The sequence below is a fragment of the Callospermophilus lateralis genome, unplaced genomic scaffold (genome assembly GCF_048772815.1).
Source record: "Callospermophilus lateralis isolate mCalLat2 unplaced genomic scaffold, mCalLat2.hap1 Scaffold_89, whole genome shotgun sequence".
Classification (NCBI taxonomy): domain Eukaryota; kingdom Metazoa; phylum Chordata; class Mammalia; order Rodentia; family Sciuridae; genus Callospermophilus; species Callospermophilus lateralis.
The window spans coordinates 5,795,981-5,868,069 of NW_027517018.1; positions in this window are offsets into that span (position 1 = coordinate 5,795,981).

Below are 72,089 nucleotides of genomic sequence, written 5' to 3' on the forward strand. Positions count from 1 at the left end.
AATAAAATGTTCCTCTTTACTAGAAACTGTATATTGCCATTGCCTTGAGTAGAGCAAAAGACAAGAATTCCTTGCAAAACCATGAAAATACTAGATATTTCTCATTGGAGAACAATTACATATCTGTACTGCCTTCTGCCCAATAATTAGAAATAATTGCATTTTAACAGCTCATTTTATTTTGATATTCTTCCTTATTCTATTACAAATTGCTTTCTAAGGGATATGTCATTTGATCCTCACAATAATTTATGGGTTAGATAGAGCCAGTGTAAACCCCAAAAGATTTGAGGTTTCAATTTTGACTTGCCAAAGGTAAGAAGAAGAAAAAAAAGCTTGTACATTTTGATATTCTTATCACTTGTAGATCAAGAGATTTTCAATATGATTGTTGTACACATGAAAGGAGTCAGGCTTATTGTAGTGAGAACTGTATTTGCACTTTTTTACGTTCAGAAACAGGAGCTATGAATAGATCATGCTAATGCTCTCCAGGATCTCTACATAAAAGTTTCACAAAGTGGAAAAAAATCACAATATAAAGACAAAGACATAGAAAACAACCTATGAATGAGAAGTTAGAAATGGATGTATAGACATATTATTCTTCAGGAGCAAATAATATAAAAAGAAAATAGAATGAGTGGGTTATAGACTTGAACATGATAATAAGCAATACAATTTAATAAAACTATAAATAAAAGCAGCATGACCTGTGGATGCAATTATCTCTGCCTTGGAATTCTAGAACACTACCTATTCCAATAAAATGCAGCTCACTTTATTTTAATTGAATGAACCTGCCTAGTTAGGAACACTTTTCTGGCAGTTATTTTGTTAAAGTTTCAATATCTTTTGAGTTAACAGAAAGACATTCGTTAAAAGGAAGAATCAGACAAGAACAAGAGAGAATTGAGTAAGAGTTATGATAAGGAAACAGACCAAATAAAACGTATTAACAACTGTTGACTGGTGTAAAAGCAGAAGAAAACAAAACACACACACACACAGAGGCACACACAAACACACACACTGCAATTTAGCAAAGAATGCAATTATAACAAATTCTACTTACTTTCTCACTTTGAGCAAAGTTCAACCTAAAAAGCTGCCACAGGTTGTGTGTTGAATGTTTGCCTAGCAAGTGAGCATATGGGAATCCTTGGGTTCCACCCCTAGTACTTCAAGGGAAAAAAAAAATGTTATGTCCTTATACTTCTTGTGTAAATTGCTTTCCAGAGATGCTGGGACAAGAATTAAATGGGCACACCTGATCTAATTTCCAGTCTGCAATGAGACACTAAAAACAGGGTTTTAGAGAAATATGGTGAATGAACAACAGATTCCAGCCATCTTCTAGCCACAAAGACACCAAATCAAACACACAACTACTCAGAAACACAAAGGAAGGCAGGCAAAAGTCATTTTGTTTGATTTTATTCTAATTACAAGAAAAAATACATGGGAAAGGAGAAAGGGAAAGTTTGTGCATGTCACCACTGTGAGCTCCAAGCAGCAGTTCTATGGAAAGAGAAGTTACCCACTGAAGAAGGGAGAGGAAAGTAAATCAGAGAGCATAACTCCAACATTAGGACTTCAGTCAGCCAGTAGCACCTGGTTGCAGTAGGTTTAAGCCAGGAGCCTAACTCAGCAGCAGGCCTCCCACAGCAGCAAAGATTTGGTACTGGCCTTGTGTGGTGGTGATTTGGGAGGCTGTGGGATCTGGGTGTAATTTAATATTATGGTATCAATAGTCATAGGACTGCCTATAAGTTTGCTCCCCAAACCTAAAGCAGAACAACACAGAGAGAGGAATTCTCCACTTGGAGGAAGTCATTATATAGAAGCCCTGGGCAGTCCCTTGATGATAAGGCCCAGAGTCAGGCCTGACCTTAGGGCAATGGCTGCAGATGAGGTATTCTGGCTTACCCTGGCCTCAGCAGAGTCTTGTAAGGATAGAGTACCAATTTTTGGACACCCTTTCAGTTCATTTTAAGCAGCACACAAACTGGGAATTTAAGACAGAGCTGGACTTGGAGTTCCCTCTAATGTTAAAAGATAACCGCACATAAAACAAAGGACATGATCACTGTGGACTGAGGGTGCCATCAAGTGCTAAAATAGCAGGAATGCACATAAGCTCAGTCTACTCTATATTTCTGAAAGACAGGTGCAGTCTGATTATGGAGACTGAAATGAATATCTGAAATGAATAGTCCTTCAAAGTTCAGACAGCTATGCTCACCAACCAGTTTCAAAAACTTTCAAGAAAGTATAAACTCATCCAACAGAAAGAATAGTGTAACAATAACTGATACATATTGAATCCTGAATGGAGGATTCAAATGAACTGTTTTAAGGAAGCTCACCAAAATTCAAGCAAACAAAGATAAATGACTCAATAGCAGAGAGAAAAAACAGAAATTAAAGTATTTTTTTAAAATTACTGAAATAATTTTAGCAAAATTACTGAAGTGTTTTAACTTTTTAAAGTACTAAAGGAAAAAGACAAGGAACCAATAATACTATACCCAGCAAAATATCCTTTAGATATTAAGGTGAGATATATTTCCAAGCCAACAAAAACTGATAGACACAAAATGAGACATCAAAAATTCAAAATGTGGAGAAATATGAATGGCAAAAAGAATATTTTATCAGCATTTGTTTCTTTCTGTTTATTACTATTTTTATAGTCATATTAAGGTGCTATTATTTTAAAATAACTTACTATAATCAAAAGGTGATTTTGTAAGCCTCTTGGTAATTATGAAGAAAATATCTATATTAAACACTTCAAAACTAATAATCAGAGTCAAAATATAGATAAAATTACTTAAACCCAAAAACGTTTTAAGAAAAAGAGGTAAAAAAAGAAAAGAGCTATAGTAAAACTAGAAAACAAGTAACAAAATGGCAGTAGTAAAATTATATTATCAATAACTAACAAAATGTTAATGGATTAAATTATCCAACTAAAAGACATAAAGTGATTTAAAGGACAAAATTCAAGACCCAACTATATGTTGCTTACAGGCACCATGCTTCACTTCTGAAGACATATATAGTGTATAAGTGTAGAGATGGAATAGGATATTCCATGTATATGTAATCCAAAAGAAAGCAGGAGTATGGCCTTGTTTATATCAGATGAGATATATTTCAAATAAAAAGTAGGGGAAAAAGATAAGGAATATCATTAAATAATGATAAAGGGGTAAATTCAGCAAGAAGACATATATATATATATATATATAAATATGTACATATATATTGCAAACATATTTACATAATTATAAATATATGTGCACCCAGTATGAGTATAGCCAAGTATACAAAGAAAATACTAACAGACCTAAAGGAAAAGGTAGACTCCAATATACAAATTAGTTAGACTTCAACATCCTAATTCAGCAATAGGTAGATCATTCAGATAGAAAACCTATTGTAAGAACATCTATTATGAAAAAGACAGAAAATAACAAGTCCTGAGAAAGATGGGGGAAAAGGAAACCATTGTACACTTTGGCATGAATATAAATTTATACAGCCACTATGGAAAACAATATAAAGGTCAGTTAAAAAGATAGAATTACTGTGTCACTCAGAAATTCCAGTACTTGGTATATGTTCACAGGAATTGGTATCAGTTTATTAAAGAGACATCTGCAATACCATGTTTATTGAAGTTCTGTTCATAATAGTTGAGAAATGGAATTGAGAAAGAAAATGTGGTACATATACATGAAAGAATACCATTCAGTCATAAAAAAATGAAATCCTGTCAGTTGCAAACACATAAATGGAACTGAATATCATCACATTAAGTAAAATAAGCCAGACACAAAAAGACAGATACTAGGGATATTACTCATATACAAAATCTGAAAAAGTTGACCTCAGAGATATTGAGTGTAGAATGGTGATTTTCAGAGAAAGGCTGGGAAGAGTACAACAGGTATTCCACTGTAGTTAGATAGGAAAATAGAAATTCTGGTTTTCTATTGCATGATAGTATGACTATGTTATACAGCCTATTTCAAAAAGGCTAAAATAAAGAATTTTGAATTGTTTCATCATAACCATTCATAATAAATGTTTTAGAAGATAGAGAAATTAAACCTGGTTTAAATATTACACAATGAATGCACATATTTGAAACATCATTTTGCCTAAGTCTGGCTGGGCAAAATAAACTACCGGTGACAAGCAACTTGAAGGTTGAAGCAGGAACTACTTTATTGAACTGAGAACTCAAAGTAGCGGGTACCCAAGGTAACAGGAGCTGCTTCTCTGCTGGACCGCAGAGGTACATACACCCAACAGCTTAACTTAATTGACATCATCTAGACACAGCAGTCAGTCATTAAGGAATCCTCATCATCTTAATGGCTCACAAACCACTCCTCCTGGCATACTGCCAGGTGCCATCTTAACTTGGTTGTGGCCCTCAACATCATTTGAACCTTATTACTGGGCAAGATCTATTATACTTTTATGTATCAGCTAAAATTAAAGAGTACAAGAATTAAAAATGTCTTTAAGACCAAATTAAATATAAAACAATTTAAAAGAAAGAATAAATGCTTGAGGTGATAGGTATATTTATTCTGATTTGAAGATTATGCACATATACCTATATTGAAACATTACATGTTACCTCAAAAATTCGTGAAACTTTTATGTTTCAGCTAATTTTCAAAATTTTAAAAGATAAAAACAACAAAATTCAATTTAACAAAATTGAAAATGATCTTCAAAAAAGTTTAACCAGACCTCAAATATCAATATGAACATTGGTGAAATAAAATCATTGTACAGGAAAACCACTAGAAAAAGCTCTAAAGAAGACAACCAATAGTACAGAGTTCAAGCTCAGTGAAAACCAATCACAGGAAATAGACAGTGGGTCCATTTAACTATATAGTATTATTTAGCCATAATTTGGGTATTTAGATATAATTAGGATGCATGAACTCAGATAATTTGGTAACTTTCACCTTGATAAATCTCTGTCCTCCTACTTTAACAGATAAAATTTAAATAATTTTTGGAAGTTTTTGCATTCATAAATTGGCAAAAAAGATTTAAGATTTATACTTAAATCCTGATAGTAATTCTCCCATTTATTAATTGTGAAGCATTTTAATACTCATTTAAATTCTGTGGCCCTTAGTTTCTGCCTCTGTACAATAAAATTGGATGAGAACCATATGTTGTATTAATTCTTTCTGACAAGTGAATACAAAAATCAGTGATTACACAATTAGATCTCCATCAAGTAAGTATAGGTGTATTGCAGTGAATCATAGATTCTAGGTAAACCACACCTTGATGCTTATTGTACTAATACAACTTTTTTTATGAGTATGCAATCCACTGGTGATTTAAGAAGTTCTAATAGATTATTGAATGTAACTGTATTTAAAACAATTTTTTCCAGATCTCTCTGTTTGCCAATTAGCAACAGAGTTCATTCAGCCAATAATTAGGAAGGGATACTTATGTTCTAGGTATTGTGCTACACAGGAGGCTTATGGTGGTAACCCTGCTGCATAGAAAAATAGAAGCTCAAGTACCCAATAGAAGTAATTAAAAGAAAAGTACACAGTAACAACGAAAAAATCTACATTAGATTTCCACGTGAGGGTGAGGGAGGAAAAAGAGATGACACTTTCAGTCAACCTCACTGAATGCAAAAAAAAAAAAAAAAGAAAGAAAAGAAAAGAAAGCCTGAGGGGAGAAAATGGTTGGTGTGTTTGAGGAAGTGAAAGACCATTATGGTTTAAGATGATTTAAAAAAAAAAGCCCCAGGTGAGAATTGAGAATGAGAGGCAGAGAAAGGCTGCATATTTTAGAGTACTGAAAGCATCCTTAAGGTATTAGGGAGCTACTTAAGGGCCAGAAAAAGCCATTAAAGGCTTTTAAGCAGGGAAATAATGGCAAGTCATTTGCATTTTGCAAAGTACCCTGTGAAAGTTAGTCAAAGGTTAGATATTGGTGGGGGGGGGCAATAGCAAAAGCTGGAAAGAGACTTTGGTGGCCATCCTAGAGACAAAGATGGAAGAAAACACAGCCTATACTTAAAACCAGCCTCCCTAGTTGTGGGATTTGGGATTGGGCTAGGGTTTTTTTTGTTTTGTTTTGTTTTGTTTTTTTGTTTTGTTTTGTTTTGTTTTTTAAGGAATGTTATTCAGTTCCTGTGTCCATGAATAAAGAAAGTGGAGAGCCAATGGCATTTCCTAGAGTATGATTATTATATATCAGGAAATATAAGTAGAGGAAGGAGAGTGGTGAAGGCAGGAGGGAACTGGCAGACAGTGAAGGGTGGGATTCATAGATTAGCAGTCTCAAAGAAGCTATAGAATTATAAATAACAGGAAAATTGTATTCTTTAACCAATGATCTGGAAGGTGAACAAATGGAGTAGAGATGTCTCATCATCCTCCATGTGCAAGTCACCAAATGGTAAAAGGTTTTGAGAAAATAGAAAACTAAGGTATGAATGAAACAATGGATAAATGAATGTGACATGACTCTTATATTACACTTATAGATTTTTTTTTTTTTAATCTCAGGTAAAACGCCTTATGGATACCCTAGCAATTTATAGGAATGTCTATTACTCAAGAGAGAGACTGTGACTTTTTCTTTTAATAACATTGGAATGTGATTTATATGAATTTTATCACAACATCATATTTCTAAAAAGCTGTCAAAATCAGTATAAATTAGTGTTAATGCAGAATTATGTCAGAATTTTAATAACATCTTTCCAAAAACCTTTTAAATTGAATAAGTTGTTGGCGCTGTTACAGGCCTCTCATTTAAAAAAAGAAAAGAAAAAAAAATTGCCTGATCATTTGAAGAAAATAACTTATGACATTTGAAAATAAGGTGAGATGAAATAATGCATGTGTGAAATTCTGCCACTCAAATAATAAAGTCCAAAAGGATATGAAACCCTATTCCAATCAAACTATGCTGACTACTATAAATTTAAATGCATAAAAATTAGTGTGTTTAAAATTTGTTCTGCCTGGAAGCCACCAGCCTTTAAATATTATGTGAAAAAAATATATATATTTTTTGGCTACACTTCAAGCTTGGCTACAAGTAGACCTTTAAGTTTGCAATGAGTGTGTTTGTATATGTGTGTATTTATGCACTGTATTAAGTGAAGTATATAACAGTGTAATAATTTTGACTTGTTATAACTTTAAATGTCATCATAAAAATGTAAAAGAACAAAACTTTATTCAATGTCAGAGTACACAAATAAAAATTATTTCAAATTCAAGATAGAAAAGGCAGGAAAGGTTTTAGTGTGGTTTTTCCCTTTCTTTTTCTTTTTTTTTCTTTTTTGGGGTAGGTAATTTTTCATTTGTTGGTTCTTAGTTATACATGACAGTAGAATCCCTTTTGATAAAATTCTACAAAAAATGGAATATAACTTATTCTAATTAGGACCTCATTCTTGTGGGTGGGCAGGATGGTTGAACTCATTTAGGTATTTTAATATTATATATATATATATATATATATATAATAGGAAAATTATGCTATATTTATTTTACTGTCTTTCCTATTTCTATCACCCCTCCATTCCTTTTGTTCCCCTTTGTCTAATATACTAAACTTCTATTCTTCCCCTTCTGTCCCTTTATTGTGGTTTAGCTTCCAATATCAGCACAAACATTCAACACTTTTTTGGTGAGGGGATTGGCTTATTTCACTTAGCATGATGTTCTCCAGATCTATACTTTACGGGCAAATGTCATAAAGTCATTCTTCTTTATGGCTAAGCAATATCACATTGTTATAATATTAGAACCACAATTTCTTCATACATTCATCTGTTGATGGGCATCTAGGTTGGTTCCAAGCTTAACTATTGTGGATTATGCTGCCATATACATTGATATTATCGTGTCACTGTGGTAAGCTGATTTTAAATCCTTTGGATATATGCTGAGGAGTAAGATAATTGGGTCAAATGGTGGTTTCATTTCTAGTTTTCTGAGGAATATCCACACTGCTTTTCAGAGGGATTGTACCAATTGTTTTCTAAGTGCAAGTCTTTAATTGAGCACCAGTGATTTAAACCCTGCATTTGTGCTCAAGGAACTCAAATACATTTGTAATTTCTAACTTACTGTTTAAAGCTTTCTTTTATTTATAGGGCATTTTAAGTTGTACAACAACATAATCTTAAACTTTTTCACATCACTGGTTTCATTTACTGCTTCTCCAAAATCATGCTAATTTAATCAAAATTATTTCAAATTAGAGGTTTTCTTAAAATATATTTTAACATATGTTTTGACAATGATAACCCGTTTTTAAACCACACAGTTTTACTATTGCAATAAGAATGTACAGTTTTGCATTTAATGCTCTTAAAAACTTTGATGAACAATTGATAAAATTTTAGTAGACATATCTATACCTTTTTTTTTTCACATGTCACTCTTTATCTCCACATGTACTTCTTGTTATCACTGATAGGTCTTCCTGAGTTATGTGTTCTCTCAATTTCACATAGGAATAGATTCCTCAAATATTATCCTTAAGACCACATTCCCCCAACTCCCTTAAAGCTAGACATGTCCATGTACCTTAGTTTGGAGTCATAAGGAAAGCAAAGTAACCTCCACATACCATTCCCAGGAAACAGCAAGCATTCACACACACACACACACACACACACACACACACACACACACACAAACACACACTCTTGCCTTTTCTGCACCCTCTACCTTGTTGATTGAAAAGCAGATGATATCAGTTTTCATCTTAGATTAAGGTCAAACTCTAGGACAATAAGCTACCTGAGTCCTTTATATTTTGGTCCAAATTACAAACCCTAAGAATTTATATTTTATATTAAATTGAGAGGAATAAATTTTTATTGATGCTTTTCTTATGTTATATTTATTTAAATTTATATTATTTGCCACATACAGGTTAACCTAATTTAAACTAATTTTAAACCAAAAATGATTCCCCTGCTCTCACCATCTCCCACATTAACACTATTGTTGTGAATAAAGACACTATATATTTCTTCTGAGCACTATGGAGGAAATCTACAAAATAAGTAACCAGGCTTCATTTTTATTTTTAAATGCAGGGGATCCAGAAAAGCCCATTTCTTTTTAAACTTTGTTTTCTCTATTTATTGAGTTTGACAGCACACACCTTTGTGTAGCCTGATGGTTATCTTCCAGTGGCATCCAGCATTTACCTCTTTTGATTAAGAATTGTCCAAGAAAGAGTAGGATTTTCTGAAATAAATGCTGAATGATTTGGGATCATTCATGTTGCAATACAATCTATCTTAAGTCCAGCTATTTTTGAACTTTAAGGATTTATAAAGTGTTGGTCAAATCACCTCTCCTCAGGTGGATTATTGAATTTTGCACGACTTTTTTAAAGGGTTAAATCTCAACCCCTGTGTGCTCTGGGTAAGAATATGCTAAACTTCTTCAGAATACAAAGAACTTTTATTAATTAAGATCCTGGCCTCTTCTAATAATTCATATTAAAGTGCTAAATAAAGTGGTGTCTTGATTATTAGATTGGAAACAATATAAAGAAGATGAAAATCAAATTTAAGATAAAGACACATTTACTTTTCCTTCTATGTATGCAATTCTAACTGGGGAGTGTAGAAGCTAATGCCTTCACTGCAAATAGACTATTTTATATTCCTTTAAATCTGCAACTCCCAATGAATGGAAGGGGAATGTCAGGAGAATGCATCTGTTTAGCAACTTGCATTTGGGGGAATATTCTTTAAGAATACTGCATTAGCATCAAAATGGAAATGTGCAGATTGGAAGGATATTATAATGGTTTTCAAAGTCTCACCCTCCTTCACTTAAGAACATGAAAGCAGAACCAGAGCCATCTGGGTTGGGAGTTGTTGATTGTCTAAGTTTTGATATTACTGCTTTTGATTGTGAGGCAGAAAGGAACAGGGGGAAAAACAAAGAAGGAATTCCTGTCTGCATATGCCCTTCAGCAACACCAAACTTAACTAGTCAAAGAGATACCACTGAATGATGAGCATTCAAAGCCCACTTAATAAATATTTGGGATTAGTGTTGTCACCAAAAAAAAAAAAAAAAAAAAAAAAAAAGCTGTCTTGAGTCTAGACTCTATTTGTGGAAGAGAAATGAAGAATCACAGAAGCAGCTCAATAAATGATAAAGAAATAGAAAATAAGAAAGAACAACAACAAGTCTAGAGCTCAAGGCAGAGAAGTTGGCTTAAGGCTACAGCATAATTCCCCTTTGAAACTAATGAAATATGTAAAAGCTGTATCTCAATGTCTCTATGAATAAAATGTACCAACATTATTCTATGCCACAATATCCATCTTCAAAGGTAAATGCAATGATAACATGATGACCCATTGTATGTAGTGCATCACAGAAAAAATACCTTTAATTTAGAGCACTGTTTAATAAATAAGATTTTCCTAGAATAGTGGACACCCACGTATGCACTGTTCTCTTCCCACATCAGTCTATTCAGTGAGAGTAAATATTCTTCATTATGTTAACTTGTGAATATAATGGAATCTTGTTGGCATCTTCCTAGCAATCTGATTTACTTTCTGTGGACTTTTGGACCCAATTCCTAATATACTTGGTTTCAGTCATGTGCTTCCAACCAAATGACTTTGGGTCATTTCCAACAGAATAGGTAAAAACACTCTTTCCACATAAGGATTACTACACTGAAACATTCTAAATAACCATAACCTAAATTTTAACAGAATTTGTAGTTAACAGCACAATATCCCTGGCATTATCTCATTTGATTATTGTGGCTGGTTTGCCTCTGTGTGTCTTGCATTTAATAGGAACTCAGGAAGTATTTGTGGATTGATTAACTATATAATCTTCTTGCTAATGCAAGCAGTGAAATGTTCAGTAACCCTGGTTACATCATTACCTCAGCTGTCTGGTCCATCATGATAATTTCCACAGGGAAACAGCCTCTGAGAACAAACATTACAGCCTTACTGAAAATAGGGGAAGGTTTAGCCTGGCAATTAGATAAGGGTGTGGTTTTCTTTGTTGTGCAAAGACAAAAGCTGCTCCTTTGTTTACCTGTGTACCAAATTCTATACCCACATTCACTTTGAAGACATGAATAGTGCCATTAATATCCCAGTCACAATGATTTGTTCTTAAAACATTTTTCATCATGCTAAGCAATACTTAAGTGTGCTTTGGCATCAAATTGCTTTTGGGTTTTATTCCATAATGTTTTCATTAAATGTGTATACTAAAAGAAGAATGAGTCAGGGAATAGAAATTACCATTGGAAAATTGTAGCCAGGCAGGTTTCATAAATAATGCTTTGTTTTTGCTATTGATGTCAATCCAGGCAAGCCTTTCAATGCCCATCTTTGTTATTCTGAATGCTGCAGTTGCTAGCACTAGAGCTCATTCCGTTTTGTAAGGAAACACAGATAGAAGGAATGTAGATGAAACCATTACAGAAGATCAAAAAATTGTTTTGTCACAAAAGAGAAGGATATGAATAAATGTAAAATGGATCAAATTATAAGTTTATTTACTATTCCATAACAAATAGAAAAGACAAAAAAAAAGAAGAAGAGGGAAAGGAAAACCAGAATGATAAGCCAACTGGAATGCTATTCTCACAAAATGCAGTAAATGAGTGAAAGGTAATTGTTTTCTAATACTTAAAGCACATTATTGAGAATGAAAGTACTTCAATATGTTTTAAACCATTTTAGGATGTATATTTTCATACAAAAAAAATTCACAAGCAACCTAGAAGAATACATTAAATGACCTGTGCTTAGTGATCAAGTACACGCACCACACCTCAAGTCATACCCTTGTGTAATCCTTTCATCTGGAATACCTGAAGAATCTCTGACTTGACTCAAAAGTCAACAGAATGTGGCAAAAAGAAAAAAGAAAAAAATGTCTATTTGTTATCTAAGACTGTCTATGATGGTTAAGTTTATTTGTCAACTTGAATGAGTGAAGGAATGATCCTAGAACCAATAGAGCATCATGTCAAGATGAGTCTGTGTTTTCAGAAGACATTAACATGTGAATCAGTAGACCCAGAAAAGAAGATCCACTCTCACTAATGTGGGAGGGCATCATCTAGCTTGTAGAGGGCCTGAATAGAATACAACCTGAGAAAGGATAAATTATTTCTTGGTTCCTGAGCTTGAACATTCATCTTCTTCTGCCTTTGGATAAAGAAGCTCCTCCGTCTCAGGTTTTGAACTCTGGGATTTATACCAACACCCCCAGTGTCCCCATTCCCATGTTTAAGTCCATTTGTGCTGTTACACTAGAATACTCAGACTGGGTAATGTATACTGAACAGAAACTTATTGGCTCATGGTTCTGGAGATTTTAAAGTCTAAGACCAGGGTCTACCCCTTGGTGAGAGCTTTCTTGCTGCATCACTCCATAGCAGAAAAGCAAAAAGAAGATGTGGGAGAAAGAAAATGAGAGGACCGAACATCCTACTTCCACAATAGTGAATCCACTCCCATGATAATGATATTTATCCATTTGTGAGTGTGGTGTCCGTATTCCCAAACCATCTCCTACTAGGACCCAACTCCCAACAACAACACATTGGGAATCACGTTTTCAACATGTGAGCTTTGTAGGATACATTAAAACAATAGCACCTCATTTCTAAGACCTTCAGACTTAGATTGACTTGCATCTCTGAATTTTCTTAGTTCCCTTGCTTGAAGAGGATTTAAGAACCCTTAACCTTCATAATCACAAGAGCAAGCTCTCATTAAATTTATTGTCCATCATCTATCTATATCTATTTTATATATTTATATACAAATTATAGATGTTCACATATTATATGTATGTATTATAATATATATATATATATATATATATATATATATATATATATATATATATATATATATAGTCTGTCTGTCTATCTATCAAAAGAGAAGGATATGAATAAGAGTAAAATGGATCAAATTGTTCTCTGGAGAACCCTGACAAATATATAGAGAGGGAGATTCTCCAGCTGATGTTGAAGAAGCAAGCAACCATGTTAGGAAACAGCTTTGGGAAAGAAACTTGGGTAGCTTCCAGAATCTGAGGAGGCCTACAGCAATAGCAAGAATCTTGAGCCATCAGTCATACAACCACAGGAAATTAACTCTGCCAACAAACTGAAGGAGTTTGAACACAGATTCTTCCTTAGTTGAGCCTCTAGATAAGAACAAAAAATGGTTGAAATCTTTTTATTTTTATTATTTTATTTTATGTTTTTGTTCTGGGGACTAAACCCAGGGCTTCACGCTGTTAAGTACAATCTCCCCCACTGAGCTACCTCCCAGCCTCTGGTTGAAATTTTGATTGAAGCTTCTTGAGACAGGGGAGGACTAGTTAACCTATGACCCATAGAAACTTTGAGGTAATAAACATGTGCATTTTTGTTGTTATTTAAAAGGCTTTAATTTTCTTTCTATACTTGTCTTTAAGTTTTAAACATAAGTGAAATTTCAAATGTCCAGAATCAAAACATGTGCATTTATTTATTTATTTATGGGGGTGGTGTTGTTACTGGAGATTGAACTCAGGGGCACTCAACCACTAAGCCACATCTCCAGCCCATTTTGCATTTTATTTAGAGACCTGATCTCACTGAATTGCTTAGTGCCTCTCCATTGCTGAGGCTGGCTTCAAACTTGCAATTCTCCTATCTCAACCTCCCTAACTGCACCTGAAGAAAACATGTGCATTTTAAAACCCCCAAGTGTGTGGCCACTACTTAATGGGAACAGAAAATTAACATGCTGTTTCATCAAACTAAATCGAATTACAATATTTGTGGTACCTATGTAGCATTTCTACTTCACACCAGGGGAATTTAGTGAAATGCTTTTCTTGAGAAGGTTGACTTTCTGTAGAGTAAAATAAGTGGTAGTACCACTTGGAAATTAAAGAAAATAAACTTAAGAGGTTGAAGTACATTGTTATTTCCAGCAAAATAAGGGTAAAGTATTGGAATTTATAAGTTATATATTAAACTATAAAATAATGTTAATATTTTGAAAACAATGTCAGTATAAGAAGTATACTATAATATTGGAAAGTAAACAATAATGTGAACTTTGAAATATATGAAAAGTAGAGTAAAACTTAAAGCAGAAGAATGTTAAAATGAAATACAGATGCATAATAACTCAGAAACAATTAGATAATCATCAGTATGCATTGTGTATAAAAGGATTGGAAAAACTCACTGTGGCCAGACACAGTGGTCCGTGCCTATAATCCCAACAGCTCAGGAGGCTGAGGTGGAAGGATTTTGAGTTTAAAGCCAGACTCAGCAAAAGTGAAGGGCTAAGCAACCCTATCTCTTAACAATATAAAAAATAGGGCTGGGGATGTGGCTTAGTGGTCAAGTGTTGAGAGCCACAGCCGAAGGGGCCCCAGCAAACTTCCAGCTGCCAGCAAACTTCCAGCACTTCCAGTTTCAGTGCCTCATCTGAAATGCAGATAACTAACATCTCAGAGATAATATCCAGAAAAAAAACATGATTATAGATATGTAGTACTGAATATTTTCTCTATAATAAATATATGTTTTAAAATTATGATTATATTCACTTCAAAAGGACTATAGGTTTATCTCTAAAACATTTTGCCCAGGGCATTCCAGCTTTCTTTCAGGAATCTCCAAGAATAAAACTTTTACTGCACCACAGTAAATTCAATAAAACATGAACTCTCACATATTTTTAACACTGACATCTTTTGAACTTTTCAAGAATTACCTGTAAGTCAAAAGAAACTGCTGCTGACCTTTGCTTTTACCTCAAATTTACAGTTAAAGATTTGGAAGGTCAATGGTTTTTTATTTTTCCCTATTTCATATTTGGCCACACAAACAATTATAGGGGCCTAAAAGTGGTTAACTAACACAGCAGGTTATTAAAGTGATATTCTATGATATGCTGACTCTCACAAAATCAACATTTGAAAAACTAACTACATTCTCTCCTGGGGCACCCACTATTTTCCCTCACTACCCATATTTCTCTTAAACAAGTGTTTACACACATATATCCTTTAATAATACTTGTTTATTATAAATCATTTAAGTCTTTATCTTTTCTACTTTCTCCATAATGCTAGTAATGAGATGTTTAGGCAACTTTTTTTTCCATAATGTAGAAAGATATTAAACTATCCTCAACCACCTAGTTACAGTTAAAAGAGAAGTCAACATCCTATGTCAGTGGAAAGTTTTACATTACTGGTTCAGATAAGGAAAAGGAGCACAGCAGCTTTCCAAGATGTGATTCTAATTATGTAAGAAGCAATTTTTACTTTCAAAACATTTTGGTGGCAAATTTCAAAGCACATTTAGAGGAAACCTATTCTAATTTCAAGTCTTCTATCTGAAAGACTTGAAATTCTAGATTATCTTATTAGTATTCTAATCTCATTGGAATTTCTTTAGAACCAGCTTTGAAATATTTAATAAAATTTCTTGGACTCAGTTGACATAGTGGTTCCATAATTTTACTATAACTTCAAGTCCATGTGTTTTATGTTCATTTGTTTTTCTTTTGGGGGGGACACCAGAGTTTGATTTCAGAGGCACTCAGCCACTGAGCCATATCCCCAGCCCTCTTTATGTGTATGAATTTATGTATGTGTGTGTATAAATATGTTTGTATACACATATTTGTATATATTTTTTATTTATATATGTACATATATTAGTTGTAGATGGACACTACACACACACACACACACACACACACACACACACATATTTATTTATCTTTATTTTATTTTAATTTTTTTTTAATGTGGTGCTGAGGATTGAACCCAGTACCTCACACATGGTAGACAAGCACTCCACCACTAAGTCACAGTCCCAGCTCCCCTATTTTCTATTTTATTTACAGACAGAGTCTCACTGAGTTGCTTAGCACCTCACTTTTTGTTCAGGCTGATCTGAAATCCTCAATCCTCCTGCTTTAGCATCCTGAGCCACTGGAATTACTGGCCTGCACCACTGTTCCTGGCTTCATGAGGTTTTGATTGGCTTCTTGTGGCTTTTATTTGGTGAGATTACTCTACACAACCTTTTTTTCCTTGGCTCTCTTTTATTTGTTTATTTTTAGGTGGTGCTGAGGATCAAACCCAGTGCCTCACACGTGCAAGGCAAGCATTCTTCCACTGAGTTACAACCCCAGACCTAGGCAACATAATTTTTGAAATATAGAAAAGAATATGCGATATAAACATCTTTATGGTCCACTTGACTAGAAGTTCAACTTGGGAAAAACAGATTAAGAATAGTTGCCCCTGTGCAGGGGGAAATGAGCAAAATTTGGAGAAGGAGAAAATGGAATACCTCACAAGTACTTAAAGGCTAGAATGAGAAGGGTTAAAATCCAATGCCAATATTCTATTTGTGGTTCCACTTTACCCAAATTAAGGTGTTCTTCAGTATTGTAACCTTCAATTAAAAGTTTATGTTTTAAATACCAAGCCTCTCCTTTCTGATGACATCAGCATGCCCAAATATTTTTTAAATGTAAACATGTTAAAATTTGAAGATAATTCTGAAGCTCCAATAAATATTCTGAACACATCTTTAAATAAAGATTTTTCATTTTTTGATATGCATTGTATATTTTTGCACTTTTATCTATATTTGCATTCTTACATTTTTAATGCTCACAACAATCCTGCAAGTTCTCCATCTTTAATTTTGTGGATCAAAATAACAAGTTTCAAAGAATTAAATAATTTTCCAAACTACTATATAGTGTAACCATGATCTGTGAACAGTGCTGTTTAATCTCAGTGTATCAGAATGTCATTTTCAGTTATAATATTTTGTCTATTCTTTTTTAAGAGAGAGAGGAGAAAGAGAGAGAGAATTTGTTTTAATATTTATTTTTCAGTTTTCGGTGGACACAACATCTTTATTTTATTTTTGTGTGGTGCTGAGGATCGAACCCAGCGCCTGGCGCATGCCAGGGGAGCATATTACAGCTTGAGCCACATTCCCCAGCCCATATTTTGTCTATTTTTAGTCTATTACTGTTTCTAATTTACTCAGAAACATTTTATGTTGGCTTTCATTATAAAAAAAATTCATAATAAATAGAAATTTCATCAGGGCAGAGAATCTCAGAGCTTCCAGGAATAACTGCCCAGGTATATTGGTGAATGGCCAACCTTTCATATGACCCTGGATATAAATTTAAATAGAGTAACTGGCTAGTTTTACATTCTTAGATTTTCAGTTTTATAATCTTTAATACCAACTCATACCTAAATGTTTGCCAGACATTTTAGGGGAGAGAATTAAATTCTATCAATTGATAGACCTTAAAATTTCATTATCTAAAATTTAAAATATTTATTATAATCAATATTAAGAATTTAAATGTTGGGCTGGGGATATGGCTCAAGTGGTAGGGCGCTTGCCTGGCATGCGTGCGGCCCGGGTTCGATCCTCAGCACCACATACCAACAAAGATGATGTGTCTGCCAATAACTGAAAAGAATAAATATTAAAAAAATTCTCTCTCTCTCTCTCTCTCTCTCTCTCTCTCTCTCTCTCACTCTCTCTTTAAAAAAAGAATTTAAGTGTTATAGGAGTATTCTAAATAGTCTAAAACTCCATTGGTTATTTTTTTAAGTAAACCACAGGACAAAGTTAAAACATGGAATATGAAATAGTCATTTAAGAAGTACATAATAAATTGATCCTTTGAGATTTACACTTTTATCCCTTGGTATATTAATCAATCAAAAACAGATTGGGGAGACTAGAATTATGTCATATCAATTGGGTGATAAGTGAATTTTGAAAGGTTTCATGGCATTTTGATAAGCATCCAAGGTTTCTGGAAGTGATTTGAATTTTATCGCAAACCAAATAAATTTTGAGAAAAAAATATCAGATAGAATATCTTAAATTCTTACATATAGATAGTGATAGACCTTTTTTGTTGATTGAACAACAATATTTTATTGATAATAATTAACTTACTTATTAATTTCTAATTACATGTAATGTGAGAAACATAGACATAGGGAATAAAAACAGCAATATAAATACAATGTGGCCACTTCCTCTCAAACAGTTCCCGATGTTGTAAGGGCTATGCCATGTGAAAAAGAATTACAAATCCAAGAAACAAGTCCTGATAGAAGATAGAAATAGAATCAAATTTGGAGGAAGGTGGTTCCTGCCAGGAGCTGGTTTTTGAGGTCAGAGCATTGCCAGGAAATTCAGCGGACTTTTGAGCATATTAATTAGGTAAAATGAGTTTTGTCCAAATTCTTAACTCAAAAACACTTCATGGTTTGGTAATACACTCAAAATAGTCTCCTAAAAGTCTTACCTATTATTTCCCCCAAATACTGCAGCTTGAGATTCTGGGAAGTCTTCTAAGAGCTGTTGTCACTTTTAATAAGAAGCTTTCTACTATTTTCCATGGAAAAGCCATTGTTTTCCTCAAATGGGATGAGATTGTTTCTTTTGTTAAAGATCAAAAACATTAAATTGTTTTAAACACTCACTATAAACAGAACTTCTGACACAAGAGGTGTACCAAAGCCCACAGGAGAGTGTGCCCTGGGGGTTTCTTGACCCTGGGATTTGCCTAGCAAAGAACCCTTCTCCAGTCCCCCCTAAATATGAAGAAGCACTCTGACAAGTCTCCATATCTGTTCATATTTATTCATCCCAAATAGCTCTGACACTTTTTAATCTAAAACCCATACTAACTTCTTCAGTCTCAACACTTCCTTGGTCTGCTCCTTGTTTTCAATCTTTTGAAGACTCTTTCAGCTCAAGAGACTAACAGAATTTTCCCTTTAATTTTTTTCTCTAACTTTATGCAATTTCTGCTTCTTACAAATTCCACTATATTGTCCCCATTTTGTAAGCACAGTAATGGTGACTTGAACTTCCATATAATTATTTCATAATATTTTATTGGCTGTGGGTATATTCAAGACAGCATTTAGCATAGGCATGAGGGCCAATCAGATTTTATTCTGAAGAATTATGTCTATTTCACTTTTATTTCTCAATAAGAGACAGTGTAACAAACACATTGATTTGAAGAATTTCTTAAATCTAAAAGAATGAATTTTAAAAAGGTAACTTTTTCACAATATTAAATAGAATGAGTTGATTAGCAGGATGGAGGAATTTAAGAATGTGATACCACCTACAATAATTCTTTCAAACCCTTTATTTTACTAATGAAGCAACCTAGACTCAGAGAGTCTCAATACTCAAACATTTAGGTTTTGTTTTGTTTTTAATTGGTAACTGTATCTTGATTTCCACACTTTCTTAGAACATTTAATTTTTATTATAGAATTGGAATCACTCCCTACTCCTAGATTTTTTAAATTCTTTGACCAAGAGAAGTAAAGATTGTTTCCTTTCACCTATTCTGAAAATGACTGAAATAGTTTCCTTAAAAAAATGGAGAAAGAGCATTTAAGAAAGGAGGAAAGCAAGGTTCCAAGAGAAATGAAGAAGGGAAAAGAAAATAAAAAAACAACACTTTGCAGTCAGTGTTCGTACAACCCCTGCCTTAACACAACTCAATGCTTTGGATAAGAGCAAGAACTCTGACCTTCCTTTTTTTCCCCAAGTTTGTAACATTTATCCCACTCACAAGTAAAATCACATCAGATTATAGAGCAATCAACAAACACTGTTCTTTGAATTGTGTCTTCTACTTTTATTTTTAATCAAGCCTCAGGAAAAATTTGCTGACTCCTTATAGATATATGTTCTGCAGTGTGTTACAACTTTTTAGTGTTAAAAAACAAGAATTTTTCCCACTGAGTAATACTAGTTACTCAAGGAAAAATAATTCACATTGTCTCAAAGGCAGTCAACCAAGGGAATTTTGAACAATTGTTTATCACAAATATTAGCTATTAGCTGAATAAAAGAATTATATCAATTTAAGCCATATAATCCTGTCTCAGAATGGCATGCTAGGATGAATGTTTTTAATATTAAAATAAATATTTTTCTACACACAGGAGATAACCAGTAGAAATATTGAAAAAAATGTATTTCTCACTCTCTGGAAAATTATGAAAGTAAAAATCCAGCTATTGCATGTTACATTTTACCATGGCTCTTCTATATGATATGAACATTTAAGTCTACTCTAATTGAACTTTATATTTATCTGTGAGCATGAAAGTAGGTAATAAGCCATATGTTTCTTATAAATTTTATAAAAATTATAATATATTAAAGAATAATGATTTTCATATCAAGTTTTGTATCATTTATTATCAAGTTAACATCAAACTGTTAGCTATTACTTAGTGCTTTTGATAGAATATGTAGATGGGAGAAGACCTAATTTATTTTTCAACATAAAAGGAGAAGATTATGTCAGAAAGTGTGATTAAAATGTAACACTTGCTTGTTAGTGAGACTGTGCAGAATAGATGAGATGTTGGAAAGTAGGTGCTAGGTATTAACCTATTATGCATAGCTCTCTAATTTGCCATGCTCAATCATTTTCAACCTGTGCTCACCCCAACTGGAGCAAGTGTCATTAGTACCGAGTGGTGTGGAATTTTAAAAAAGTTTACTTCAGGATTGTAGAAAATGTTAAAATCTAAGACTCAAATCAAAAACTACTAAAAATTTTAATAAAAATATAAACAATTTAGAGTACTGAAGTGATCTCTAATATTACAAATGATTATTTCTTAATGCTGGGAAATTGAAAAATAATGCTATTTATTTAATCAGTAACAAAGAAGACATGCTTCAGGAGATACAGAAATTGATTCTTATATTTAATATAAAATCAGCATTCATGGTATATAAAAATACCAATTATACTGGAAAGATTGTAGTAATAAAATATAATGTTATGAATTAAATACATATTTGCTGAATGTGATAGTAGTTTTCTATTGTTACTTAACAAACTTCCCAAAACATGGTGACTTAAAATAACCTACCACTTATTAACTCATCATTCACTAGGTCAGAAGCCTTTGCCTGGTTTGTCAGAGTTCTGTTATGGTTTCAAAAGCTGAAATCCAAGTGACAGTTTGGCCAACTTCTGTGGTGGCTCTAGGAAAGAATCTGCTGCAATATTCTACTCCTGCTGGGCAGAGGATCACAGTTCAAGACTAGCCAGGAATTTAACAAGATCCTGTCTCAAAACTAAATGAATAAATAAATTGAAAGGACTAGGGATGTAGCTCACTGGTAAAATTCCTTAGTTTCAATCTTCACATCAATAAGTAAATAAGAAAGTAAGTAAATAAATAAAGTTCTTTTCAAGATTCACAGAATTTGGTTCTTTGGTGTAAGAATAAGATCTCCATTTTCTTGCTAACAGGAATCCAAGGACCTATCAGCTCCTAGGATCTACTCTCATTTCTGTCACATGGCCTCAACCATATCCAAGCCAACAAGTAACACATCCTCTCATGTTTAAATCTCTCAGTTTGACTTTCTCTGACTTCTAAAGCCCTATGATTAGATTAAATCTATCTTAATAATCTTCCTGTATAACTATAATTGATTTATGACCATAATTACACCTGCAAAGTCCTTTCACATCAGTACCTAGATTAGTGCTTGGATAAATATCTGGGATAGAATGTGTGCACATCACGGACTGAAAATCTTGGGGTCCATCATAGAACTTCTATTATATGTGCCTACTATTTGCTAGTTCCTGTTCTATGTACTGAGGATAGAGAAATGAAGAGAAAGACAGATACCTGCCACTATAAAATTTTGAAACGTTTTAGTGAGAGGAGAAAGACTATTTTAAAAATTCATGAGTGATAGATACTATATACTTCATATAAATGATGTGTAAATATAATGCTATTTTACAAAAGATATTGTATATTGAGAAGTAGTAAGTATAAAATATAGATCAGGAAAATAGATCAGGAAACTGGAAGTAGTTCTGTGAAGGGCTAGAATTTCAAATAAGATTTAGGAGAAGGCCTCAATGAGAAGGTGCCACTTGAATAAACACGCAGGTAGGTGACTGAGCAAGATATTCAAATAACAGAAGGAGTGAATGCAAGTACAAAGTCCCTATGGCAGGAGCATATCTAGAAGAATTTACGTGTTCCAAAGGACCATGGAGGGCAGTGTAGCACAGTGAAGATGAGGAGATTTGAAAACACTTCAGAGAAGATAGAGGGGTATGGAGGAGGTTGGGCAGTAGATTAATTAAGACACTAGCTTGGGAGCCATTGAAAGGACACCAGCTTGTACTTTCAGGGAAACAGAAAACCAAAGTGAAATCTGAACAAAATGAATGCAAGTTCTGTTTTCATAATCATTGTTCTGGGTTGAAAGTAGACTTTAGAGTTACATAAAGGAGGTTAGTTTGGAAATTACTGTAATTATTAAGGCGAAGTATGATGGTGATGCAGGTCACAGTGACAGCAATGGAAGTGGTATGATGTAATTACATTATGGCTATATTTTTAAGAAAGTGTCAATAAGAACTTGAGGGAACTTGTGGGTGTAAGAGGAATTGGAAGTTGTTGATAATTCCAAGTGTTTTGATATAAACAACTGGAAGAAAAAAAACAACCCAAAATTGAGTTGAGGCACAATATAAGTTGAACAGATACGGGAAGGTGGAAAGCAAGACTTTAATTTTGAGTATATCTATTATATATTTAAGGAGAGATTTATGAATTGGGAAATACCTAGTGTCATGGAAATAAGTATTTTTCCTCCATTCAATATATTCATGTTATTTAAAGCTATGAGGCTAGATGAGATAACCAAGTGAACGGTTAGAAAGTAAAAAATAAAATAAAAGATCAAAACTAAACCATGGAACACCAATAATTTGGTGTTTGGAAATATGAGCAAAGGATACTGACGTAATTTGACAAATAGTGGCCATTGAGATAGGAAGAAAGCCATGAGAATATGGTAGAATCGCTGCCAGTGAAATAGGCCTTTCAAAGACTAAAAAGTGTTATGCTTTATCAAATCTCTTGATGTGTTGTCTCTCATATTTGCTGCTATAAACAAAGCAACACAGACTAATTACTAAACAGTATTTTTTTTTAATTCCAGATTTTGGTGTTTGAAACTTCAGAGTCAAGACGCCAGAATTCACGGTTTGGAGAATGACTTTTTGCTGCATCGGCATATGGCCAGACAAGAATTTCAAAAGGGAGGCTAGTTTTCTCTAGCTCTTTCATAAGGCATTAATCCTTTCCAAAAGGTCCTACCTCTTAACAGTATCACAATGGAAATAAAATTTCAGTATCAATTTTAGAGAAGACATATTCAAACCATATTGTAGGCCAGTAAGATGAGAAACAGCAATTGACTATCAGATTTAGCAATGTAATGAAACAGTGCTTATGTAGAACATGATTTAAGTTTGTTTGGAATAAGTTTACATGGCAAAGAATAACAAAAATTGAAGACAAAGAAGTTTGTAGACAATAGTTTTTAAGAAATTTTGCTGTAAAAGTAATGAGAGAGAGAATTAAAGGGCAGGAAAATTGACAGGGTCAAAACAGTTTTTCCATGAGAAAAATAATAGCATGTTTATTTGCTAATGGAAATGGTCTCTGTAGTGAAATAGAAGATGCTGTAAAAAGCCTAGCAACCAAGAAAATCCCGGGACCAGACAGACTCTCAACCAAGTTCTACAAGACCTACAAAGGATTAATACCAACACTCCTCCAATTATTCCATGAAATAGATAAGGAGGGAACCTTTCCAAAATCATTATATGAGGCTAGTATCATCCTGATACCAAAACAAAGCAAAGACACATCAAGGAAAGAAAATCTCAGACCAGTATCAGTTAGAGTCTGTAAAGAAGTCAGGATGGCACCTGGCATTTTGCCAGAGGGAGTGGTTTGTGAAGTAACGCCAGCGAGCCATTAAGTATGGAGATTCCTTATTCATTGACTGCTGTATCTAGATTATGTTAATTAAGATAAGCTGTGTGGAATGTATATATACCCCTCCTGTCCTACAATAAAGGGCTCCCACTCCTGCTGTATCAGTGTACAATGTACACATTTGCTGCTGCGGCAGACTAACGGGGGGGGGGGGGGTGATGAGCAACTTGTGTACATTGATACAGCAGGAGTGGGAGCCTCAAGAGCAGGAGGATTGGGGGAGGTGGAGAGGCTTGTGGGTGGGAGAGAGGCTTGTGGGAAGCCGGTGGTGGCAGTTGGGCTCTGAGGGTTTTTCCTGAGGAGCTGTTTTGTTTGGCGTGTGTGGTTCTAAAAATAAAGTTTGTTTCTTTTGACAAGTGGCTCCTGAATTGTGCCCAGCCAGACTGCGGCATGCCAGCACTACCATAATTCGCTGCATTAACAGATAGTTCACAATACATACAAGTGATACAAAGTCCAGGAAAGTTCTGCAAGCAGTTCAAAGCAGAGGAATCTATCAATATGTCAATTTCCTCCCAAAATAAATCGACTCCTTGATTGAGCATTACTTGTTGAGTTATTATTCATTGATGCATCAGTTTATATAGTTTGTTGTGATAACTATCGAAGAAGCTGTAGTTTGGTTAAATCTTTGTCTTCACTGGCACTGGGATGAAAATAGGAATTCTGACAATGATGCTAAAAAAATTATGTAACATTCCAACAGATACTAATAAAACAATTTTCTGAACAATTTACATTATCCTGAACAGAATTATTAAATATAATGAAAAAGAAAGGTGAAATTAACCAAACAGATCTATTAAACTCCTTATTTATTCACATATTAAAATAATCCTCAACAGCTCTTTACCCAATTTAAATTAAACCATTAAAATCATGTGAATAATAATAAAAAAATGGATCCATTTATTCATGAGCACTCCTCATATATGATATATGGACATACGCACATACAGACATACAACACAAAACAGAAGTGTGCACACAAACATACAACACATAAGAAAATAGTAAAGGCCTTATAGATTTACATAGGTGAAATCTCCATTGCAATGTTTAAAAACTCCACAGTCAAAAAATAAAACTGATCAGAAAAACATTAACGTAGGTCTGTATGAGCTCAAAAAATAAAATAGAACTTTATGATGTGGGAAAAGGCAATAATAAAATAGATATTGAAGAAAAGCATCTTGGTTAATCACTGTCGCAGATGAAAGAATAGCCAAGCTGGAGCTTTGGATATCAGCTGTTATGGATTTGAGTCAAATCATCTTCTTTTTGGTCTGTAGAAATTGTTTTGGTTAGTCTCTCTGGAATCCAAATTGGCTGTTGTTCTCCCTGTGGAAACACACAAACAGAACTCCGACTCCAAACAATCACTGGGTCAGGACCTTTCCATTGTCCTGTTAAAATATCCTTCCAAAGTACCTTAGGCTTATGTACATTTTTTGGATACATATGCCTTTTGCAGCACTAAGCCCTGATGAATCCAAATTTAAAAAGTTTAGAGTAAAAACGGTTATTTTAGGTTTATCTTTGGGGGATATATACCCCTGTCCAATTCCCTCTTTTTGCTTTAATAAGTACATTTTAATAGTTTGATGAGCTCTTTCAACTATGCCTTGTCCCTGTGGATTGTATGGAATTTCTGTTATGTGAGTAATGCCAAATGATGAGCAAAATTGTTTAAAAGAGTTAGAGGTATAGTCAGGACCAATATCTGTTTTTAACTGTTTTGGAATGCCCACAGTGGCAAAACTTTGTAAGTAATGAGCTATAATATATTTAGTTTATTCTCCAGCATGAAGGGAGCCCATCAAAAATCCAGAAGAAGTATCAACTGTAACATGCAAATATTTTAATTTTCCAAATTCTGGCAAGTGTGTGACATCCATCGGCCAAATATGGTTAGGTATCAATCCTCTAGGATTTACTCCAAGATTAACTTGTGGTAAAAATTTCACACAATTTTGACATTGATTTATTATATGTCTGGCTTGTTCCTTAGTTATTTTAAAGCGCTTTTGTAAAGTATTAGCATCGACATGGAACCTTTTATGAAAATTTATAACTTCTTCTACTGTGGAGAAAATATGTATGTCATGTGTAGATTTATCTGCTAAATCATTGCCCAAACTAAGGGCTCCAGGCAATCCTGTATGTGCCCTGATATGTCCTATAAAGAATGGATCTTTTCTGTCCCAGATTAGAGTTTGTATAGTGGAAAGCAAAGAGAAAACAGTAGAGGAAGGGGAAATCCTACCAGCATCTTCAAGGGATACTATAGAATTAACTACATACTGACTATCAGAAAATAAATTAAATACAGAATCTCTTTAAACATCACAAAAGCTTGTAATACTGCATTAAGATCTACCTTTTGAGCTGATTGTTTGGGTACTAATAATGTAAAAGTTTGATCAGGGGTAACTACTGCTACGGTACCATTATTTGACACATCAGTGAATATATTTGGAGCATTCATGATAGGGTTTTTTTTTTGTCATTTTTGGAAAAACTACAGGATGTGAAGACCAAAAAGACAACAAAGGATTAGATGGTAAGTGATTATCAAATGAAACATTAGATTTACACATGATTATTGCCCAAGTATTTAACTCATTAGCTAACTCACCAAATTGATCCATAGTATATGGAGTAATAATTTTATTGGGAGAAATCCCAAACACTCCCTTTGCTGCTCTTATTCCTTTGAGTATTAATTGTCCTACAGCCTCAGGATACCTAGTAAGAATAGTGTTAGGAGAATAAGATAAATGTATTCACAATAATGGACCCTCTTGCCAAAGTACTCCTGTAGGAATATTTTTGTTGGTAGTAGAATAAATAATAAAGGCAAACTTATATCAATTCCATCCAAATGCATATTTTCCATATATGTTTCAATGATTTTTAATGCCTTTCTTGCTTCAGGCATTAACATGCGGGGTGAATTTGGATCTGATGGACCTTTTAGGATATCAAATAAAGTTCCCAAATCTCCTGTTGGTATGCCTAGATAAGGCCTTATCCAATTTATGTCTCCCAATAACTTTTGAAAGTCGTTAAGTGATTTGAATTGATCTACTTGTATTTGAATTTTTGGTGGATGGACCATGGTTGAGGATAATAGAACTCCTAAATAATTAATTGGAAGATTTAATTGTACTTTATCTATTGCTATCTCTAGATTATATTTTTTTAATAAGTTTGTAAGTGTGGCATAACATTCTAGCAATGTGTTTTTATCTTTAGTGCAATAATACATCATCCATATAGTGAAATATTTGTAGTTCAGGATTTTGATTTCTAAGTGGCTGGATTGCTTTGTTAACATAAATTTGACACATAGTTGGACTATTAGCCATCCTTTGAGAAAGTACTTTCCATTCATATCTCTGATCAGGACCTTCATGATTTAGTGCAGGGATAGTAAATGCAAAACGTGTACTATCCTCAGGATGAATTGGAATTGAAAAAAAAAAAAAACAATCTTTAATGTCTATAGCTAAAACATACCAGGTTTTTGGCAAAGCAGACAATTGTGGAATCCCTGATTGAGCAGGTCCCATAATAACCATCTCATTATTAATGGCTCTTAAATCTTGCAATAATCTCCATTTACCAGATTTTTTTTTTAATGACAAAAATGGGAGTATTATGGGGAGATACGGAAGGTTGTATATGTCCCTCCGCTAATTGTTGTTTGACCAGGTCATGGGCTACTTGTATCTTTTCTTTAGTCAGGGGCCACTGAGGAACCCATACTGGTCTTTCTGAATTCCAAGTAATTTTGATTGTCTCAGTGGCCCTTTCTGAAAACCTAATCCTTATCTATTTATTCCTTGATCTATTTGAATTGGTGCTGCTATACCTTGTTATTGTTCTCTTAATCTTTCTTCTTTCCTAAAGCCTTGTCTAGCCCTAGTAGTGGGCACATTAGAATTGATGTCGTTTGTTAATGTCAAACCTAATTGATCTAGGACATCTCATCCCCATAAATTTATAGGAAGATGATCCAATACATATGGCTGTATAGTTCCTTCACATCCTTCAGGATCCTTCCAATCTAATACCATTGCACTTCTATGGGGATTAGTTGCCACTCCTAGGCCTCGAAGTGTTTGAGTGGCTTGTTGTAATGGCCAATGTTTTGGCCATTCTTGATGAGATATGATGCTAAGGTAAGCACCTGTGTCCAGTAGCCCATTAAATTCATGTCCTTGAATATTCAGTTTTAGCATTGGGCGAGAATCTAACTTTAAAGACAGCATAGCCCAATCTACACCTGTGGAGCCTAATCCCCTGGAACCTCTTTCTACAGTACGACTGGAAAATTTATCATGCAGGCTGGGTATTATTAATAAATGTGCTATTCTATCTCCTGGTGAAATTACTGATATACCTCTTGGAGAACTAGCTATAATTTTTATTTCACCTTCATAATCAGGATCAATTACCCCAGGACTTATCATAAGTCCTTTTAGTGTAGAAGAACTACGTCCCAATAATAAGCCTACTGTTCCTTGGGGAAGAGGTCCTTTTACTCCTGTGGGAATGATTTGAACTCCCATCTCTGGAGTTAGTACTGCTCTGGCGGAGGTGCAGATGTCCAACCCTGCACTCCCTCTGGTTTGTCTGATGAGGGATTTAATGGATTATGTGTCCTGGGCACTACCCTGATGGTGTTGCTGGGTTCCTCCATTGCCCCATATATTTGTGGTTGTGGGCCCCGGAGCATTGGGCCCCCCAGTCCGTTTTTTGGCAATGGAGCCTGATGCCTCTCTCCACAATATCTTGGGTAAACACTTGGTCCTTGTCTGTTATTTGATAATGGAATACCCTCTATGGTAGTTTGAGAACGGCATTCATTAGCCCAATGTCTCCCTCTACAGCATCGTGGGCAAATACCCTGTATTCTATTCCTTTGATACCTAGCTTTGTTAAACCCTCCTCCTATGGGGCAACTCCTTTTAAAATGTCCTGTTTGTTCACATTGTAGCATGTTTTTGGCCTGGCATCTAAAGCCTGTTGTACTGTAGCTGCCAAGACTTGCCCTTGTTTATTAATGTCTCTACATAATTTAATATATGTGTTTAAATCTTCATGTCTCCATGGTCTAATGACCTCTCTGCAGCAATGATTTGCTTGGTCATAAGCTAGTTGTTTTATAAATGGCATTGCTTATTCTGTATCCCCCAAAATTTTGGGAAGCTGTTTGAATAAGCCTATCTACAAATTCAGCGAAAGGTTCATTAGTTCCTTGTATTACCTTTGATAATTGTTCTTGTAATTCTCCATGCCCCTGTAAAGTTTTCCATGCCCTAACCGCATCTACAGCAATTTGTGCGTATATGCCAGGATCATATTCAATTTGTTGCCATTGACCCTCATAAGGTCCTTTTCCTAACAACATATCTAGATTTCTTTGAGGGTAACCAGCTGCTGCATTTCACCTAGCTGTCTCCATGCAAAATTCCTCATTGGCAACCTTATATAACAAATATTGTTCTCCATTTAGCACAGATTGACACATATTAGCCCAATCTGCTGGTTTCATGTCCAACTTGGTAATGGATTTGACAATGCTTATGGTGAAGGGTGCTTGTGGACTATAGGTTGTTACAGCCTCCTTTAATTGCTTCACTGTTTTGAAATCTAAAGCATGGTGAATTCATTGCCCTCCTGCCTGCTCAAGTACAGGGCATGCTAATCTTTGAGGTCCTGCCTCAGGATTCCGTCTATCAACTACAGGGGTTGAGGGCCACTCAGCTGTCTCTATAGATGAAGCTGTTGGTTGAATTATGCCCTCTGGTTATAAAATGGAGTTAGTAGCAGCCTCCTGTTGTAGCTTCCCCCCGATAGCTGTTTCTTCTCTAAGCTTTCTTCCTTTAAATTTTACTCTATCTGACTAGCTCGAGAGACCTTCTCTTTTGCTTGACCTAACATGTTTTCTACCATAGTCTGGACCTCTAACAATTTACTTAACAGCCTTTTGGTTTGTTTTTTACTAATTTCTAATCTACTATAAAGGTAACGCAACGCAATAAGATAACATAAAACAAAACCGAAACAGAATGAAACAAAAACAGAACAAAAAACCGTTTTACCAATTTTCTCTTTCTAGGGCTGAACAACTTTACACCTTGAGCCAACCATTTTTCCCAGTTTGCCTGAGAAAGTTCTAGGGATAGGCAACTTGAAACAAAAACAAAATAAATCAAAACAAGAACACATTGTTTTTTGAAATGGTCACCCATTCTTTCACCTTCCCTCAGGGGCGAGCAATTTTACTCACCTCCAAGCTTCAGGCGTCCCCCCCACGGGCCACCAATTGCCACAGTCTGGCTGGGCACAAAATCACGAGCCACTCAAGCAGGAACAAATTTTATTTTTGAAACTGCCAACAATGCCCCGTATGCTACTGGGAAAATGCTGACTGACACACGCGGCATTCTCCCGGACACCAACAGGAAATCCCTCCTCTGGAATTCCCTCCTACCGCACTTCCCCAACCAATGGGAACTCTCCAGGAGTCCCATAGCAGGCTGAGGTGGACATCAGGGGTCTAATATCCATATGAATACAGATCTTAACATAATCATATCATCTCAATGTCTTGCTGGCATCACCTTTCAACCAAAAATGCCATGCATCATACTACTTGGCTATGGTTCTTAGCAATTTATTTGTAACATGAATGAGTAATTTTCTGGGTTTAGATTACATGATCCCTTTCTAAAACCAAAGTGAAATTTACTGGTAATGACCATTCAATTTTTGCTAATTTAAAGGAGGTAATTTGTTCACTCATTCACCAAACAAGTTGGATATTTATCACTCACCATGAGTGGGTAATCATTAGTTTGAAATAGGGGGAAGAGCAAATAAATCTCAATAGATGATATCAGGGATCTCAAGGAGCTTAATTCTAGTAAGAAAAATGAATCTTTACTATGGGGATAGACAGCCACGCTCAAGAAAGCACTATTTCATTTTTTCTCTCATTCCAAGACATGAAGCAAGGTTTTGGCAATAGAGAGAAGCATAAGATGTGGTTCCTGCTCTGAAAGAGCTGATAGTGTATCAAACAGACAGAAATAGAGAACAACTGGCCTTGACATTGATAAATGCTAGAACATGAGTGTGCACAAAGGGGAGACCTGAATTAAAACTAAGAAGTCAAACCCAGCTCCCTATATACTTGATGCCTGTGTCCAACAGGATTAAAGATGTGTGAAGAAATTAACCTGCTAAAGATGGAAAGTTTAACAGCTTTTCAAGTCAATTGAAAAAGCCAAGAAGCAGGAGAGTAGAAAACATTCTGTAGGAATTTCAAGACATTCTGCAGAAATATCATTCCATACAAAGAAAAAAGTTGGCATTTTATGAGGTAAATAGGTTATAGAAGGTCCTGGATATGTACCAGAAAGGAATCTTGTGTATGGACTTTCATTGTGTGCCAACAATTGTATAAGCACTTATGTTACATAGCAATCTTATAATTCTACTTGATGATTTTATCCTCATTGAACAAATGATAAAAATGAAAGTTACAGTAAGTACTCATCTTTGCTATAGTGTTCATAAGAAGTGCTGTCAAGCCAGACGGTAACACATACCTGTAGTCTCTGCTACTTGGAAGGCTAAGTTGGGGCCATCACTAGATCTCAGGGGTTCAAAACCAACCTGAGCAACATAGCAAGATCACATAAAATTAAATAAAGAAAGAAAAAAAAGAACAAGAAAAAAGTGTAGTTGAATGAAAGTTTTCCTAAATTCAAAGGTGTATTTTTTATATCACCATGAAGAATATAAGACCTTGTTTTTTTAATGATCTGTGTTCTGTTTATTTTCTTGCTTATACTTTTTAGCTGATAACAAAGAGAAGCCTTTGAGTTTTTTTCAATAAGGGGTTGGAATGACTCAAGTTTGATTTCTTTGAAGTTTAACAAAGCTTGACAATAGAATGCATATATAGGAAAAAGCAATATAAAGGAGATATATTTTGATAGTCCCTTTTTAAATGCTCTAAAAGTAATGAAGGCCTTAGTTACAGATACTGAGAAAGCAAGCAACATTATAGGTAGGGGGATGGAGGTGTTATTCATTGTTCAGGTTACTTTCATTTGAAGTTATTGTGGAGAAATCCAGAAGCAATTGAAAATATAAAATTTGAAAAATGGTCTGATCTGAACATATAAGTTTCTTTTTCTTACAATAATCTTTTTCTCTATATTTTTGTCTTTATTGTGCATTGAAGCTTTATTTGATTCAGTTCTCAGATTAAATATCATTTAGATGGCTTTACCTGATTATTTAATCTAAAGCATCTATTAATTTATAACATCATGTTACACATTTTAATTCACTTTATAGCTCTTACTACTCTGTATTTTTCTCTTCTTTTGTCCAACCTTTTTTTTCTACCTCATCAGAAGAGTATTAGAAAGTGGGGTATTAGAATGGAATTGTATATGACTTCATAAGCCATCCCTTAAGAGTTCCTAGAGGACACAGCCTACACTGAGGAGGAAAGAAGGCACCAGTAATAGTGGACAAGCATCAGGATGCTCCATGGAACCTATCCCCAGGAGGTTGACCATGTAGGCAGGGCAGCTGCTATTGAATATCAAGTCTAACAGCAAAGAAAAATGGGAGAGGCTAGATAGCAATGTATAACTATAAACCACAGATAGACAGATGCAGTTCCATCAATGTGCAGAAGATTGAAATGACAATTAGGATATATTGACCCATAAGTATTAACAGCAATGAATTAAGTTGATCCCAATTGTAGAATAGATGGATAGTCACTAAGTGTGTTACTATAGTTATACAATCAGAAGAATTCATGATTCATCAAACAGGAAGTGGGTAGCAGCTACTGCAGGTAGACTATTGCATCCTCTCAACCAACTACTATATGTAAACCTGTTCTTAGCCTCGGGGAGCTGCCTTGGGGATGTGGATAGCTAAAAGGATAGTAAAAGGAATTGAAAAAAGCGATAGACAACGTGGAGCACTCAGAAATTAAATTAAAGGAAATGGAAAATATATATAATTTAAGGGAAAAGACACAACTGCACTCTAAACCTTAGATTGAATTCTACAGAAGTAAAGTACTGGAGTCTATATTTTAAGCTTTGGAAAAATATTTAAGCATAGTATTTCTTTAAGAGAAATCAAAGAATATCATTCTTGAACATGTTTTATAGTGGAGACTACTACAAAAGAGAGTAGATTCATGGCTGAGGTTGTGGCTCAGAGATAGAGTACTCGCCTAGCATGCATGAGCACTGGGTTCAATCCTCAGCACCACATAAAAATAAAGGTATTGTGTCCACCTATAACTAAAAAATTGTTTAAAACCAAGAGACTAGGTTCAAATGTTTGGAATTAGCCAATATTGATATGTTTTTTTTTTTCATTAAAATGCGGAAACTTTGTAGTAAACTAAATCTAACTACAAATACTTTTGTTTGCTCTCCCATTGAGAGGTAGCAACTAATTCATGGATCTTTGAATCTACACTGCTATTGATGTGCATTACCCAACTAAAACATTGAAACTAATGTCTGGTACTTCTGTGCTGCCACCAATAGCATCACAGCTTTAGCTTGGCCTTTTGGGGTTCTCACTCTTGGATCTACTTGGAATTCTCCCTCCCAAAATTCAGCTGTCTCACTGTGAGAAGCCAAGTAATAGAGAGACTCTGGCCTGTCACTCCAGCTGAGCAGCCAGTCAATAGCCATCAATGATCAGCATGCTAGTCAGCCATCCTGGAGTTGAGCCCATCCATCCCTTGGTGAATACAGCCCAGCTAACTGACTGTACCCTTCCTTAGGAAAGACCACAGGCAAGAACTACCCAGATGAGTTCCTTCAATCCACAGACACAGGAAAGAGAATATTTTTAAAGTCATGCTGTTCATTTTCTGGGACTGCTATGAAAATGTTGCCACCAGCTGGGTGAAGCATGGTAGTTCACCTGGGCTCTCTCTTTCCAGCTATTGTGGTGAACAAATGAGAAAAGTCTGGCTTCTGAGGAAGTCGGATTCTTGTCTACTACTGCTGGAAGAAAGTCATAGTTCTTATATACCAACAACTAGCAATTGACTCAAATTAAGGCTAGGTAGGGAGATAATTAGAGTAGCCATTTAATAATGCTATTCATATTGTTGTTTGATTCAACCACCACACATTCCTTAGCAAAAGCAATCTGTCTTCATGTCTGCAGTGCTCTCTCTCTCTCTCTCTCTGGGTCATCCTTGGTTACTGGATAATGTTCTTTTTACTCTTTAACCTTCTGTTCTTCAAATCTTTCTTACCTCATCTGGATATTTGGGGAATCCTTAAAACATGCACATGTTTTGAAAACCCTCCGCCTCAATCAATAATTCATGCATGTTTCTGTCTGTCTGTCTGTCTGTCTCTCTCTCTCTCTCTCTCTCTCTCTCTCTCTCTCTCTCTCTTTACTAAATATATTTTAATGACTATCAGTTCCACGATTGAGTTAAACATAGAATTAGTTTCCAGTCTCTCAAGGGCAAGCAGTACTTAATTTTATAATTCTTTTGATGCAACTAAAAACAGGAAAGACACTGAATTCTTATTAAAAATAGTTTAGTATTTACTATATATTTTTGAGTCAAATGATGAAATAAGTTACTTTTTGCATTCCTTATTATAAAGAAGTAAAATTATGCCACCTGTCAAAATAAAAGGACCACAAAATCCACCCAGTATCCTGTTACATGGGAAAAGATAAATAAATAGGTGATTATATTAATGTCATCATCTCCTTAGTTTATACTATCTTCAAATAAATTGAAGACAGCTAAAAATAAAAGCATACAAATTATAATTTCCAGTTCTAGGTTCTTAAATGAATTTAGAAAAACAGACTTTTTAGGTGAAAAAAACTGTTCTTTCCATTTAAAAATTTAGAATCATCCAAAGAAACTCAACAAAGGCTGAAATCTCCTTTTTATTTTGTCTTTGTCTTTCAAGAGAGATGATTTTGTTGATGAAAAATATTTTTGTTCCTTTTTGATTGATGTCTTGGATTGGTTTTTTAATTGGTAAAATATTTAGTAAACAAAAATTTAGTTATGGCAACAATTTTTCTTTGTTTGTTTTGGGCAAGAAGGGTAAACTTCAAACCATTTTTTGCCAGTAAATAATAATAAACTAACCAACTAAAAAATTCAAGTATATTCCAGAAATATGCAATACACAAATTTTAAATGATTTTATTACAATGGTATATATTGTTATAACTGTTCTTTTTTAATAACTAACTAATTGTTGTTCAACTCTTACTATGAGTAATAACAAAATATTAAAAAATAAAAAAAAAGATTAATAATAGTTACTGGAGGTAAGGGAAGAGACCAGGGAGGGAGATTTTATGTTTTCTCATAGGCTTGTGTGTAAACAAAAATACATAGTATATACATGGTTTGGTGCTACCAGGGTTTCAAACATTCCTGGAGGTTTTGGGACATACCTTCCACAGAAAAGTGGGAACTACTCTACTAGACATGTAAATGAATAAAAGACTAGATGGAAGGAACAGAATGTACTTGTCATGTAGAAAAGTAGACAGATTTTCCCGGTTTTCTTACAATGGCAGAACAACCCGACAAGACCAGTAATTTAGCCCACTAATCAAAGGCTTGGTGAGTGTCTTACTCTTCATGGATTCCCAAGGATCCACTGAGCACATTTTAAAAAATGGACTTCTGGGTGAAAATAATTGTTTGATATATATAATTAAATTATATATATATATATATATATATATATATATATATATATATATATAAAATTTAAACATATATAATTATTTCCTAGGGTACATATTAAGCCATCCATCAGCCTTTTTATTAATCAAATAAATATTCACATGAGAACATCTATACATTTATCTCTTATTCAGCTTCTTAGACAAAGAAACATTTATGCTACCTTTCTAAAGAATTTTATTTCAAGGTTAACAAATTAGCTGTAGAGGTAAGTTCCTTATAATTCTATCTAGTAAAGATAAAAGTAAAGGTAGAATTAGAAAAAAATTATTATTTGAACCCTTTCTGAAATAATTGTATTATGCACTAATTATTGAAACTAAATGAAATAGTGAAATTTGGTTCATGAGCTTCATAATAAGTAGACAAGGTGATCATCACATGAATTCACTAATACACATGTTTGTCACAGTATTTTTATCCCTAAAAGTGGGGTAATCACATAATACAAGTATAATCTGAGTAGAAAAACATATAGATTCCCCTATAAATGTTTATTCTTAAATAAACATTGAATTAAATGGAATAAAATGTCAAAATTGTAAAACCCCAAGGACATAAGGAACATAGAGTGACAAGAATCATCATGTGGGAATTTTTTTAAAATCCAGATTAAGGAATATTCTATAGAAATAACTAAGTTTTTTAAATAAATCAATGGTATTCAGGAGAGTGGAGAAGAATGTTCTGGAATAACAAGGAGAGGCATACCAATGAAATAAATGGGACTCTGGGGGCTTCATTAAACAAGTCAACAATAAAAAGACAATCTAATGAAATGCAAATATGTATTGGGATTGAGACAAAACAAATTAATAACCTAATGTTAATGATAAATGGCATCACAGTAACATGAGGTCTATAAATAGTATGAGATTTTATTTCTTTTTCAGTTTAAGATGCACAGTAACATAGTTAAGAAGGAAGGAATACGATGTTAGGGCTTATCTTGACATAAACATGCACAAAAATTAAGTCCTCAACTAAAGATTAGCAAAATGGTAATAAATATTGAGGTCGGAAAATATGATAGTTCAATGTTTAGTTTTTGGTTCAGCTATACCACTTGTCAGTATTTATCCAAAAGAATGAAAGTCAGCATCATTTAGAGATACATTCCTACCCATGTTTATAACAGAATGATTCACAATAGCAAAGTTATGAAACCAGCCTAGGTATCTATCAACGGATATATGCATAAAAAAATATGGTGTATATATATGCAATGGAGTTTTATTCAGCCAAAGAGAATGAAAGTATGCCATACGCAAGAGAATGGATGGATCTGGGGAGTCATCATGTAAATCAAAATAAGCCAGACACAGAAAGACAAGTGTATTATGTTTCATCTTATAGATAAGTTTGGGAGTGACAGATGTTGTGAAAGTAGGCGAGAAACTACTGTAATAGAGCAAGAGGACCATGGGGAAACAGAAGGGGAGGGTAAGTTGATATACTAGAGAGTGAAACCCATCAATTTGTGTTATATTCGTGTACAAAATATGCTACAATGAAACTCACCACTCTGTATAATGAATTAATATGAATGAATTAAAAGTAATAAAACTGGATAATAAGAATGTTTGTCTTTTTTATATCCTCACTTACTTTATGTATGTTTAAATTTTCTATAAAAACTAAAGACATTAACTTTCTTTCTTTTTTTAAGGGGTGGGGGGTACCAGGAATTGAACCCAGGGATGCTCAAACTCTGAGCCACATCCCCAGTCCTTTCTTTATATTATATTTAGAGACAGGGTCTCATTGAGTTGCTTAGGGACTTGCACAGTTGCTGAGGCTGGCTTTGAATCCAGGATCCTCCTGCCTCAGTCTCTGGAGCCACTGGGATTACAGGTGTACACCAAGTCGCCTGGCTAGACATTAACTTTCTAAGGACTATCTTTTATTCCCTTGATTAAGTTGAGGACTAGGTGAACTTTCTTAACTCTCCAGAAAATGTAATATTCACTTTCTTTTCAGTCTTTCTCCCATTCAAATATAAGATCCTTTATCTACCTGAGTTGTAGGTTTTCTCTGATGCCTGTTTCTAATAAACTCAATAATGTCCTTTAATTCTTTTCCTTGGCTGTACTCCTATTATGTGTGTAGATGTGTGTAGTCTACTATTATCTATTATCTGAAGAATTTTTTTTTATTTAGTAGAACAAAATAGCTTTTATTTAGAAATTAATAGTAATTAACATTTATATTTATCTTAACTTTTGGCATGTTACATGAATTAAGACATTAATGAAGTATGTTGATTACTACTGATTACAGATTTATTAAATGTCAGAATGGATAAGTAAATAAATGATGAAATAATTTATAATAAAAATATTAGGTATCAGAATAAATAAAGAATATAGCCATAGAACACAATAAATATCCTGCTTTAAGCTAATTTCCAAAGTCAAATGATAGATTCTATTTTGTGATTACACAAGAAGAAATTGCTAACAAGTATCTGAGGTCATTCAAATCACACAGTGTGTCACTATCATTAACTACATAGAATCTAGCATATTAATTGCAAACTTTATGAGATTTTATAGCCCTGTGTACCCATCTAATTGTAGTTTTCTACTTTAATTTTCATAAACAAAAGTAAAGGTGATTTGAAATCTTACTTCAAGCTCTGTTGATGAATGGTTATGTAACCTCTCGGTTGTGTGGTTGCTTTTTGGTCTAGGGTTAACCGTTTTTATCCAGGACACTTCACCTACTTAGTGTGTCAATAAAATAATGTTACCTTCATGCATATCCACAAGGCAATAATTACAATAATTATAAATAAATAGCAGAAAAATCAGTAGAGGGATGGGAACAAGTTCTGGGGAGGAGAGTACTAGGACTGAATGAAAGCAAACTATATTCTATGCTTGTATAAGTATGTCAAAATGAATCCTAATATTATATGTAACTACTAATAAAAATTTGAAATTTGGCTTAAAAAACAAGTTGTATGCCTTTGTCTAGTATATCAATTCAGGTCAAATATGTGTATATTACCAAGTTAAAAACACTATTAAGCTTTTAGAAAAAGCCCTGATAAATCAGTAGCTACTTTATTACTTTAAAGCGTTGTGTCTATGAGTACATCTCTTTAGTGCTTTTGAAAATATAAGCTTTTCTTTTTTCAAAACGGTTTATCTTAGAAGGACTTTCATTCTCACAAAGCAACTTATTTCATTAGTAGAAGTGAAGGCAAATGAAATGAATTAAAGAAATCGAATTCTTGATGCCAGCACACTGACAATATTAAATAATGTTCAAAGTCACTTTTTAGTGACAAGGGAAATATCATTTTCAAGGTTATAAATACCTTTGGAGAATGCAATAATGTTTTCCTTTGCTCTATTAAAAAGTCATAATAGATAATGCTTCTGAGCGGAATAAATACTTCCAATAAATGGAATAAAACAAAGAGTATTGTCTAGAGTACTTCAGGAGTTATACTGGCATGGTTATGTTAGGAAAGCCTAATGTATTTTTTTTTCTGAAGGCAAGAAATAACATAACTTGTTCAAACACCAACACATAACTGATTCTTAATATATTTAAGCCATGGAGGAACTTGAAGTAGTCTTCTGGGAACTGATATTCAAAATGACTGCAGCTGAGCTGATAATGATTCCATGAGAGATCAAAAATATTGATATTGGGCTGGGGATGTGGCTCAAGCGGTAGCACGCTCACATGGCATGCGTGCGGCCTGGGTCCAATCCTCAGCACCACATACAAAAACAAAGATGTTGTGTCTGCCAAATACTAAAAAAAAATATTAAAAAATTCTCTCTCTCTCTCCCTCTCTCTCACTCTCTCTTTAAAAAAAATGTTGATATTAGCGTAAACTATGCATTGCATTGGTACTCAGACATATTGAGAAGATTATATGTTTTAAATAAATTATTCACAATTATCCAAAATCCGTGCCTTAACTGTTAGGATATTTGCAGTTAGCCAGCCAATAGATAGGTAGTATATGGGATTTACGATAAAAAAATTCAAAAGTTGTAAAATTAATCTACTCCAAAAAACCCTATTTGAAATATAATTTTAGTTAGTTCATTGTCAAATATGTTTCAATTAATTTATACCTTTACCTGAATTATTAGAAAAACTATAAATAATGTATTTCCAAGAACACTGTTTTATTGAAAATCATTGCTTATTTAGTTAGAAGTCTCCAAAAGATATTTTTATTTTATTATCTTGTGGCAGTTAGTGTTATATATACACAAAATTTTCAAATTCTCATTTATTATCAGAAATAGCTGAAATATAAAACAAAAAAGTAACAACAAAAACTTATTGTGAAGTTTACAAAATAAAAGCAAATTAGAAGATAAAGTTAGGAAATACAATTACTAAAGAACAAATGTGAAGGCATAAACTTGAATTGTGTACATCTAATTATAAGATTACAGTCTAAAGACAGAATCAACAAAGTCATACAAATAATAGGGAAATAATACTCTTCTTCGAATAGCAATGTCCAGCAAATGAAAACTAAACATCAAATAAACCAAAGTAGAACCATAGAACTATTGCTAAAATCTCTAAAACAGAATGCAGTAATTAGAATATGAAGAAACAGCTCTTTTTATATTTTTCTCCATGTCACATTTCTTCTCATATATATATTGCTGTGACACACAGTTAAATCATTCAGGGTCACTCCAGGTAAACTTGGGTTGGCACGAAATAATCGCACAAAGAGAAAAGACCTTTTTCTCAGGGCCCAAGGATGGCTCTTGAACTTTGGGGTCCATTGAAAAGAGCATGAGCCACCAGAATTCTTTATTTTTATAGAGGGGGACACAAAGGAAGGTTCAATGGAATGTTCTTTCCAAATAAGGCAAAGGGTCAAGTTTCAGGGGTTGAGTCTAGCTTCATGATGTCTTGTGGCCAGTAGATTGATTGACATTTTGGCAAGTCATACCCATCTCAGGTGCTGTGTGGGATCAAAGGCAGAGCTAGAGGAAATTGCCCACAAGTGTATTGCACAGCCCAAAGAGCATGCAACATCAGGTAAGTCCTCCCATATTCGCAAATGCTCATAATTCACACACACAGCCCATAGTTGGCCCCAACAAATACAATATATATATATATATATATATATATATATATATATATATATATATATATATATATATATATATATAATCCCTTTTTTTTACAAAAGTAGAACCAAAATTTTGAGAAATTAAATAATTTGTCCAAGGTCTCAGAGTTCCTATGGGCACAGTGTTGAGTTTTCCAATCCAATGCCAAAGCTCTTTTCATTCTGTCAAAGTACCATTTTCTATGAACAAAGAATGTATTCCCTCATTTGAATTTCATAATACATTTTGTCAACCTGTCAGTTGATAGATTTTGTCCTTAGTTTCCTTGTATATTAATTAAAGATGTGGTATTAGATAAGGTTTAAACATTTTTATTGTCATTAAACATCTTAACATTCCAACTCATTCTCAATGATTAGTACATGGAATAATTTACCTAATTGCACAGCCTTGATAAGGACTAAAACTATATATACATCTATTTAGTAATTCATACATAACCTAATCATTATTAATAACTGATTTTAAGTATAAAAATGAAGTGTAAAGTTCATTATATTTTTCCTTATATCCTCTCTTGTTTTCCTTACTAATCCAGTGCTTGAATTCTGAAAGACACACTTATTCTTTAGATAATTTTGATGATTCTGACTTTTAGGAGTACATGTTCTTATGTGGAATTAACTCTGCCCCTCAGTGGTATATCTCATTTATATTATATTATTTATGTTATATTTTTTTTAAGAGAGGAGAGAGAGAGAGAGAGAATTTTTAATATTTATATTTTCGTTATTGGCAGATACAACATCTTTGTTTGTATGTGGTGCTGAGGATCGAACCCGGGCCGCACGCGTGCCAAGAGAGCGCGCTACCGCTTGAGCCACATCCCCAGCCCCTATGTTATATTTTATATGTGGTGATCATGCAGAGGGAATACAATTCCTATTTCTCATGTCTTTCTAAATGTTTTCCTTCTGAAGCAGCTCTTTCTATAATTTCTAGTATAGCATGGACTTTTTTATTCTCTCAATTACTTTTCTTGGGTTGCTTTAGATCACATACAATTCTTGTGACATAGGACTCCCAAACCTAAACACAATATTCTTACCCACAGTCAGTAGTCTGTTTTTTTAAAAAAATAATATGAATGGAATTAGGCAAGATACATTAAATTAGAGGTGAAATTAGATACTACTTTGAGGAGTTTAGTATGATATCTAACCTGTATTTCCATTTTAAATAATCTAAAAACTATAATAGAAGGTAATAAATGAGTCACAGTTTCAACATTATGATAACAATATTTAAAGATTTATATCTACTTCACAAAAAAGTATTTACCATTAGTATGCTCTTATTTATCTTCTTAAATTAAAATAATGATAGCAGGTATCATAGAATGGTATACTCTAGAAATAGCATCACAGGAAGTTTAGACAAATCTATATAAATTAAATTGAGTTCAATAAAATCAGTTCTAATGACAAATGAAAGAAAAAAGTGAGGTTTCAGAAAATAATATTTAATGTATAAATAATAAATTCTATATAAATTATCTCTAGTATCAAATCATGTTGCTTATAACTCAATAATTTTCTAGTGACACTCCTTTCTTCAGCATTTTTAATGAAAAAGGTATTAAATGGTTTTAGTTAACCATTATAATTAAATTACTACTGAAGAAGTGAAAACATTAACTTAAACCATAGTACTCTAATTTTTAAAATCATAGTAATACTATAACTCAGTTTGTTGAATAACAGATTTTACCATATTTTTTAAAAATCAGATTTTATATAACTTGCAAAACTGAAAAAAATCTGAAAATTATCTCAAAAAAAATTTCTATGTCACATGGCCAACTTAGAAATAAAATGACCTAACTAAAACTACTCATGTATTTTTCCATCATTTTTCTTCTGTATAATCAAGATCCTGAAATGCATAGTTATTAACAACCCTGGAAATTTTTTCAGAAGTATCTCACTCCTGTATTTTTTTTTATAGTCCTCAATATCACTGTAAAACCTACTTTTTCCTCACTTATATCTCCCTATAAATTACCAATTCAATTTTCATATGTACTGAATATTCAGTAACTATCCATTCCTCCAATATGTAACTATATGTAATATATATCTTACTAATTTTTTATTATCTTTGCAAAATAGTTCCATGTATGTTCCTTTAGAGTTTTCAGATTAGAGCCCACATTCTTTAAACTAAATTGTTTTCTATTATATAATTTGAATGACTCTCAAAGATGAATAGGGTGGTACTTTTATCCTTTTGTTATGAGGGAACTTTAAATTTAGATAATAGATGCAGGATAGTAAAAGACCATGTCCCAGAAGCCATATCAGAATATATCCATTCATAAAAAGATAAGAATTATCATACACAGCTTTCAAGCCTTTATGAGGGAAAGTTATGAAATACATAATTTAAAAGAGAGTAAATGATTAAAATACATGTAAGGATGCATACTAATTCAGTGATTGAATAATGAATGACAACTTATTAGATATCAGTCCTAAAGTTCAATGAGGTAATTGATAAAGGAAATTGAAGTCTGACAAAAATTTAGATAAAATTATGGCCATAAATATTGTAAAGAAAAGAGAAATTTTTAAAATTATATCTAAGTATAATAATAATGAATACATATTTAGGACCCAAAATCAGATTCACAGACTGGGGATACTAGATTAACCAATTAGTCTAAATGTAAAGGAAATCAAACTTTCTTCTCTATGACAAAATACTACAATAGCAGAAGTTGAACCCAACTGTATTCTAAGTTTCATGAGGGTTTGTGTATTCCAATGACTCTTGAAATTATATATCATCAACAATACTTGATGAAAAATTTATATTTTTAAAAATCAAATGGAAATTCTAAAATAACAACAGTAACAAATTAAGAACTAAACAAGAATATGCACCTGGAGCTTGTGTTCTCACCCACTCTTTGAATCATGCTCAGAGTATGTGGCCCCTGTAAATCACTGCCTGATAACTCCAAGTCTCTTTGCAGAGTTGGTGTGATCTTTTATCAGAGTATCCCCTTCAATGATTGACCACAACAGCAAGTGCATACTTCTCTGTTGAGAGCCACAGCCGAAGCGACCCAGCAAACTTTCAGACTGCCAGCTAATGATTGGCTCACAGCGGCCCCAGCAACATCTAGCTGATTGGCTCCTCTGCGGTGATGCTCATTGGGCTGTTTCCCTGCCCTTTCAGGCCACAGGAGCTGCTCATTGGGGGACTTTTTTGGCTCCGCCCACGTGACCCAGCCAATCGGCCTCAAGAGCAGGAGGATTGTGGGAGGTGGAGAGGCTGGTGGTTGGTAAAGTGGCTTGTGGAACGTCCAATGTTGAGAGGGCGAGATGTTGAGAGCCACAGCCGAAGGGGCCCCAGCAAACTTTCAGACTGCCAGCTGATGCTTCTCTCAGAGAAGGGGTCCTATTTGCAGGTCCTATTTGCAGAATGGGGGAATTGTCAACATAACTGGTGTTTGTGGGTTAAAGGTATCCGGTATTAGGTGCCTCATGAAGATGGAGCTGAAAATAGTAAAAAAGCAGGGTGTCAGGCCACTGGCTGGGGTGGGGCTAGAAGGCAGGCTGTTCCCCTTAAGTTATACTCCACAGCAACAGAAAGCTTAATAATTCTAATGTCAAACCTGACTTTCCAGGATATTATGAAATTATTAAAATAATGAAAAGATAAAACATTTTCTTTAAAAGCTTGCTTTGTGATTTAAAATATTTAAATATGATTTACATATTGGTCATTGTAATATAACACCTTTCCCCAAGTGTAAGGGCTTAAAAGATGACCTTTTACTACTTCTTCCAGGTCTGTCAGTTCACTAGACAGTTCTTTTGATATGGCCAGGCTTGGCTGAGCTATCAATGGTCAGCTTGTTGTTTGGCTGATAGCTGGCTGATAATAAATGGTCTCAGCTGCCATGACTACACTTCATTCCAGGAGACTAGCCCAGGCTGGCTTTATGAGGATGACAAGATTTGAAGAAGTAGCAGTTTCTTGCAGGCTGCTTACAGATCTCTATATTATTGCCTCTGCATTCTACTGGCAAAAGCAAACCACAAAATCAGCCAGAATTCAAGTAGTTGATAAAGAGATTTTAGTTGTTGATGAAAGGATCTGCAGCTTCACATTACAGTTTAAGGACTTAGGAAGGGTGGAAAATTTGAACCAATTTTGCAATCAATCTACTGCCTTTTGTGAGTCTCCATTTACATTTTTGCCCCAGGCTCACATATGTTGTAGTCTGCCTGCTTGTAATTAGTGGAAAATCCTCCAAGAGTCTGTCAATAGATTGACTGTCACTCCTTTTATTTGTTCATACTAGAATTATTTTATTTTGTGTCATTATGATTACTTTGATAAAATATAACTATCTCAATCAACAGGTAATAATTTATTTAACATGGGTAGCACTATTTCTTTGTTTAATATGAAAATGCAGGTACCTTAAGGGAATAGGAAAGCAACATATTTTACACTATGGTAATAATTTTTTAACACCTCTCTATTTGTACAGTGCCATTTTATATTTTAAAGTATATTTAATTCAGGGCATCATAAATTTAGCTTGGTTGTTTTCCATTCTTTCTGTATTCTTCTCAAACACCTCTTTGATGTTGTGCCTTGAGCAATTCATTTTTTGAACCCATAATTAGGTAATAAAGGTCAACTCAGATGCTTTGCTATATGTAGCCTAGGGAACCAGAGATATAATTGAGTCTAAGAACACAAATCAGTGTCAGGGCAGAAATTATTCCCAAATTGGTGGTATTATTACAAAGAAACTGTAATTTCATAATCCTTTATTTTCTATTGTTACTCAAGTGTGAAAGAAGGTAAATAGAAAAGTATAAAATATGGAAAAATACATCAAAGAAGAAAAAATCAACACTACCTGCACCTAAGGAAATAAATCTTCCGGAAGTACCCTGAGTTCATTTAAACCAATACTTAAAAAATATATATTCCAGGATAAAAATGAAAATATTTACTTGTTTCATAAATATTAACTGTGAAGTCTTTTAGAACATTCTACCTAATTACCAAATTTTCATAGAAAGTAGAATATTCTACCTAATTACCAAATTTGCAGAGAAATTTCTCAAAAAAAATGTAGACTAATTAGGTTTTTTTCCTATCAGCTTGCCAAACTCTAAGACTAATCTTACTTATCTCTTTTTCATTAGAATATTTTAACAAACATACATATCTTATAGTAAGTTATTTTTGTATACTAAATGAACTTTGCATTTATTTTAGTTTTTAAATTTTATACTAGATTTATTTGTTTTGGTAATTCATAAATCTGGCTTATGAATTTAGTAAATTTTAATATTAAATATTGCCTATTTTAATCTATAATTCTAATAAACTTTTTTATACTTAAAAATATCTTTAGAGGCTGATTATCTATTTCCCTTAATAATGTATTTTTTTCTGAATTTCTAGAGACAACATATTCAAGCCTCTCCTTTAAAGTATTTTTATAAGCTAAAAGAAAGTCTTCTCAACTTGTCCAGAAAATTTTAGGTATCTGATAAATTATACTTAGAAATATTATAGTTTTAAAGATTCTTAAAAGTTTTTATTCTAAAAACAGCAAATATTTTCTTAGTTTTCCAAATAAAATCATGAATCTATATAAATTACCCAAGTACATATTTTAAATTAGAATTTTATTAAATACTCCAGTGCTAAATTCTCTTCATCACCACAAAGATATTCTACTGAATTATTTTAGTACTTAAATCTAAGCATTTTTAAATTACTAAGAAATTGTAAGAAGATTCAAAGTAAACTGGCCTTTCAGTTGCCACCACTTCCATTTCTCCAACTAGGGAACTGTGGGGGGTTTTAGGGGGCGGGCAGTGAGTATGTGCTCCCCAATGTTCCACCACAGGCTGAATCCTGTTTGTGCTTACTAAGACAGAGCTTCCAAGGATATCAAAGGGTCAACTTCTCAGCTCATGACAGTTATTTTATATATTATCTTATTTTCATTTGAATTCAATTCCACTCACATATTATAGTTTTCATTTTTGCCAACTGTTTACACTTTTTATTATCTATTTATTTAAAGACATGCTAATGTCCTCTCTCCTTACCATTATATACCTCATATAGAAATGTCATTCTTTGATGTCATTTGAACTCTTTTATCTCATTTAGCTATCAACAATTCTATACCCATATCATTTCCCTGTCTTATAAGTCCACAAATTTTACACTTGTAAAGATGATCTCCCTTTGAATGTCATGTGTATCTTGTGACTTCTTCTGAATCTGGAGTCAAACTCTAAAGCCGTGTTGATAACAGTAATAAATATTTAGTTAGGGTGGAACTGAGGTCCACCTGGTATTCAGAATTGGCTTGTGCAAAGGTAGTACAGGAGTACTCTGTCAGAAATTAAAGTTGTAATTTTTTTTATCTCCTTTTCTAGTGAAAAAAAATGACAAAAAAAAATCTCTCTTGGAATATACAAGTGACATCACTTTGAAAGTTTGAGAAGAAAGGGACATACCAAACCTTTTGTATTTTGAAGGTTCAACATGAAAATCTTTAAAAGTACTAGATGGGGTATGAATGAGGGTGAGGAGGTGGAATCACTAGTGAATAATTGTTCTGGATCCTCTGCAGAGGATGAATCTGGAACCAACTCATAACTCCTCATAAGAGTAGAAACTAAGCATGGTGGCACAAGCTTATAATCTCAGAAACTAAGAAGCCCAGAGGGTTGTAATTTCGAGACCAACCTCAGCAATTTAGCAAGGATGCCATAAACAATTTAATTAAAATAAAATAAAAATAAAAAATAAAAAGGGCTATAGATGTAGCTCAGTGGCACAGTGGCCCCTGGGTTCAATCCACAGGAGGGAAGGAAGGAAGGAAGGAAGGGAGGGAGGGAGGGAGGGAGGGAGGAAGGAAGGAAGGAAGAAAAAACTACTATGACTTTGGTTGCAGTGAGGAGGGCCCTTGTCCAGTGGAGAATCATAGCAAGATTTGTCCAAAACACTTGTCTAATAATTCCAGGCAACAAGCTCAGTAGCAACATATTTGACATCACAACAATATCAAGGCTGGATATATCAACTGTCTAGACTTTATTTGCTTATCCATAGAAGTTGAGTTGACCACTTTTTTTATTGCTTAAACAATTAGGATACTTGGTCAGTTCATGGGGTTCTAAAGATTTTATAGTTGTTGAGCAATTAGAAAAATCACAATGTGATGATCCTATGTGCTTCAAATGTAAAAATCAACTCACAAACATTAGAATTCATTCTGAAAAATTACTATTTTTTTCATTTTAATTTACATATTTATGGGGTACAATATATTAATTTAATAAAGGTATACAAATGTACAGGTATTTAAGATTTTGAAGCAAATCAAGTGAAATAATTATAATTAACATTTCTTTCTTCTTAAATATTTTTAAAGTTTCGATTAAGACATCACAGTCCATGTTAATGAGGCACGTGTGATATTTCAATGTGTGTGTATAATATCTACTGAAGAAATTGTAGTAATTACCATTTCCATCTCCTTACTATTACTTTCTGTTGGAGCCTTTGTGCTCTATTTATCAGATATATAATATGCTATTGTAATATAGTTGCTCCACTGTACTATAGAGTATTAGAACTTACTACTTATATCTAACTGTCTGGGGACCTGTATAAGGAATAATAATAATAGATCACCTTAGGTCATTAGTACCAGACCTGTTGTCCAATCTCCCTCTGTCTCTCTTACCCCTGCCCTTCCCAGCTTCTAGTACTCACTGCTCTACATTCAGCTCAACTCATTTAAGCATCAACATATGAGGGAGACATGTATTTGTCTTTCTATGTCTGACTTGGTTCATTAAACATCATACGATGTTATAAATATCTAAATCTATGTGCTTCAGGTGATGTGGGTGTTAAGAACAAAGTTTTCATAGGTTTGGAATACGGACGATGTGTCACAGAGGGAAAATTATGGCAAATGGAATGCTCTCCCTCAGCCAGATTTCAGGGACTAAACTTGAAACACCACAGGGAAAGGAATAACAGCAGACCATTAAACAGTGTTCAGAAGGGGCATTTTGAAGTTTGACACAGCAGTGCTGGTTCAGAGCTCATGTGCTGACATATTCAGAGTTGGAAATTGGCCTTTATCTTCTGTTTTCTGTACCAGACACCCGCTCAGTTTGGACTATTTAGGGATCATCCTGCCTGCTGTTGGAAAAGCAGATGGAGAGGAATTGTCACTGGAGTAACAGTGGTGACTAACAACAGCACTGATGTACCCAGCAGAGCAGTTCTATAAAGAAATGCAGTCCAGGGCAAACATCTTTCTGATCCTCCTCAAACACCTGTCAGAACCTCCCAGAAACAACTGGGAAAAATTTTGAAGTAGACATTGATTTCCTCAAATTATGAGGGGTGGGAATCAGCAATATTTGGGAAATGATATTAGTGTGACCTGGTTGAACTTATAGCCTGGGGAAGCAGAAGGACATTTTGGTTTCGAATCAATTATTGAATATGTATGTGCAGTTCAAGGTGTACTTGGTTCCTTTTCAAGGGTGAATAAATGTTGTGTTTTTCTTTGGCTTTTAAATGTAATTATTAAAAATTGATTTAAGGGAAGTCAAATAAGAGTGAATAATTCCCTATCTGTTCTACTCAGTGTCACAAACTATAAAACTGAGAATCCCGAATGCTGCCAAATAAATGGTTATTAAATTGAAGTGGAATAAATAAGAAAATCTGAGACACTATGAAGAAAGTACCAATTGAGACACTTGGGTAACTTAGCAGAATTTTCCAAATCAAAAGCCATGAGGAGTGATGGGAATTTTCATTTTTGTTTTGATAGGAAAAGATTGTTGTCAATTACATAGTCTTAATTTATTAAAGTATTATTGGTTTATGATATATAAATAATTGGTAAAGTAATTGATATATAATTACCATCAACTGTGAAAAGTCTGAGAATTTTGCCCTCCAGACAAGCCAACAAGTCTGTGTGCCACAGCTTCATGGAAGAAACACAAAACTCTTGGGTCATAGACAAATATTTTATTATTTGTTGCACAGCAAGAAGCATAAGCTTCATGTTTCTGTCAGTCTGTTCACCTATATCTTACTGGAGCAATACAAAGAGGCCCAGCTCAAAGCTACATATACAGTAAGCCTTTATGACAACTGCGAAAATCTGAATCTATAGAAACTGATGTTTTATGATGGAAAATAAGACAGCCTGCCTAACCTTTGCACTGGAGACAGCTTTCAGTTTTATTTTACTGACTGTATTTTGCTTTATTTTATTTTACTCTACTCCAGAGGGAGAAAATGACTCTATAATCCAAGACTGCTCTCTATATAAACAACATTGAAAAAATAAAATACTCTGCAATATAGGAGGAGTTAGAACTCTCCTTGCAAAATGTGTAGATAGATACATTGAAACCATTTCTATAGGAATAGCTATTTCTCAGTTTTATACTATCTTTCATTCTAGTGAATTTCCTCATGTCTATGACTCTTTGTTGCCAATTCAATTAATAATCAATTCTCAGTAGTGAAACTAGGTTTAAACCCAGGCATTCTGACTCTGGTGTTCTAAAAGGCTATCTAAGGGTATTGAGTAAGAAAAAAATTAAGATAATTCATATGCTTAGCATTAGCTAACCAACAGAGAAAAAAAACTCAGTCTTCTGCATTAGAGGGATGAATGAAATAAGTTTACTTGAAGAAGAGAATTGTGTGAGCTAGACATCAAAAGTTACAGTCTCATATTTTGTTATCTTTCCCAGGGTTTCTTCTGTCTTGGGGTTAGAGGTAAATTTGTTTAACAACTAGAAAGTGTAGTACATTCCTTTTTAAAAGTTGTATTCATTTATTTCAACAAATTGTACTTAATTCTAATATATCTGAATACCAAAAAGGATGTATAAAATACATTTTAAAGAGATTGTTACACTTTTAGATCTAATGCCTGGGACTCTTAACAAGTTTATGTTTTTTTTATATTTATCTTTGATCAGACACAGGAAGGTTAAAGTGAATGGGAGGAAGAAGGACAGCTATTGTTGGGAGGATTACTGAAAAGGAAAGGACAGGAAAACATACAGGTAATATTTGCTTTTATAGTTCTGATTTTGTGTTATCTTTTTGTTGCTAGTTCTGAAATATATTGGGAAGTACTGATGATTTTCTTATTATGAATTTGCTTGACTGAGGAAGATAACATTAGAATGAAGAAGAGTTCTGTACTCTGGTTGAGAGTACCCCATTTTGTTTTCTGCACTTTAAGACTCAGAATGCTGTGGGTGCATTCAGTGCACCTGACCTAGAGACTGGTGAGTTTATTGAACTTAACAGTAATTTGCTGTTGCAATTCTAGAAGGATTGCATTGCTTTGCACTGGCCAAATCAGGGCGGGCATGAAAGATCCAGCTTAAGTTTGAGAATAAACTGGAATAATCTTGTCAGCTGAGCTACTTAGGAACAAGAACTGGAGAGAAGTGATAAAAAATGAACACTTGCTCTAGATTTATTGATATGTTTAACAATAGGATGGCTCAGGAAGCGATTCCGGAAGATCACCAAGTCTGAAGCCAGATTAAGTAACTTGGTGAAACTCTGTTTCAAAATTAAAAAATAAAAGGACTAGGGATATAGCTCAGTAGAGAAACAATCCCCAGTATGTATAAATAAATAAATTAATAAATAAGAAAAATATATTAAAATGCAGAGAATGAAAATAATATATATTCTTGTATATAAATTGTTTATTTATATCTCTATATATACTAGTATAAATACATTTCTATGCACTGTTATATAGAGAGATTTTAGCATTCCCTGATGCTTTGAGCCTACCTTCCTATGAAGGCTAGGGAAAAGTGCTTTGCATATGAGCAAACACATTCCTAAAGTATCTGAGAAAAAAAATATGGAAGTGGAAGGATAAATGAGGAATAAATTTTAAAGGGTGATGCAGAGAAGTATTTTTTCTACTTCAAGGAGTTTTGGGCTCTGGTGGTCTTCAGAGGCTTTGCATTTCTGGAGTGAACCCTCAGGAGTCTTCTAAAGCTGACAGATTTCCAGGTCTCTGGGTATGGAGAAGACTTTGCTCCTCACAGGAAAACCATTTAAATAGAATCAAACAATTTCCATCTTTGGTTCTTGGACTTTTATAAAGCTTTTATAAAGAATAGAAAAGTACTCTGAACACAGCAGTTTGTTCCTTAATTCTTTGGGGGTTAGAAGAAGAAGAGAAATCCTATGCTTTTTTCTCAGCTTTTTGGATATCTGTATCTGAAGGTTGGATTTAGATTTGTTTTGTGCTTTATATATTTTAAACCAGTAAATAAGCATGCTATGGTTATGTTTATATAGTTAATGAATGATCATCCTTAATATATATACATATATGTTCACACAGGCATATGCATATATAAAACATATATGTGTGTTTCATATTTATTTACTAAGATACAGTTGAGAATAATCTCTAAAATGAAATATGCAATGTCACATAGAAAGGGATGAGAAATGTTCCTCTCAATATTTTAAAACACAAACAGAAAGGGCAGATCAGTTTCCAAAGTGATATACATTCAGTGATAAAGATCACCATATTTTGCTTTACAACAGAGTTCCACATGGCAAGAATGAATTCAGAATACCATAATTTAACTTAGGCAATGTATTCTAACTTACAACTGTCCTTCAACACATAACAGTGTATTATTTCCTATTAGACCAGAGGGATAGTTCTCTTGGATCATAAGCAAAAACCACATGGCAATGACATATTGCTCTGATGCTTATCATTGACACACAGAAATGTGATATAAAAAAGGATCTATTCCATCAGCCTCTCAGAAGAGGAACTTAATTCCTCTTAAATCTGCTGTGCAAAAAGACACACATACACACACACACATACACACAAAATGTACCTGGAAGTTTTCCTCAGTAGTCCTCAATACAACAATCTTACCTTGATGCTAAATAAAGTCTTGGTTGAAGAAGGATTCAAGTAACCTCCAGGTACTGCATCGTCCTCTAGCCAACCAAGGGAGAACGTTTTTTAAAGGGAAAACTATATGAGTAATTTTCCTTTCTTAATGGCAGTGCTAGTGAGAATGGATGTTGGAATGGATTTTGGGAGACACTTTCCAAGTTAGCTATGTGTCAGACATCAAGAATTTCCTGTATTTGTCTTTCAATTAGTTAATTAATGCAAAGATGGTATATTTATTACCAATTTCAAGGCAGAACTCTCACTACATGGGAAATAGCAATGATCCTAACTCTGCCAACCACCAGAAACAGGAGTTCATATCCTTATCTCCAATACAACTCTGGCTACTATTTAGGTTCATCAAGTACTGTTTATCTCTTTGTCTGAATTTGGGAAGACATAACACACTCACATAATAAATTATATGAAGCTTGTTAAGCAGTTTTATCACTTATAGATAAGCCAAAAGAGAGAGAAGTCTGGGATCTATTCTGAGCCAGTCACCAAGAACTCAAGAAAGCTGCACAGGGCAGGTGGAGTCTTAACTGTATGTACCCCATTTTATGCCACAAATGAGCTATTAGAAAAGGCAATATATCATGGGTTGTGTACCTCAGAGAACATGTGACACTCTGGAGAAAACTTTAAAGGACATCCTGTTTCTAGTGGTGAGAGGAACAAAGACAGGTTTGTCCTGGGATTTTTGCTTCCTAACTCAAGTTGTCACATTCCCTAGGTGGCAAGGGAACAAAGCCTGGGGTATTTCAGTGAGTTCATCTATCTCAGGATATTGCATCCCAGAACTTTACAGTTATTCTTCAGAACTACATGAGAAAAAAGAGAGAAAGGGATGATGGAAGGTCCAAGGCCACCCAGGAGAACTCTCTGACAGAGGGAGAGAGCTTTTCACCTCTCTCAGTTCTTTTATATCTATATTTACATTTATTTTCAAATCTCAAGCCATGGAAAACCAGACTACTCAAGGTTTAAGTTATCTTTACTTTAAAACAAAATAAAGTAAACCTTTAAGGCAATATTTTGAAGAATTTACAGTCCAGTAAGTTTCTGAAAAACAACCTTCTCATACATTTGAATTTCTAAAGCCTAACTTTAAAATGTACTTAGTCATATACATTCTTCACAAAATAGTTTGTGTATCTAAAGAATGGTGGTTGATTGGCTCACAGTTCTGGAGGCTAGGAAGTCCAAGGGTATGGTACTGGAATCTAAGGAAAGTCTTCTTGCCTCATAGTGAGTTGGCAGGGGGCATCACAGAGTGAGACAAAGCAAGTGTGCCAGCTCAGTTTCCTTATAAATGACATAGACTTAGAAAGCCACTATACCACAAAGGGTCCTACCCTCATAATTTCATCTAATCCTAATTATCTCTCAAAGGCCCAGCTTTCAAGTATTATGTGCAGATGAACTTGAAGAGGATACATTCAAACCATAGTTACAGTGGATCATATTCTCAGTGATTAAGAAAGTAGAAAAACAGGCTTAAAATTTTGAGGGATATAAACCTAAAGAATACAAAGTAACCCTGAAATTTAAAAAAAAAAATCCAATTTGCAATGTTTAAAAAGCATATGATAAGAAAGACACATTTTTCTATCTTAAAATGGTAAATAGACTACTCAGAAGAAGCGTGCTCTTTCTTTAAGCATATCTTTATACGTTAGCTAAGTAGGAACTCAAAACTTAAACTCCTTCAAGTCATTTATTGAGAATCTATAAATGATTTCCTAAATACAGAGTAATAACATCCATTATGAAGTTTTTAATGGGTAAAGGCATATTATTGCATCTGTAGAAGAATACTCTATTTTAAAAAATATTTATTTTTAAATTGTTGTTGGACCCAATACCTTTATTTTATTTATTTATTTTTATGTGATACTGAGGATCAAACCCAGCACCTCGCACATGCTATGCAAGCGCTCTACTGCTGAGCCACAACCCCAGTCCAGGAAGAATATTCTATTAATGTTTTATTATTTTATTTTCATTCCCCTACTTGATTTTTATTGCCAAATAGACCTTACATATCATCCAACATGCTGCTCGTCTTTATTATTTAAATATCTGAACTTAGCTTCATGACTTGAACTTTTAAATGACATTGGATCATTGTTTCCACCATTTGTGTGCAAACCATTCTCTGTAATTCATAATGGGAAGACAGAGCAGATTTACTGACATCCTGAACCCCTTGTCAAGCCACCTCTGTGGGTCTCATGGCTCCTTACTGTATGCTGATATCAAAAGTGTTGCCACTGTGGTTATTTAACACATAATTCTGAATGCCTTGAATGGTGCCAACTCTGTACTAATGTTACAGGGGTCTAAAATGAGCACAATAAAAAGGACTACAACAGAAACATTAACTCTACAAAGGAGACTGCACCACACTTTCACACCTTCAAATCACAACAAAACCACACCACCAAAACCCCAACATATATACAACCGGGAAATTCAGATTTCTAAGAATGAAAAGAAATACCAACACTTTTCACCTAATCAAGATTTTTGATTACAATCATATATAAACTTGATTTGATTAAGAAACGTATTAACAGATATATTTTGAAAATATAAGAAGTAAGCCAGTAAAAGCTTTTCTTTGCCTCCAACTACCCTATTTCTTTCCTTATTGGAGACTGATATTATTAATATCTTTTGCATCCTCCTAGAGGTATTTTGTACATATGCAAGTCATTTTTTCCCTTACTCAAATATAAATTCTGCATACATACTATTTGACACTTTTTCCAGATAGGTATTTAACTGATTTTCTAAGAATTAATATACTCCTGTCATTGAGTGTATGAGTGCAAAAAAAAAAATTAAAATAAATTGATACTGATGAGCATTTAGGGTTTTGAGCTTTCTCCCCAATCATTTCCTATTACAAATAATGCTGAAAAAATAAATTTGCAAACACCTGGTTTCAAACATATCAGTATATCAGGAATTAATAAATCAGAACATGTGTTTGTGATTTTGATAGGCGCTTTCAAATTTCTCAGTGGAGATGATACCAATTTAAATTTGTACCATCGATATATTAAAATTATTTCCCCCTTATTACTTAAAAAACTCAAAAGAGTATGTTACAACATATTTGGAACCTATAATATTATGTAGGTGAGAAAGGGGTCCTAAGAGCAGTTGGAATTTACAGTGATCTTAGGTAAAGTTAACATCAATAGTATACTTTATAGTAAACTATAAATATTTTACTATTATAGTAAAACTATAAACTCTAGTAAACTGTATATATTTAAAGTATACGTTTATAGTATACTTTAGAACTATCGTTCTTTCTTTCACAGTAAATTGTCATATCACATTTTTATTGTGATGTCTGTTTCATATTAATTTGTAAGTATTGTGAAATTCAATTTTTCATAAGTGTATGTTAGGAATTATTCATATTCATATTCATTTTATGTATATTCATAGAAAGATCTGTACCCAATTTCATTTGTCCAAACATCTACCTAGTTATATACATCAAAGATCATTGAAAACCCCTTGTTTCTATATTTAATTCTCACATGTATTTACGCATATTTCTGAACACCTAATCTGATTTATTATGTGTTCTTGAGTCATGATTTTAATTATTAATAGCTTATTTATTTTGGTATTTGCAGAGTTTGGCTCTTCATTACTATTCTTGTTCATATTTTCTCAATTCTTTCTCTTCTGCTTCACACATATATTTTTATTATAAATTTGAGAGTGAACTTGTAATATTTTTATTAAACACATGTTAAATTTAAAAATCAATTCAGAGACTTTATATCATGATTATGATGAGAATGACATGTATCTTTTCAGCTGTTGCAATTTTCTTGTATATTTTAAAATTTTTATTTTGTTTATGATTTGTCCATGTAGTCTATGATATCATACACATGTAAGTATACTTCTCTCTCTCTCTCTCTCTCTCTCTCTCTCTCTCTCTCTCTCCCCTTCTCTCTCTTTCTCTCTTTCTCTCTCTCTCTTTCTCTTTATGTGTGTGTGAGGTGCTGGGGAGTGAACTCAGTTTTTTGTTTTTACTTTGAGACAGGGTTTCACTCAGTTGCTGAATTCTGGAACTATGATTCTCCTGCCTCAGCCTTCTGAGTTGCTGGGATTGTGTGCCTGGGCCACCACATCCAGCTCCCTTCTTTTAGTTTTTTGTACCCTTATTTTGTCCTGTCAGTCTTTACTGGTAGAACAGTGCTAAATCATAATGGAGATGATGGACAGACTTGTCTTTTGTTCTGTTTCAACATTTCAGAGGACACTGGCTATAGACAGAGGCAGTTTCATTATCATGTAATAAGGTAGTCTCCAATATTTGCTTTATTAAAATTTTTAAAGAAAAACTACAATTTTATTTTTTCCACATTTTATTGATACATAATAATTATACATGATAGAGGGATTCATGGTCAAAAACCAATTGACCAACAGGTATAGGGAAAATGTTCAGAGTATCACTAATCACAAGGATAATGCAAATCAAAATTACAATTAAAACAACTAATATCAAAAAGACCGAAAGGACAAAGCCTGGCAACATTTTAGAGACAGGAAATAGTTTATACACTGAGAATTTGAATTAGTGTGGCTATTCTAGAAAACATGATAAAATTCCTCAAAATATTAAAAATAGAAATTACATAAGATCCAGGAATTGCACTACTGTGTGTGTGTGTGTGTGTGTGTGTGTGTAATATGTCAAAAATAAGTTAATATGCCAAAGAGATATCTAAACTCTCAAGTTCATTGCAACTCTGTTCCCAACAATGAAGAGAAGAAGTCACCCTAAATGTCTATCCACCGATGAATGGACAATGAATGTGTATTGTGTGTGTGTGTGTGTGTGTGTGTGTGTGTGTGTGTTTTGTGTGTGTAAAGTGAAAAGCTATTCATCCATAAGACAAAATAACACTCTGACACTTGAGACAACATGGATGAACCTGGAAGCCATTATGTTAAGTGAAATAAGCCAGGAACAAAAAGAAAAATACCATGTGTTCTCACTTATATGTAGAAACTAAAAGGTTGCTTTCATAGAAGCAGAGTGTTAGAGTGGTTGCTAGAAGCTAGGAAAGGTGAGAGGGGGAAGACATTGGAAGAGATTGTTTGGCAGGTACAAAATCACAGTTAAAATAGAGGAATAAATTCTATATTTTATAGCACATTAGAGTCACTATAGTTAATTAAAATTTATTGAAAATATCAAACTAGAGAGAATAGTTTTAAATGTTTCTAGCACAAAGAAATGAATATATTTAAAATGACATATATCTTAATTTGATTATTACACATCATCTATGTGTATTGAAACATCCTACTGTACCCTAAATATGTGAACTTCTTATTTGCTGATTCAAAATAAAATTAAAGTGGTATACAGTGACACACACCTATAATCCAGCTACTTGTGGGGCTGAGGAAGGAGGATTGCAAGTTCAAGGGTACCATGGACAACTTAGTGAGACCCTGTCTCAAAATTAAAACAAAAACAAAAACAGAAAACCATAAAAAGGACTAGGGATGTGACTCTAGAATAGAGCAAGACTGCACTCAATAAAATAAACTAATTGCATTAAATTTTTAAAAAATCTAATAGGCTGTTCTATCAGTATTTATAGTCTGTTGAAATAATCATAATGTAAGATTATTTATAATAATAATAATTAATGTAATGATACATTTTGAAAGCCTTCATGTACTCTATTTCACTGAGCAAGTCTTCCTCAAACCATGTTTTCTGTCTGTGTGTAGGTAAAAGTAAGTGTTTAATTATTCATATGTGCTACTAAAATCTCTTAAGCTGAATTTTGAACATAGATGATAAAAGAGATAACTGCCATCATTTTTCTCACCATTTTGCCTAAAAATATTTCTTAATGGATTTTACAGAAGGAAACTTGATGAAAACTATCAGTAATAAGGAATATAAATCTGAATCAAAGGGGCCTCCCTTTTTTGTGAAGTGTTATGACTAACTTGAATAAGTACGATGCATGCTGAAATAAAGCACAGTGCAGAAACATGGAGAACACACAATACTCTCAAGGCACAGTAGATGCATCATGATGTTTGAAGATAGAGAAATGTGTGTTTCACTCAGATCATCTTAAGGACAAAAAATACCTCTGGAGTAAAATGGTCCAAAAATCACTGAAGGTCAAGATTTTTCAAGTTTAAAAATTCTGTAGGGAAAAAGGAGGGAAGGTAAAGGGGAAATACTGGGGACTGAATAAGAACAAATTATATTCCATGCTTTTATAATTATGTCAAAATGAACCCTATTGTCATGTGTAACTAAAAAGAACCAATAAAAATAAATAAATTAATGGATAAATAAACAAATAGGCTTAGTGAGTAGAGTTTATTTTAGTACTATAAACATACGCATATAAGAAAAACATTTTTTGCTCTTAGAAATTTGAATAATTTTTTGCTCTAGAAATTTGAATAATTTTGGTAATTTATAGCTATCTCAAAGTGGCAGACACACATGAAAATTTTAAGCAATTACAAAGCTCTTAATAGTTAAAATAATAAATCTTATTGTAATATAAATACTATATACTTCCACCTTCACAATGGAATATAAACAGAAAAATAAAAGGACTTTTTTTTAAGTGAAAAAAAGTTCTATAACTGATTGGCTAATCTTTTTTATCTCTTATATTTCGGAGAAACAGTCTGACTTAATTATTCTTGCCTTTCAACAGATTACTTAATTCCTAGAATGAAGCTTGTTACAGTAAATTTTCAATAAATATTTACCACTGACTTTTTCAATCATGTTATTTTACTTCTTATTTAAGTTTCTCATATTTAACAATTTTCAGTTTCTTGTGAAATTTTATTTGCTAAAAACATTTCATCACAAATACAGGTTTTCTATAGTTTCCACAGAGATTCCTTTAGTATCTTCACACTCAATCTTTACACTCATACAAAGACATACAGGCTAAAAACAGTGGCCAGACAAGGCAAAAATTTAATATTTATTCCCTTCTGATTGATTCCATACAATCAGGGTATATATGTTAATTCCAGAAGTTATTGATCTAGACTGGGTATATATTTGGGTTATAGACAATAAGTAATTCTTTAATAATTTCTTAATCAATTTTCCAAATGCATATGTATAAAGCACATCTTTTCAGATTTTAGCTATGTCTTAAATCTGAAGTTATTTTTTCATTGCCACAAACAAGTGAAGATTATTATGCTATGGAAATATAGCTTAAAATTCCTTGCATACAAATATGGCATGAAAGAATCCTTCCCAACCTGATTAGTTTCTCCTGTGTAACATAAATAGGTTTTTTAGTTGTTAAAAAGGCAAAATTCAGAGTAAGGGATAAAATTGAAGTAACAGAGTGGATGGGAAGAAACAAGGAGGATCCATTATAAGTATCTTTAGGTAAGAATACTCAGTAAGGAAAAATGTATCCTGTATTCTTGTGAAAACTTAGAAATCTTTTCCCTCTCCAAAACCTATGTTATATCAGTCAGTTAATAGAAATTGAGAATTCAATTTCAAGAATGGTGAAAAGCCTGTAACCTTCCTATAATATAGCTCACCTGCAAACTAAAAAGTCACAATTTAAAAGAAGCTAGCTGTGACTTTTAATATTATGTCAATTTGAGTGGGTTTCAGGATGCCTAGACAACTGGTAAAATATCATTTCTAGGTAGCTCTTCATGAGAGCAGTCTGAAAGAGATTAGTCTTTGGGTCAGTAGAGTGAAGGATATCACCCTCACCATTCTGGTGGGCATCCTGTACCACTGGGATCACAAACGTGATGAAGGCTAAGGAAGGGCGAATGTGGTCTTTCCTCTTGAGCTGGACATCCATCTTTACTTATGCTTGGAAACTGTTGCCCTGTTTTTTCTTTTTTTTTAAATATTTTTAGTTGTAAGTGGACACAATACCTTTTTATTTTATTTTTGTGGTTCTGAGGATAGAACCAAGGGCCTCATACATGTAAGACAAGTGCACTACCACTGTGCCACAGCCCCAGCCCCTTGCCCTTGCTTCTTGAGCCTCAGACATCAGTCTATGACTTACGCCATTGGCTCAGGCTTTGGGCTTAGATTGGAATTCCACTGGATTTCCTGGGTGCCTAGCTTGCAGATAGAACATTATGGAACTTCTCAGTTTCAATAATGATATGATCCAAGCCCTCATAATATATCATGTATATGTATGTGTATGTGTGTGGGTGTATATATACTGTGTGTGTGTATATATATACACACACACACACAAGGATGTATAACCCTGAGCATTTATATATTATATTTGCAAAATTATCACCCTTCCATATCCAACTTTTGTTAAAATATTACATTTCTCTTTTATATTCATCTTGTTATATAGAAGGAACCAGTATTTCTCAATCCCATGTTTATATCATTACATTCTCTTTTTCCCCCTGACTTCTTTTTAATTAAAGAACATGACTTTATACTAGATAGTATTACAGATATATTTATGTAGGTTAATTTGATTTTTTCTTCACGTTTTAAAAGTATTAACCTTAGGGCATCTAAACCTTTATTTTTTAAAAATTTCTTGCCTAAATCACCAATTTCTTATTTGTAAGCTACCATTGTAAACAAATCTGGTAAAAAGTTAACAAGACAAAAATAACAATATATACTTTCTGAAAACCAAAAAGAAGGATAAAACGATGGCAATAAAATTCTATAAATGGGCTGGGGATGTGGCTCAAATGATAGCGTGCTCACCTGGCATGCACAGGGCGCTGGGATCAATCCTCAGCACCACATAAAAAAATAAAATGAAGATGTTGTGTCCACCGAAAACTAAGAAATAAATATTAAAACATTCTCTCTCTCTCTCACTCTTAAAAAATTCTATAAAAAAATCACATATATGTTAGACTCACTTGCATAACGAAACACATACAAAAAGACACATGCTAGAACACACATGGCTAATTGGTTTTAAATTTAAATCTGGTATCAGATTGCCCATATTCACAACCATGCTATGCAACACAGAACAGAGGAAGCAGTTTTCTCATATATAGAAATAGAGACAGCAGCAATAACATACAAACATCATAAGATTACTGTTCAAATTAAATGACATAATACTGCTGTTTTTTACTGCATTGTTTAGACCTGGTGTATGCACAAATATTAATTATAAATTTTATTAAATAAATTATAATTTTAAGTAATGTTGTTATGTAATTATATATAACAAATAACATATGTTTAACATAAATGTTATAATTATTAAAATTATCATGGTTATTTTTAAATGCTAATTATTACAATGCAGAATAACACAGAGCTAAATTTATATTCACTGTCAAGCAAATTGTGTAGCATTCTGGATATTAGTATCTTATTTGTTAAGCTAGTATGTTAAATTAGTAGCATTACATATTTGATATTTTGTATTTAACTGGAAGATTTTGTGGCACTCTGGCTATAATTACATGTGGTCTTGGTGCACAGATGTCAGCATTGTAGTGAAGTTCATTCATGAACATCTAACATAAACTACTATTGTAATTTTATTATTATTTTGATTATTGTTTTTCAGATAAATGTAATTATTATTCTGATTAGTGCTTATTTGTCTCTTTCTCACTAACAGACACTAATTCTTTGCAATCATCTTATTTCTTCCTCAGAAAAATCCTTAAGTACTATTATTTTGTCTCTTTTACAAATAAAGAACATGAAGCTTAGGTGGGTTAATGAATTGACTAAGGTCACATAGCTGGAAATTGCTATGAATAAGTCTGAGGAGTAAAGTAACAGAATTGCAATCAAAGAAAAATTAGAATAATAGTGATGATGGGCATGCATTTAAAAATCAGTGTTTTCTACATATTTTGGATTATAAAGTCCTGAACAAAATTTTAAGATTCTCAAAGATAAGACCATTTATTTTATTTCCTACTCTCCTTCAGCATTTCTATAAAAAGTTAAAGTTGTCAATGAAAGCATACCAACTGTATTAGTGAGTTAATTATACTACTTTTCTAGCATTACTTAGATAATATATTTGCTTCTGTTGATGGGACATGAGCTGTTTCAGGCCATCAAGATCTTTTTTAAAAGATCTATGACTAAGTAAATACAGAACAGTGCATTAGTCAGCTTTTTAATTCCTGTGACAAAATTTTCAAGCAAAACAATTAAAGGAAGAAATATTTATTGGGGCTCATAGATTTAGAGATTTCAATTTATGGTTAGCTGGCTCTACTGTTTCTGGATGGGTGGGGAAGCAGGTATCACACAGAATGGCATGGAAGAGCAAGGTTGCTCACTTCACAGTGGTCAGAAGCTGACAAAGAGAGAAGAAAAGACAGGGGACAAGACACATTACCCAAGAATACACTCCCAAAGACCCACTCCCTTCCACTAGGTCCCACCGTACACTTTCCAACACCTCCCAATGGTCCATTCAAATTATGAATCCACAGATAGATTAATCCATAGATGAGGTTAAAGCCCTCAGAATCCAATCATTTCCCCAAACCCACCTCTGAACATTGGCTGCTTGGGAGACAAAGCCCTCAATACATAAGTCTCTAGGGGTCACTTCATATCCAAACCATGGCCAATACTCAGAATCTTGCATAAGGAGGGCAGGAGGCAATAAAGGACATCCCGAGGTCCACGTATACTGATTCCAGAACCCAGTACACTGATGCCAGAAGCTCTAGTTGTTTTTTCATAATAAGGAAATTCTGGCACAGTGCTGACAGTGATCACTGACTTCCTGTGTGAACATCAAGTGGTTGGCAGAAGAGAAGCAGAGAGGAGGTCAGCACTTAGTGCATAAGGGCAGGTGGAGACATCTGTCTTTGCTAAAGACGTCCCACATTTTGATGAACTGTGGCAGACTCAGAGTGTCAACAACATCCCCTGGAGTTAAAAATCTGGCAAAATTTTGATGATCTTTGTCCTAGATACAGGAGATTTTTTTTTCTTTTTAATTTGAAATGATGCTTTCAAAACTGTCTCAAAACCTCAATTACATGTATCTATTTTTTTTCTCAAGCTCATGAGAGAAAACACAAGCACTAACAAAATTAAATGATCACAAATCAGGAGTGGGTCATGTTGACATAATGTAATTTTCCTTCCAGCTCTTAACATGAAGCTTTGAAAGGATGCCCAGGTTTTCCAAATCACAGAAACAATGTGAAATATTATGTGTATGGGACTGATAAACAGATATTCAAACAACAAAGACCTTTCATCTGTTTAACCAAAAGCATGTTATGCCAAAACATGAGCTCTTGTGCTGTTTTGCATAAAATGTTATGTTCTGGTCCAATACTCAATAAAGCTAGAAAAAAAAAAACCTGAAGCCTAAAACTTTGTTTTAACATTATCAAAAAGTGTGTAATTCCCAATATTCTAATAACAAAAGTGTCAACTACAAGTTGCTCTGATCATAACTTGTGTCAAAAGCATCCTAATCTTTTTTTCATATATGATTTTTGTATTATCCTACTTTATTGATGAAGAAACAAATCTTCAGAGAGATTAAATAACAGGAAAAGTTCAGTTGATTAAGAAGTGCCTGCTCTGTCTGGCTACAATGTCTTTGCTAGATGGTACCATGGGGCCTTCTTCAATTTCATATTCATTTCAGTAAATACCAACACAAAGTGGTAAAGGGCCGTGGAGGACCCTCCAAAATAACACTTGATGATTTGGCACAGCACAAATATACCTTCTACAGCCAAACTCTCTACACTCTTTACTGCATTATATTCAATGGGGAGGTTGAAATCATTCCAAAAACATAAATACACTAATGTGAAAGTAAATAAATAGAAAAGGCAATAGGAATATCTTTCTTAACCCACTTGAATCAAATGTATGAAACATGATATGTCAAGAGCTTTGTAATGTTTTGAACAACCAATAATAAAAAAACCCAAAAGATTAAAGTCATGTATTAGTATTTGCTTGTTTGAGTTTTAAGGAACAAGCGAGCCAAGAAGTTAGGTATAATACAACTTAAGACTGGAAGCTCTGAAGCTCTACTTGTGCATGGATGCTAGGAAACATTTCTAAATCTGAGTCTGTATAGCTTAATCATATATTACTAAATCATTAATTAACCTAGGTGCATAGATTTTTATTTTAATATTTGTGATTTATTATTATTATTATTTAGTAATAATTTTATTGTATAAAAATATACTCTTCATTGATCTAAAGCACTAACATATTTTAAAGGTGAAGTCTTATGGTTCTAAAACTGTGCTTAAATCAAGCATACAGAAGTCAGAACATTGCAGATAGAGAATGTGAAATTACATTCTCTGGTTGCCAATATACAGGCAGTGTGGAGTCTGAGGGAAGCAATGAATTTGGAGCAGTTTAAATCCAAGCATTATACACATCAGTCCTCTGTTTTCTCTCCTATTCTGAAAGAATACTCATGTGAATCAGTTTTCCTTATATGTCACAAAGAAATGAACATAGAGGACTATTCTTACTTCTGAACCTAATTCAAAACTCTAATTCACCAATATTGTTGCAAACTTAAAATAGATAGCATGTGATACAATTTATACCTTCTCATAAATCTCCTATTTATATTTTTGTTTTTATAACAAAAATGTAAAATTTGCAGTATTTCAATATATTTGATACTTTTTTCAATTAAATAAAATAAGTTAGTTTAACATATATTTCTGCAGTGATAACATTTACTAAATATATATTTACATATACATAAAAATATTTCATTGTAGACATGTCATTTGCTGTGTACATGATTTGAAATTCTTCTAATTTCTCCTGATAGGATTCTTTTTTAATATTTTTATTATGTAGGTTGAAATGATCCTGGGGATGCCTAATGTGTTAGGCAAAAATTTCTCTTCCCTTCAACTGAGAAAGTTCAGGAAGAGTCCATGGAGTATGGTGGAAAATCAAGCCCATAATTAGTTTATACTGTAAAGTGTGTGGATTTTGATGATATTATTATAGCTTAGGAAGTTGATTTTCATCAAAAGTGAGATTTTTCCTAGTGGTCCTCACCTAATCATGTGAGCCCACTAACAGAGGATCTGAGGTCAGAGAAAAACTGATATTTGAAATGACTGAGTAAATTTCCTATCGTTCTTAAAGAGGCAAACTGCCAAGTCTTGGAGTGGGCAAGGAACTGTGGGAAACTTCTAGGATTTGAGGACCTCAGTCCCACAGTTTCAAAGAACTGAATTCTGCCAATAGCCAGTGATATTGAGGAGAATTTTAAGCTTAAGGTGACATTATGACTTTGTCTGAAAATGTGATTTCAAGACTCCAAAGACACTGATAATAACTTTGTACTGATGGTAGCCAGCACATTTGAAGTAATTTGTTACACAGCAACAGAAATGAATATCAGGGGCTACAAATATGTCTCTCATCTTAAACAACGAAGAATTTACTTGTGTATTCTTTGCAAATAGTAGGGAGAAGTATTTGCAGAAGAGAATTTATGGCCTTTATTGTCATTAAATAACCACTTTTTTTTTTTACTTTTCAATATCACTTACTTTTCCTTAGTTCAAACAACTTGAATAATTGAAATTTGTGAACATCCAATCAATGCCCAAAGTAGCACAGACAATAAGTAAGCATGTATATAAATAACTGGTAATAAGATCAGTGGTGAGGAGTCAAAAATATAACTTGGTTCTATGTCCTGTAAGTTCATGTCAAATCCCAATTTTCAGAAATTGAACATGAGTTTTATTTCATTTGCAAATTTGTCACATTATGAGCTATAATAACATAAAATACATTCATTTCAGACAATTTTACTTCAACTTGACCAACCAATTCACTTGCCCCAAGGGGATTATTATGCAGAGAAGATAAGCTAAGTACATAATGAACACAACTTATTGCTGTGCTGAGGAAATTCACTTGTCCTTCAGTTTTTCCAATCACACTAATATCTGTGACTCACACAACAGCATAATGACAATTATTTTATGTATGATAGTTTTGATGTTCAAAGCCAACTTCTGAAGTATTTTTGAATTATGCAACAGGATATATTTCTAAAATGATTTATTTCTAAAGGTGTTTTTTTGCAAATCAAGTATTGTTTCTTCATTGATTCTTTAGAAGTAAATTTCTGAAAGGAAAATTGGTCACAAAAATAATGATACTTTCTGAAAAGTACAGTTAGAGTTCTTTCAATACAGTTTTGATTTTAATATAAATTTAAAAAGGGATCTTACCCTAGTTAAGTCTAGTGTTTTATGGAAATGGCTGTTTTAAAGTCATATTTAGTCGTCTAACATGAAAATTTAATCTCAAACAGAAATCAGTAAAATTAATTAAGCCAAGTGTAATGATATTTTAATCTGAGAAGATAATCTTATCTGGACACTAGCACAGGTCAGACCCTAGCTGTAAGCTCTTAAATACATTTCTATATTTGATTTTTGAATTTTTGTTTTGTTTTTGTGATTAGGTTTTTTGTTGTTCTTGTTTTTATTATATATATATATATATATATATATATATATATATATATATATATATATATATATGTTGTTTTCTGTGCTCCTTCTTAAGTTTTTTTTTTTAGTTATTTTTTCTTTTTGGTTATACATAATAGGATTCATTCTGACAAAATTGAAAAAGCATGGACAATAATTTGCTCAAATTCAGTTCCCAATATTTCCTCTTTCCATCCCTTTCTCCCTTTCCCTATTACCTTCCCTCTACTCTATTGATCATTTACTTTTATATTATCTTTTCTTTTTGGTCAGTGTCTTGTGGATATACACGATGGTGAGATTTACTATGGCATATTTATGTATGTGCATAGAAAATTTGGTTAGATTCATTCTTCTTTCTTCCCTTATCCCAACCCTTCTTTCTCTCCCTCAGTCCATTTCATCTAGCCTACCAGTCTTTTTTTATGCAATTCCCCCTTTTTCTTTCTCTTTCTCTCTTTTTTCCTTCCTTATTTTAAACTAACTTCCACATATCAGAAAAAAAAAAAAAAAAACATTTGACCTTTGACTTTCTGAGTCTGGTTTATTTCACTTAGGAAGAGAGTCTCCATTTCCATCCATTTGCCTGAAAATGACATAATTTCATTCTTCTTTATGGCTAGTAATACTTTATTGTGTGTGTGTGTGTGTGTGTGTGTGTGTGTGTGTGTGTGTGTGTGTGTATAATATTTCTTTATCCATTCACCTCTTGGAGGGCACATAGGTTGATTCCATAGCTTAGCCGTGGCAGCTACAAATGCCGATGTGGCTAAATCACTGTAGTAAGCTTATTTTAAATCCTGTGAATATATATGGAGGAGTGAGCTAGCTGGGTCATATGGTGGTTCCATTTCTAGTTTTTTTGAGAAATTTCCATACTGCTTTCCAAAGTGGTTGCACTAATTTGCAGTCCCACCAGTAATGTGTGAGTGCACCTTTTTTCTCACATTCCCACCAGTATTTATTATTTGTATTCTCTATAATTTCCATTCTGACTAGAATGAGATTAAATCTCAGTGTAATTTAATTTGCATTTCCCCGATAACTAGGGATGTTAAACATTTTCCACGTTTGTTGGCTAATTGTACTTCTTCTTTTAAGAAGTGTCTGATAATCTTTTGCCCATTTATTAATTGCAGGTGCTTTTTTTTTAAAATACTTTGGATGGAAAACAGGACCACTTGACCACTGAACCACATCTGCAGCCATATATATAAAATTTAGAAACAGGGTCTTAAAACTTCTCTAAATTGCTGAGGTTGATTTTGAAGTCACCTTCCTCCTTCATCAGCCTCCAAGCCACTGGGATTATAGGAGTATACCACTGTGCCTGGCTGTATAATTTTTTTTAGTTCTTTATATATTCTGGATATCAATACCCTAACTAAGGAGCTGGTAGCAATACTTTTCTCCCGTTCTGTAAGCCCTCTCTTTAAGTTATTGTTTCCTTTATTGTGCAGAAGCTTTTTAATTTCATGTCATCTTATTTACTGATTTTTATTTTACTTCTTGTGCCTTAGCAATCTTGTTAAGGAAGCCAACCTGTTAAAGTGTTTGGCCTACATTTTCTTCTAGCAAGGGTAGGGGCTCTTGTCTAATTCCTTCATCTTTGACTTGACTTTTCTGCAATGTGAGAGATAGAGGTCAAGTTTCATTCTTCTACATATACATTTCCAGTTTCCCCAGCACCATTTGTTAAAAAAACTATCTTTTTTCCAATGAATGTTTTTGGCACCTTTGTTATAGTATCAGATAACTGCATCTATGTGGGTTTATCTCTGTCTTCTATTCTATCCAATTAATTTTCATGCCTATTTTGGTGCCAGGATATGCTGTTTTTGTTACTATACCTCTGTCCTATTTTGTGAAACCTTGCTAATTAATTGTTTTCTAACACTTCCCTTCACTCCCTGCAGCAAGCCAATGAGTTCTACTAAGATAGAAAGCATACCTGTCATGCCCCATCACAGCGTTTGACCCCAAAGAAGTATTTAATTTGACCAAAGGAACAAAAAGAAAGATGGCATGAGAAAAGATGAAGGGAAAGGAGGGAGAGATAAAAGGACAGAGAGAGAAAAAAGGGGAGGGAAAAATTGAAGAGAAAGGATGAAAGTAAAGAAGGAGGCAGTCTGGAAAGAAGGAAGACAAAAAGAGGCAGAGAGGCTACTTTCATGGATTGGAATGTATTTCTCAATAATAATAATAACTTAACCAACCCTCTCATAAATATTTATAATAAGTTTAACACTTCAATGTGTTATCAACATTTTTAAATCTACAACCTAATACACAAATAGTTCTCTCAATTCAAAAATATATTAAGATCTAATACAGAAATAGTTTTCTCAAGCCAATTATTTAAATATCTGTGACTTTGTTTTTCTCTTCTATAAAATGAGGATAATACCACTACTTATTTTCTAGGAATTTTTGAGAATTGCATGAATATCAATAATCTTAAAAACAATACCTGGACAGGGCAAATATTCAATAAGTAATGGTGTAAGTGTTGTTGTTTTTACTGTGGTACTACTTCAAATTAGTGTTATTAAGGTGAAGTTACCTAGAACATTTTGCTTAAAATTTCATTGAGTAGCAGAACCTAACTTTGAATTAAGGCCAAATTCATTCTATTAGAGTGATTGCACTGATGTTGGAATGAATGTTCCAGTTTATCATTGGTTCTGACCTTAACAAGATTCCTATATTTTCAATGCATATTTAAGATATTTGAATACCAAATCTAAAACCATTTGGCATCCTAGCCATTCTGCGGATATTGGCATTTTCTTAAAGCTGAGGAAACTGATTACTTACAGTCAATATATGATGACTACAAAAAAAAAAAAAAGAACAAGTTGTGTTACTAAGTTCTTCATTTGGAAATATTTTTAAATTTTTTTTCACATAAATATTTCATAAGCAGCAAAAGACTCGAACAGGGAATTCTTCCTGGCTGAAGATCTGTACAAATTTTGAAAATGCAAAGAGATTTTGAGGTTTGCCCATTTTATCACTTATTCAAAATTCACAATTTAAACTCATAAAAGTAGTTTCTCCAATGACTATTGATTATATCTAATATTATGTAATTTTTTTTACTTTTAACTTTTTCTGCTTAAGCTCTCAAATTGGATTATGATGTCCTCATTTGGTTTTATATTATCCTATGTCAGTATGCACCAAGTAAATGCTTGCTACTTTTCTAACAGCAATGAATTGATAGAGCCTCCACAAGAGATCACAACCTTCTCTAGGACTCAAATGAAAATTGCTAGAGTTCCTACCTGATAGTCATGGACTTTGCTTAGATGAAAAACAAAATTTTTTTTTTCATTATGACACATTCAGGTATTTATACATTGTCTTTCTTTCTTTCTCTCACTCTTTTTTTCTTTCTTTATCTTCAAGGTACTGAATTAAATTAAAGGTACTACTGTAGAAAGCATTTATGCCTTGTTAGACCTTGCTTTGGACTGTTCTGTCACTTAGTATTTTATTTATTTATTTATTTATTTATTTATTTATTTTTACTGTTTTTTTTTTTTAGTCGTACACAATACCTTTACTTTGTTTATTTATTTTTATGTGGTGCTGAATATCTAACCCAAGACCTCACATGTGCTAGGCGAATGCTTTACCACCGAGCCACAATACTAAGTGAATAACCAGAACATTTTTAATATTAAGAAATGTTTTATTTCTGGGTTTTTTGTTATTGTTTTTTATTTTTTTTCTTATTTTTGTTTTTGTTTAATAATTCTTATTTATTACTAAAATCCTGCCTCTTAAATAGAAAACATTCTTATTCTGGAAAAATTCCATTATTAATTTTAATGAGAAATACAATTCATTCCAATCCAGTCTAAGGCATCCAAATATGTTCATAACATCCAATCATGAAGGGGCAATCTACCCATATTATATTAAACAGTTTGGGCTGCTATAAAAAGTACCGTAATTTGGGGGGCTTATAAGCAACAGAAATTTATTCCTTACTTTTTTGGAGTATATAGGGTGCCTAATAGTTGAGTTCTCATAGGGAATCTCTTTTTAATTTCAGATCACTGACTTTTCTTCAAAGTCTCAGGTAAGGGAAGAGAGTGACAGAGCTCCATGGTGTCTCTTTTTTAAGAACACAATCTTATTCATGAGAATATTACCCTGGTGACCTAAGTATCTCTGAAAGGCCAAGATTCCTTAAATTGTTACAAGTGGGTTGAAGACTTCAACAAATACATTTTAGGAGAGGGCTCAATAACAGTGGATTCATAGCACACAACAATTTAAATACAAACACAGTGCATAGCAAAAGGTATGCATAAATAGGATGTCTTCTACGATTTAAAAATGTAGACTTTGTTATTATTCAGGTGAAACTAACAGATTAGGGATGACAGCCACTGAAAAGATATTTTGTTAGTCACAGATCCTTCCAAGAAGGTGAACACAATATCCCACAGAGAAGCACCAAGGAGAGTTACAGGGAATATAAAGGGTAAAATAGAGTGAAGGGAAATGCAACTAAGAGTCTTATTTGGAGCTTCATGGAAGCAAATGGGTAAGGCAGAGTAAGCAGGTTTAGG